The sequence below is a fragment of the Onychomys torridus genome, chromosome 18, assembly GCF_903995425.1.
Source record: "Onychomys torridus chromosome 18, mOncTor1.1, whole genome shotgun sequence".
Lineage (NCBI taxonomy): Eukaryota > Metazoa > Chordata > Mammalia > Rodentia > Cricetidae > Onychomys > Onychomys torridus.
This window is the reverse complement of record NC_050460.1, coordinates 26,017,216-26,089,304: the sequence shown is the minus strand read 5'-3', so window position 1 is coordinate 26,089,304 and position 72,089 is coordinate 26,017,216. Positions and strand designations below refer to the sequence as shown.

Genomic DNA, 72,089 nt, shown 5'->3' with positions numbered 1-72,089 from the left:
GGCAGGCTGATCTCTGTGAGTTCGAAGGCAGCCTGGTCTACAAACAGAATTCCAGGACAGTCAGGGCTATACAGAGATACCTTGTCTCAAAAAACAAAACAAAACAAAACAAAACAAAAGAAGAAAGAAAAAGGAGGAGGAAGAGGAGAAGGGGAGGAGGAGGCAAAGGAGATTTTGACTGTTCTGTTTATTGACATACTAAAGTTCAGAGTTCAACTGAGGACAGAGCAGGCATTATTAACTTATGTTGCATAAGTGAATACAAATTGAGAAAAGGATCTTTTAAGTATATTTTAATCCTTGTAATAAAAATTTAAATGAGGTGCCTTTTTAAACTGATTTTTATAGAATGGCTAAACTCAGAACTTTAGAAATTAAACAACTCATTCACATCAAGAAGCAAGTAAATGAGTTCAAACTCTTAAAAACTTTCAAGGTATCATAGTGCAACTGCATCTTCTTTCTTTCATTCAATAATTGTTTTGGGTGTATATGCCATAAAAGACATCAAATTATAAAAATCATAAAGGTGAGAAAGATATGGAAGTCATCCACAAAGAACTTTCCATTTCTCGATCCATTTTTTTATGAGAGCTCTCAACAACTGAAGTCAGGTCAATGTGGCCATCTACATAGACACACAGTTCTCTGTGCTTTACCCTGATCAACCTCTTCTGAGCCCATTTTGTGATTTTTGGGCTGCAAGATTTCACCATAAAGAACATGTGCTAGTTTACATTTTACTTCTGAGATTATAAAATAAACAGAAATCAGCCTTATGTTCTGTCTTTTTCTCTATTTGTCTCTTAAAGATGTATTTAATTTTTAGTTTATGTGTATATGTGTGTGCCATGCATGTACATGCAGAGGCCAGAAGAGGATGTTGATTCCCTGGCACTATAGTTTGTGGTGGTATTGTGTTCTCCAAAATATTGTCCACCCTTATAAATTTATCTGGGGTCAGAGAACAGAACAGCCACTAGAAACAGAGGCTAGAAAATGGTGGCACTCACGCCTTTAATCCTAGCATTCCAGAGACAGAAATCCCTCTGGATCTCTGTGAGTTCAAGGCCACATTGGAAACAGCCAGGCATGGTGACACACGCCTTTAATCCCAGGAAGTGAGCCTTTAATCCCAGGGAGTGATGGCAAAAACAGAAAGATATATAAGGCTTGAAGACTAGAAACTAGAAGCATTTGGCTGGTTAAGCTTTTAGGCTTAGAGCAGCACAGTTCAGTTGAGATCCATTTAGATGAGGACTCAGAAGCTTCCAGTCTAAGGAAGTAGGATCAGATGAGGAACTGTTGAGGAAGCTGTGGCTTGTTCTGTCTCCCTGATATCCCAACATTCACCCCAATACCTGGCTCCAAGGTTTGATTTTATTAATAAGACCATTTAAGATTCCTGCTACAATAGTTACAGATGATTGTGAGTGACCCAACATGAGAACAAAACTCAGGTCCTCTGCAAGAGCACCAAGTGCTCTGAATCTCTGAGTCATTCCTCTAGATCCTTTTATTTATGCATGCTTTAATAATGCATAATAATTTCATATATGTACAAGGCACAGCATGGCATGTTGGTACTTCTATATAGTATTTCATAATCAGATCAGAGTAAATGGCATCTCAGACATGCATAATTTCTTTGTGTTGAGAGCATTCAAAATCTTCTCTATTAGCTATTTTGAAATGTGCAAGCAATTATTGAACATTGGACATATTTCGCCTATTTTACTATGGAAATTTTTCTTCTATCGAACTTACTTCTGCATCCATTGCCCACCCATTCTCCAACTGTCTCATCTTCAAAACCTTCTTAGATTCTAGTAACCACTATTCTTTTCTCTACTATTTTAAGATCAACTTTTGTTTCGACATGTTAGTAGGAATATATGGAATTTGCCTTTCATTGTGGGCTTACATGATAACATAGTCTTCCAGCTGTACCCATGTTGCTGCATGAGTTTTATTTTATTTTTCAGTGTTATTTTGTATGTATAGGTGTTCTAACTGCATATATGTCTATGGACCAAGTGCATGTGTGGTGTCTCTAGAAGAGACCAGAAGAAGCTACCAGATGCTGTGAATCTGAAGTTACAGATGGTTGTGAGCTTCCATCACAGTGCTAAGAATTGAACGCAGATCCCTCTGAAAGAGCAGCCAGTGCTCAAAACCACAAAACTATCTCTACAGGCCCAGTGAGGAATTTATTTTATGTGGCTTTCATATATATACATGTGTGTGTGTGTGTGTGTGTGTGTGTGTGTGTGTGTGTGTGTATCACATTTTTCTCCAAGTAGTATTTGATAGACACTATTTGTTTCCATTCTGTGGCTATTGTGGATACTACTGCAATGAAAATGGGAGTGTGATGTTTCCCTGACATCTGATTCCTTCCCTTTGGATAAACCCCCAGGAGCAGCATTGATGAATCCTGTTATAATTCTATTTCTAATTTTGCGAGAAACCATCATAATAGTTTTCATAATAACTGCAGTAATTTACATTCTTTCCAATAATGTGCCAGAGTCCACCGTCTGTGCATCCCCACACTATTTTGTATTAAAATATTTTATAGCCCATAACTAGGAGATAGTTACATAATAAGAAATGCTTCTGCTACCTTTATCCCATTTGTTTTACAAGGCTTCTGTTAAGTGTGTTCTCATTCTTTTGGGGGTGTGTGTGTGTGTGTGTGTGTGTGTGTGTGTGTGTGTGTGTTGAGACAGGAGGAGAATAAATAAAAACTTAAGCAAATTCTTCAGGCCAAAAATCAATGGAACTTATGCTAAAGTCTTAGAAGGTACTAATACATTAAGACAAGGCAATAAAGTGAAAGATTTAATATCTAGCCTGCACTCCTCTTAACTGCACAATAACCTAGCAGAACTTGGTGACTTTTGCTCCCTACTTTCATGCTGCGTTCCTGATCATTTCTGGGTCTTTGGTTTCACCTTTCACCAGGACTGCTACGTCACCCACAGTGCTACCTTTAACTTAATAATCTTTTGCTTTGATATTATAGATCCAAGGTAGAGAAACACAACACAACTCTGACAGAAGTTACCTAAACAACATCTCCCAGGTTTGTATGGCTCTCATTAGTCTGGCTTAAAATTGTCTGGAGAATCTGCCTACTGAGAAGACCTGAATCACCAGCCTAGAAGAATCTGGCCTTTCCTTAACTACATGAGTCCAGTCTTGAAATGCTAGTTTTTTGCAGACACTAGATGGCACATTAAGCTCTCATCCAACAACTGCCACTTAGATATTAAGAAAAACACCTGCCACTCAACAATTGCTGGAACACAGCTGCCATAGGAGACCTGGCTGCAGTCACTGGAGAATGAACCACACATCTAAGCTGAATATAGTCGGATTTTTCTTATGAAAGCCCAACCTTAGTGTAGGCTTATCTCACTACCTCTTATAACTTAAATTAACCCATTCATTTTTACCTATGTTCTGTTTCATAGCTCATTGCCTCATGTCTCCCCACTGCTTATGCTGTTTCCTTTGCATCTGGCTGGCAATTCTGCCCTTCTTTTTCCCAGAGTCCTCTCTGTCCCTGGAAGTCCTACCTAACCTCTTTCTAGCTATTGACCATTCAGCTTTTTATTACACCAATCACAGCAATACATTTTCACATAGTATACAAATGTCTCACAACAGCTAACTATCTCCATTTCTAACTAAGCCAATATTATTTATGATACTCTCCATAATTATGAAGTGATTCAATGCTACAACTTCTCTTCTTGGCAGAGATCTACTGGAAGTCTTACTGCCTCTTCTGTCTCTTTGCCCATTGTTACTCCTCTATAGAACACCTCTGGTTCTCATGTTCCAACAGCTGCTGGGGCCTTATTAGCCTTCTTCCTATGTCAATTCTTCTTATATGCTCTTCTAGACCTGGTACTCACTGATATTTTAAAGAAGATCACTAACAGTTTAATGTTTCTAAAAGGATAATGGATTCTGACTCACAAGGTCCTTAGAGTACTGTACACTAAAAAAAAAAAAAAAAAAAAAATGAAGAAATTCTGCTGTAGCAATATACCTCCTTTGTTGTCCTTTTTTCCTCTCTAAACTAGGTTGAGGATAGTAGGAAATGGCTTTTTATCAGCAGATCATGTGATTTTTTTGTCATCTGTAAGCATAGGTTTTACTCATATGAGATATTCCAAAGCTTTAAAATAGATATGTACTGTCAAAAAAAGATTTTTCTATTAAAAATTGAGTCAAGTTTTACTTTTTGTTTTTCTAGAATTTGGGAGGAGGTAAGATACAAATGCAAGATAACAAATCCAAAACTCTAGCCAGAACCTGGAAACAACCTAGATGCCCCTCAACTAAAGAATGAATTAAGAAAATGTGGTACATATACACAATGGAGTACTACTCAGCAGAAAAAAAAAACAATGACATCATGAAATTTGCAGGCAAATGGATGAAACTAGAAAATATCATCCTTAATGAGGTAACCCAGACTCAGAAGGACGAACATGGTATGTATTCACTTATAAGTGGATACTAGATATAAAGCAAAGGATAACCAAACTATAACCCATGACTCCAGAGAAGCTACATAACAAGGAAGACCCAAATAGGGACACATGGATTTCCCTAGGAAGAGGAAATAGATGAGATCTCCATGAGTAAACTGGTAATTAGGAGTGGTCAATGGAGGGTAGGGGATAGGGGATGAGAGCATAAGGGAATGGGATGGTCGAGTTGAAACAGGGATAAAGTGGGAAAGCAATGAAAGAGATACCATGATGGAGATATCATAGGGATAGAGAGAAACCCAGTGCTAGGGAAGTTACCAGGAATCCCCAAGGATGACCCCAGCTTGGACTACTAGAAATAGTGGAGAGGGTTCCTGAACTGAACTGGCTTACCCCAGTGACCAGATTGGTGAGTACCCTAACAGTCAGCACAGAGCTTTTCTCCAGTGACTGATGGAAGCAGATGCAGAGATCCATAGCCAAACACCAGGCAGAGCTCCAGGAGTCCAGTAGGAGAGAGAGGAGAGATTCTATGAGCAAGGTAATCAGGATCATGATGGGGAAACATGCAGAGATGACCAAACCAAACTAGTGGGAACTCATGAGAGTTGGATCAATGGCTGTGGACCCTGCATAGGACTGGGCTAGGCCCTCTGCATGGTGAGACAATTGTGTAGCCTTAACTGCTTGGGGGACCCCCTGGTGGTAGAATCAGAATCCATTCCTGGTGCATGAGTGGGCATTTTGGAGCCCACTACCTATGATGGGATACCTCTTGCCACCTTGAGGCCAGGGAAGGGCTTAGACTTGCCTCTATTCGATGTGCCTCCCCATGGGAGGCTTTGCCTTCTTGTAAGGGGGAGTGGGGTTGGGTTTGGAAAGGGAGGCTGGGGGGAATGGGAGGAGGGAAGAGAGGGATCTTTGATTGGTGTGTAAAATGAATGAAAAACTTTTCTTAAAAAAACAAATCCAATAAGTGAGACAATTGAATAGCTTGAACTGTTTGGGAGGCACCCGGGCAGTGGGACCCAGACCTGTCCTTAGTGCATGAGCTGGCTGTTTGGAACTTGGAGCTTATGCAGGGACACTTTGCTCAACCTGGAAGGAGGGGACTGGACCTGCCTGGACTGAATCTACCAGGCTGAGCTGAATCCCCAGGGGAGTCTTTGCCCTGGAGGAGATGGGGGAGGCTGGGGGGAATGCAGGGCAGGGGGCGGGAGGGGGGAGGACAGGGGAACCCATGGCTGATATGTAAAATTAAATTAAATTAAAAAAATAAAAATAAAAAACAAATCCAAAACTCATATTTTTGGTTATGTTTGCATGTTTTCATCTAAAATATAAAATGATGATTCTATAGATTATGATTTTAACACTGGTGATAATTGCAAAGGTTTTTTATATTATTAGCTAGAAGACACTAATAAAATCACATTATGACCATCTACATTTTAAAACTAATATAATGAGACTAAAATAAGAAACAACCTTGAACTTTTTTTGTTTTTCTTAATAGATGGCAATTAAGCTTTATGATTGTTCCAGGCTTGATATTCTTCTGAGTAATTATCATTCTTCCCTTGCTATATTCTCTACAAGTGTTATCACTCAAAAAATATTTTATAATATAAAAACAACTTCCTAGTATTGTCCACATGAAGACCGTGCAAGGCACCTTACCTGTCACTTCACAATAATCCAGCAAAAGAGGTGACTGGGCATTCATCACATCAGAGTTCAAAACAGCTCTCCCAAGCTTACACAACTGTACATGTCAGGCAAAGGACCAAAAGCCTCTAATTCTGAAGCTTGAAAGGGTTACCTGGTTGGCTTCTATACAAAATGTATGAAGGGGGTTGCTCGGTTGGCTGTTGTGTGTACCGAATGATAGGTTTATTACTTTTGCACAAACTCACTTTGTTCCTTCTGCACATCTCCTCCTCTTTCCCTACCTGGAAGGGAGTTTTCTCTCACAAGTTCCTCTTCCCTGCACATTCTTTCTCCCCTCAGTCATGGATGATATTGTTAGTTGAAGTTCCTGTGGAGCTCTATGAACACAAGTCAATAGAAATTAATGACACAGTTGTCAGAACAGATAACACAATCCCATTTCTCAACAGAAGGCTGCAGGAATGTCACTACATACATGTTTTCCTAGTTGCAAATTTTGGAGGGGTAGTTCCCAGTGATTCTGTTCAATCAAGCTGAGCCGAGGACTGATGTGCTGCTGCTGACAGCCTAGGAGGTCATTCTTCATAGCAGCGAAGTTAGAAACCACTGGATAAATCAAAGCAGATATGATGGCCAATAGTCCTCCCAGGCCAAGGACAAGTGGCACTCAGCTGCCCTTCTGATCACCTTTCAATAATTTCAAAACCCCAGTCCTGCTCAGATGCTGGCCCGGATCAATCACGTCAGGATGTCTGGAGTGAGACCTAAGGCTCAGGACCTTTTAAGAGCTCCCTGGGTAACCACATGTGCAGCCAGTATTGAGAACTACTGGTTTAGTGATGGGAATAATCCATCTGACCACTTCTTTTTTATCTCCTGGGTCACCTCTCTATCCCTCCTTCTGGTTCTCGACAATGATTGTAGAGGCATCACAGTTACCATCTCTGGCTTGAATGTCTAAGTGGCCTGTCTTCTACTTAAACAAAATATTTAAGCATACAAAGCTGAAATATGAAAGAAAAAGAATATACCTTAATTTTCTTTCATTTGTTCCAGTTCATATTTAAACTGATTTTAAACATTAAATCATTTAAAGAAATTTGAGTGACTTTCTATTTCTTTTTTAAAAATTTTATTTTACTGAGAGCAGCAGGATACACGTTTTTTCTCTCCTTTTTTTATTTATTATATTTGTGTTTTAATTTTACACACAGCCATGGGTTCCCCTGTCCTCCCCCCTCCCACCCCCACCCCCACCTTCCCCACATCCCCTCCCCCCTATTCCCATCTCCTCCAGGGCCAAGACTCCCCTGGGGATTCAATTCAACCTGGTGGATTCAGTACAGGCCCCTTTTATCCCAGCACTCAGGAGAGAGATGAAGGCAGATCTCTATGAAATCAAAGCCACCTTGGTCTACTTAGCAAGTTCCAGGACAGCCAGAGTTATATAGTGAGATCCTGAATTGAAAAAAATCAAAAAAGAAAAAAAATATTTTTATTTGGGTAGAGACTGAAGAGATGGCTCAGTGGTTAAGAGCACTTGCTGTTCTTCCAGAGGACATGGGTTTGGTTCCCAGCATCCATAAGGCAGCTTATAACTTTCTGTAATTCTAGTTCTTGGGGATTTTCTTCTGACCTCAGTGAGCAAGAGGCACACATGTGGTGCACAGACATTATGTGAAGACCAAACACCACCATCTGAGATGAAGGAATCTTGTGGTTTTTATTAGCTTTTAATGATTGAGCCATCTCTCTAGCTCAGAAAGAGAGAATCCTGAGAAAATATCTCCGTTGAGATTAGTCTGTAGACCAGAATGTAGGATCATCTCTTGATTAATGAGTGATGTGGTAGGGCCACTGTGCGTGGTATCCCTGGGCAGATGATACTGGAGTTTATAAGAAATCAGGCTATGCACGCTCTGAGGAGGAAGCCAGTCAGCAGCGCTCCTCCATGGCCTCTGCTTCAATTCCTACCTCCAGGTTCTTCCCTTGATCTCTTTCTCGGACTTCTTTCAGTGATGGAGTGTGATCTGAAAGTTGTAAGGTGAAATAAACCTTTTACTACCCAAATTGCTTTTGCTCATGGTGTCCTGTCACAGAAATACAAACTATAACTAAGAAAATTGCTACCAGATTATGGAATATTGTTGTGACAGACCTAACCATAGTGTTGTGGGAGAATGGCATGTTTGGAACTTTGGGATGGAAAAGCCATTGAGTGCTCAGAAATCAATGGGCTACTCTATGGGAGATTGGAAGATAAGAAGGTGCGAGCAATGTAGACAGCACAGGCCTGTCTTGTGAGTTTCATGGGGATGTAAAGACTACCAGAGCCAGGTGTGGTGGTGTATGCCTTTAGTCCTAGCACTCAGGAGGCAAAGGCAGGTGGATCTCCGAGTTTGAGTCTAGGCCTGGTCTACAAAGTTGGTTTTCTAGGACAGCAAGGGCTATACAGGGCTGTCTCAATAAATAAATAGACAGACAGATAGATTAATAGATAAACTAATAAATAAACAAACAAATAAATAATGAAAATAAATAAATAAACAAACAAACAAACTACCAGAGCTGTTAGAGTGATATGTTAACTAAATAATCTGTGGTTCTGGTCAGCTGGAGCTGAAGAATCCATTGTGATTGACAAGAAGCCAGCATCACCGAGGCAAAAACTTCTAGGAAGTGTTTCCTCAGGTTTGGCACACAGAAGCTATGGTCCTGATAAGGCTAAGGCTATATGTACATTGTGCTGGCAACCAAACCTGAGTTTGTTATGTATAAGAGTTGTCCAGTTTTTAGCTTTGAAAGCATGATGGAGTCACAGAGAAAAGCTGAGGCCTGGAGTCAGATGAGGCCATTGGTTAAGGTACAGCCTCAGTTGCAGTAGAAACCCCAAGACCAAAGGAATCATGGGGAGAAATTGAGGTTTGGCACCATGTGGAAGGGTTAAAGTCTGTGAAGAGAGCCCAGAAGAAGTTATTGGTGAAGGTGCTTCCCGGCTGCAAGGGAGACCTCAGAAATTTGGAGATGCTAGTACTACAGAATTACAACCAAATACAAAAGCAGATGAGGAGTGGAGCTAGCCTGATGTGAGTGAGACGTGTTTTGTGAATGGCAAAGCCAGAGGTGGAGCTGCTCCAAGCCCCCTGGGAAATCATAAGTCCCTGTAGCTGAAGTTTTTTTTCTGGTCCTGCTCAGCCCTACAGACCCCACAGCTGCTTATAAAATAATCACTCAGAAGCTCATATTAGTTAAAACTGCTCGGCCATTAGCTCAGGCCTACCACTGACTAGCTCTTACACTTAAACTAACCCATAATTCTTATTTATGTTTAGCCACATGGCTTGGTACCTTTTCTCAGTTCTGCCTTCACATCTTGCTTCCTCTGTGTCTGGCTGGCGACTCCTGATTCAGCCTTTCTGTTCCCACAGTTCTCCTCTCTGTGTATCCCGCGTACACTATACTTCCTGCCTGACTACTGACCAATCAGCATTTTATTTATCAACCAAATCAGAGCAACACACATTCACAGCATACAGAGCAGTATCCACAGCAAGTCCCAGATGTCTTGACACTGTTGGACTTCAGCTTTGGTTTGTTATGACTGTAACTGTGCCCTGACACTTCCCTTTTGAAATAAGTAGTAATTTATATTTTATTTTACAGGAGCCCACAGTTAAGAGTCTTTGGAGTTTTAGAGAGACGTTGAACTTTTAAAGAGACTTTGGACGTTTTAAGGAGACTGAACTTTTAAAGTGTTTGAATGTGTATAGCCTGTGGGACTTTTCAAAGCTGGAGAGCCCTTGGAAACCAGCAGTGTCAGAGCCCCCAGCACTAGAGTTACAGTGTTGGCACCAGGTACTGCACTCAATCCCTTTCCAAAAGCAATACACACTCTTAACTGCTGAGCTGTCTCTCTGGCTCTGATTTTCTATTTCTCACTTACTTACACACATCTACATACAAACTAAGAGACACGGACATGGAGTTTATATAATCTTCATTAAAAGACTTGCTTAATGATTTATTCCTTCCTAAGGCAGTTACCTCGTCTGTAATCTCAGCTATACAAGAAGCTGCTATAAGAGATTCATGATTTTAAAGCCAGCATAGGCAAGACTTCATCTCCAATACTTTTTTCTAAAATTTTTTATATATTTTAGGACAAAATGGATGAAAGGGAACAAGGCAGAATTATTAGGAGCCCTAGACTCCAAATAACTTTGCCTGTTTTTTTTTTTTTCCCTGTGTGAGACTAGACATACCATCATAAATAAATAAATAAAATCTCCAACATTATTGAAGATTAAAAGTAAAAGTACCCGAAATGGATATGGCGTGTTTATGTGGAACTGTGCTGTTACTCCAGTTCCCAAAGGGTGTTGTCAGTAGAGTGAGGATGATTCAGGTTCCTGAGAGAAAATGGGAAGCCAGCAGCTAGCATTGACAGCAGAGAACATCCGGGTCAGGCAATCCAAGCTAATGAGGTGATAACAGGATGAAACAGCCTGTGTCATCAGTACCTGCTGGCATTCTTTTTTTTTTTTTTTAACCTGGAACAGGTTTGAATACACTTTTTATCTAAAACCTACCCTCACTCCTGAATGTTTTCCTCTGAATATGTTTGAACCTGGGCCAAGGTGCTCTCAAATCCCCTCAAGGGTTGAGATGCCGTCCTAAGTCTCTGTCATAGGAACGTAAAATAGAAAGGCAGCAGTCTGGTGACTGGAAAACAGAGAAAAAAAATTGAAAATTATCTCCAGCTTATGTCTAAGTCAATTTAAATCTGAGCATGGGCTCAAACTGAAACAGGACAAGCTCACAGTTTTATGAGCCAATTCAAAGTGAGTTTTAAAGCAAATTTAGAATCTAAAAGGCAATTTAATTCAAAATTCCTCTAGGCAGAAAACCAATGGGACTGTAAAACAGCAAAATGCAAATAAAAGAGCAGATTCAGGGGTAAAAATATTTTACAAGTTCCAATGACAAGACAAAAATTCTATTTAAATATCATGTATCAGGAAACTGCTGTTGTGTAACATAAATATATGTGTATGTAGACACATACATTTAATTTTTTTAAGCAATAAACTAGGAATTAGCAGATTCTGAGAGAGTTGCAGGTCTGCCAATAACTTGTCCCTGGGTGAGACACACTATTTCTGTAAAAGAAAAGCATGGTAAAATGGGTCTTTGGGTCACAAAGTGATTGGGTCTATATCTACTCAAAGCCTTCAACGCTAGTCTGAAATGAAAGGCCTAAGCATTTCATTATCTCCTAAGTAAATTGCTTTAAAATCAATTTTCATCCTTATAATTCTCTGTCCCTATAACAGATGACAATCAGCCAGAGCTTGCCCTGGTTGTATCGCTGGATGTCATGAATTACTGGATGGCAGTAATACAGCATGGGAAGGCAACATGTTCCAAAGGGTTGAAAATGTTTCAAGGATGGTAAAATATTCCAAAATTGTCCCTTCCTGAAGCCACCTTCCAGATACTGTTTTAATTCAAGTTGATGAAACTAAGCAACTATTTCTGGGAAGGAAGAATGTTTATCCTAATTGATAAATGGGAACATTCACTGAGTAACCAGCCATCCATTTCTTCTGCAATGTCCTTATTCCATCTAATCCCATTCCGACCATCTTGCCTTGTAACTACAGTAACACTTCTCTTTACCATCAATTGTTTTTATGTTTGTGATTCATAGGATTTCTTGCCTTTCTAGTAATCTTTACTCCTTTTCTCTAATTGATTCTAATATTTGACATTGTAATGACTACTTCAATTATTTGTGTAATGGATTTTGGTAATGGGATTCAGTCTTATCAGAAATAATATGCTTCTAGGTGTACTGTCTAACTTCATGCCAACTCCCCAGTGTAGTCAGAAATTTCTCTGGCCCTGCCTTGCCCAGCAGTCTGGATGAATCTCTTCCACCTGTAGGTCCCATAGTCAATTATAAAATAATTACTCAGAGGCTTATGTTAATTACAAACTGTATGGCCTATGGTTTCAGCTTCTTACTAGCTAGCTCTTTCATCTTAAATTAACTCATTCCTATTAATCTATAGGTTGCCATGTGGCAGTGGCATTACCAGTCTGCTGGCACCTTGCTGCTCCTTGGGTGGGGGCTGGTGTCTTTCCCCTACTCTCCTTCCTTCTTCCAGTCTCCATCTTGGATTTTCTGCCTGGCTATAACCTGACTCGCCATAGGCCAGAGCAGCTTGTTTATTAACCAATCCTAGCAACACATATTCACAGCATACAGGAGGACATCCCACAGCACCCCAGTTTAAAAGAGAATCAAGACTCCTGATTTACCATAAAATTCATAGCTGCTAAAAGGTGATTCCATAGTGAGTCTGTATTGATCTAGAGGAAAACCCAGAGAAGCTTACCAAATAATTCTTCTGTAAACACCATTGATTTACTGCATGATATTTTAGAGGTTCCCAGGCAGCCTCACTGTGAGACTCTAACTCACAATCAACAGCATAGAACAAACTGAGTCACCCAATGTGAAACTCTGGCTTAATATGAATCCCTGTGGATATTATTATGTACCCAAGCTTAAATTTTTATTAATTCATTGTAATTTTCTCAAGAGAAGCCCTTAGCTAACTGTGCAGCTTTATATGGCTATGGATAACAGCAAGCTGGCACTAAGAAACCATGAGAGATGACCCTCAGAAGATCATGTACCAGCTTCTGATGTGTGCTACAGATTTTCATCAAAAGTCACTAAAAGCTGGGTGTTGGTGGCACACACCTGTAATCCCACCACTTGGGAGGCAGAGCCAGGCAGATCTCTGTGAGTTCAAGGCCAGCCTGATCTACAAATCGAGTTCCAGGAAAGGTACAAAGCTACACAGAGAAACCCCGTCTCAAAAAAAAAAAAGTCACTGAAAGACTAATGTAATTAATGTGAGTGTGCCAAATCTGAGCAGGAAATAATGCCATGACCATCTGGAGTACTCATGCATTTTAAGGCAGGCTGAATTTTATAAATACCTTGAGAATGCTTGTGAATACTTTAACTTGCTGCCTACATTTTGTTTTCCATTTCAAAAAGTCTATTCATCACTATTTGATCAAAAAGGCTACATGCGTTAGTAAAAAATAAATTATTATTCTAGAGGTGCTTCTGTCATATTTAGTAGGAAATACATATCACCTTTGGCAGGATTTTCAAATCTGAAATTATGTGGACAAAGCCTTAACATTATAAAATGTGTGAGGTTTCTGATTCTAAAAAACATTATTAACTTTGTGTTTTCATTCTAAATTTAATTTTAGATACACTTCTTTGGGAGATGGTTTTTATTTAAAAGGTTATCATAATTCTGTTATGATTGAGAAGAAGCCTACTTTCCTAGAAATCTAATAAAATAGGCTCTTTTTAGAAAGTATCTGTCGCACATAATTTTTCTATATGCTACATTTTTGGTCTCTGTATAAATTATTCAAGTATGCCCATCTTTTAACCCTGCATATTTCTCTTCCAACTTATCATACAAATGTACGCAGCAGTAAGAGAAGAAGTGAAGAGATTTCAGCTTTCCCTATCATTTCAGGAATGTATTGTAATTTTGCATGGTAATGGGGCTCCTTTTAACTTTACAGGCAGATGAAAATATATGCTATGCAAGATTATGCTAGAGAGTTCTACTTGTGAATACTGGCACCTTCTCTTATATTTACAGAGCATAATCATAAATAATAATGTTTAAGGAAATGCTTAAATCTCATTAAGATTGTATTTTCTCTCAATCAAAGAAAAGATTCTTCTGACATAACACTACAAGAAATAACCTAACTCTTAAATCTTATATATTGGTCTGGATGGTTACTGCTAAGATTGACAGCCTGAGTTTTGATTCCCAGAACCTACTTGGTAGACAGAGAGAACTATAATGTATCCTCTGCCCTCCTCACATGCATATGTGCCATGATACATAATCACATATGTGCACACAAGTACATGAAAATAAATAATATATGTAATAAATAAATAGATGTAAAAGTTTAAATTGCACATACTAAAAAAAACAACTATTTCCTTATCCTAGCTAAAGCAGTGAGAGTTGTCTGGAGCTAAGAGGAGAAAAGAAAAGTAGAAGTCTAAATGACAGAGGGTTGAAAGCCTGAAACTCATCCTGTTTTCGGTGTGTTCTCCCCACCATGACCATCCCCAAGGAAAGTCCTTTTTTAGACCATAACCCACAACTAGGAAAGGCTTAAACTATATGAACAAGGAAAAGAGAACGCACATTGCCTACCTTGTCACAAAAATAAGGAATTCTTTAGTTCACTTGAAAACATGTAATACAGTTTGTATAAGTGCCAGGTACTAGTCAAGGGGCTTTTCACAGCGTCTAATCTTCACTTTTCCGGCCTGAGTATGATCATAAGTCCACTAATGCAGAAATGTAACAGAGACAGCCTTTAAAACCCTTCCCAGCATCTCAGAGACAGCAAACTGTAGTCCTGGGAGTCAGACCCAGATAATTCCAGAGGCCATACTACAGAAACCCCCTCAACTGTGCTTCCCCAATAGACCAAACTTCTTTATTTTGCTCAAAAATGTACTTTGTGTATAAGTCTTATGTAGTGATCTAAATCTACTGTAGACATATGTAGTCTTTCAGAGAACGATGGAGACGAGGACAGAGAGAGAGAGAGAGAGAGAGAGAGAGAGAGAGAGAGAGAGAGACACACACACAGAGAGAGAGAGAGAGAGAGAAAATAGGCCAGAGGACAAACAGGACTTTGTTGCAGGAATCTATTCTCTTTTGATCATGTGGTCTCAGGTCTGGGTGGCAAGTGCCTTTACCCGCTGATCCATCTTTCAGCCTCCCGCTCCCCGTTCTATTCTTAAAAACATTTCAAACCAAATAAGTCAGAAGCTCTTCAGTCAGAGACCCTTTTGTCATAGTGTCTTTCCAAGAGGGCATTTGTGATAAAGCGAGACCACTCCCATGTCAAGAAGCTTTTCACTGTTGCAACTGCAAAGCTGATTAATAGTCAACACAGTGGACCTAATGGCACTACTGAAAACACACCCTTTCAAATCATGTAAAAAGCCATCCTCCTACATTTGGAGGAGATCCTGGTTGTTAGAACAGCTGTTTGACTTCTGTAGGAATTCAGAATAACAAACATAAGCCCCCAGGGCATAGAACTTGGAAACATGGGAAAGGTCTCCAAAATGCAGCAGAGCCTTTGAGTTTTTCTTTCCCTAGAATTTAAGCTTTGTAGAAGGCCCTGTGAACTGTGGGACAGGACATGTTAGTGCTTCTCAGTCTTAGACAAGCAGAGAAGCTGTCTGGTATACTTGTGAAATTGTATACATCTGGACCTGAGGCATTGCCTTTCTTTTTGTTTTTACTTAAAACTGTTTCATTCATTTTACACACCAATCAACAATCCCATTCTTCCCTCCTTATGCCCCCCCAAGCCTCCCCTCCTACCCACCCCTTAACTTCCCCCACAAGAAGGCAAGGCCTCCCATGGGGAGGCACATCCAGTACAGGCAAGTCCAAGCCCTTCGCCCTGCCTCAAGGCTGCACCAGGTGTCCCATCATAGGTAGTGGGCTCCAGGGATGGATTCTGATTCTACCACCAGGGGACTCCCCCAAGCAGATCAAGCTACACAATTGTCTTGCCATGCAGAGGGCCTAGTCCAGTCCCCTGCAGACTCCACAGAGGCACTGTCTTTCTAAAGAGTGAAGAAGTGATGATGTGGCTACTGCAAGGAGACACTTGGAACTGTGTTGAGCAGTGTGCTCTGTGGCATCCTTGTAGTTCCTGCCATCTCTTGCCCTGCCTTACTTGCTCAGGATTCATTTCTTTTCTTGCATATCCACAAGGCTGAGAAACATCTCTGGAAATACAGAACATGCAAGAACAACTTTTTCCTAATCAGAGGGAACAGAAATATCCTATTAGGTCACTCTGGGCAACACAAGATGTACCTGACACAGGGCGTAAGCATGAAAAATGAAGTGTCCTTGATGTGGGGAATGTTTTTAGTCTCATCTCCACAAGACTCTACTGGGACAGATAAACTTTCTGGTTAAATCTTTGATTGTTTCGTGATATTGATAGTATTAAAGATTTAATGCACTGTGGATGAGGAGTACAATTCTGAATCTGTAGATTTTAGCCAAAAGCCCCCTTAGCCTCTGCTTAACTTTAAGCTTCCATTAATCTAATTTAGAGCAAAATTTCCACTTGAAGTGTTAGATTAAATCATACTAACATGTAGTGTCATATTTTTAAAGGAAGGTCCAAAGCAAAGGTTCTCAACCTGTGGGTCACAACCCCTTTAGGGTCACCTAAGGCCATTGGTAAACACACATGCTTATATTATGATTCATAACAGTAGCAAAATTACAGTTAGGAAGTAGCAACAAAAATACTTTGATGGTTGGGGTCATCACAACCTGATGAACTGCATTAAAGGAACATAGCATAAGGAAGGTTGAAAACAATTGGTCCAAAGGAACAGAATACAACATACTTAGGAAACTTGCTGGAAACAGTCTGACTTTATGTGAAGTATTTTTAACTTGTGAAAGAAGGGAAAGTAAGTATCGTAGATTTGCTAATAAAGGTCAAGAGGACACATTCACTTTACAGATAGGACTGTGGCTCAAATAAGATTACTTCTTAAAGACTGCATGTAAAGATCATAGCAGACCTGCTGTAGGAAATAATGTGTGGGTGAGGTGACACTGTCCAGGGTGTCACTTGAGTTCTGCCCTGCATGGAAGATATGACTAAAACTGAGGGGCCAATAGTGCCTTAAAGAGCTGAAGTAGCAAAGTCTGCAAAGTCTTCCTCCTTCGGGAAGAGGATGGGGGAACATCTTAAGTGTAGAGAGAACAGAGTACATACATCACTAGCCTTCCCAGGCTTTATAGCAGCAGATGGCCAATGATTGGACACAGGGAATCCTAAAGGGAGACCAATGAAATTAAAGAATAGAGAGGATAAATATGTAAATGTTTTAGTCTGAAAGAGTAACAAAGAGGCCATGTATTAGACACTTGATGTGTTGAGCTCACTTGGGAAGCCTGTAGAATGTTCAGGAGGAGGTGTGTTTTGAGAAACTAACTTAGCAATCATATGCCTGGCATCAGAAACTCAAGATATGGGACTTACCATTGGCATCTCCTGGCTCTTCATCTCATAAGGACTCCTCCTACCTAGAGTATTCATAGTTTAGTAGAGAACACAGCCACATAGAAGGAGTGTGAATATTTCACAAGCTAAACCAAGAAATTTAGAGTAGGTGAGCTCAACTTCATATACATGGAAACATAAAGGATACATATTTGAACTGCTATTTTAGCACACATTTTTTTCTAATGTAAGAATTTTTTATTCATTTTTACATACCAATCACAGATCCCCCCCTCATCCCTCCTGCTGTTCCCCTCCAGCCTTCCCCCTACCCCCTGTCCCCGCTTCCAAAAAGGTAAGGGCTCCCATGGGGAGTCAGCAAAGCCTGGTACATTTAATTGAGGCAGGACCAAGCCCCTCCCCACTGTATCTAGGCTGAGCAAGGTGTCCAACAAAGGAATGGGTTGCAAATAGCCAGCTCATGCACCAGGGATAGATACCAATCATACTGCCAGGGGACCCTTAAACAGATCAAGCCACACAACTGTCTCCCATATGCAGAGGGTCTAGTCTGGTCCCATGCAGGTTCCACAGCTGTTGATCTAAAGTTCTGGAGTTACTATGAGCTTGGCTCAGTTGTCTCTGTAGGTCTCCCCTTCATGATCATGACACCCTACCCCTTGCTCATATAATCCCTCTTCCCTCTTTTCAACCAGACTCCCAGAGCTTGACCTAGTATCACACATTTTCTATCGTGCAGAGAAAGCAACAGAGAGAGCCAACATATACAAGAGACAGCGTGATAATGGCATAAAAATAAAAACAGGGAAAAAACATGTGCAGGGTTACCTACCACGTCTCATCCTCCTACATCTAAGGTCTAGGGTCTTTCAATAATAATAAAAAAAACCCACAAAAGTAATCAAGTCTAATTTGATTTCTATCATGTCTAACCAAGAGTCTTAAGCACAGAAAATTAATGTTATTCATAGATATAAGAACACTTTTTTAAATAATAAGAGGACTAATCAATATAATCAACAATGATCAACATGAAATTTCAAGATAAAAGAAAAGAGATGAAGGGAGATGAGAAAAGAAAGCCTACACTGTCCATAATCTTGGAAATCAAGAGGAAAACATTTCAATAAGAGGCGAAAACCAACAATGACCAATTCTGCTATTCTGCTAGTCATGAAGTACAGAGGAGGAGCTGTGGTCAGGGGCTAACAGGAGGGTAGTCACTTCAGCTTCAGGGGGCAGTTGGTATATATTGGTAAGGAAAGAACAAGGGTATTTGGGGTCCACGATGAGAAGCTACGCATAGCAAATAGAGTAGAAAGAGCAAGATTACATAACACAACAGTAAACTTTAAAGAGAAGAAAATGGATGACTTTGTGTGAGGTTATACTAGACATGGATTTGGGTGTTTTGTTTTGTTTCGTTTGTTTGTTTCGCTTGTTTTGTCTTCTTCTGGATGTGGGGCTGTGTGTGATAAACACATTAGAAGGATGTCAATGTGTTAAACTGAAGATGGGCAAGCATATCGTGAGAGGGGCATACCATAGAGAAAGGCGTCTGAGGAGCCAAGAGGGGCTGGATAGATGCTGAGTAGACCTAAGGAACATGGTGAGGCTGAGGGAAGATGGCAGCTCCAAGGATGGGTACTGAGGAAGTACTGCTGCCTGGCTGGTACAGCCCCAATTTTCCTTTTTCAAGCCCACAAGTCATGGGGTCTGATTGACCCCTGCCATCCAGGGGGAAATATGGGTGGGGCCAAGGAAATCTATGACCCAGAAAAGCCCTCAGTATCATTTGATCAATGATGCCTCTACACTGTTTTCTCTACCTTCTAATGTATAAGCTCTGTGCTGTGTCTGTATATAAGCCCATAATATAATTCATTTCAATGAAGCTCCAGCAAAGAAAAAGTAATATCCATGTTGTTCTAACATCTTTCCCACAGATCATTAAATAGGAAATACTAAATGATAAGATGGTTTTAGATTGGTGGAGGAAAATGTTTAGTCCTTTCCAGACCTATTTGTTCCAGATCCATCCAGAATTTAAGAAATATGGATTAATATCAAGCATCACATAATTCAACTAACATTTCTTACTTTTAACATCTCTTGAATATGCCCTGAACTATCACTGATGCCATATCCTTGCACTGCTGCTGTTTCTTTCTCTTATTGCATCTACTTAATACCTATTAAGCAAAATATATTCAAACGCAAGTCATACAACTGGAAATTTCTTTATGGTGTTAGAATACCTAATACATTTTTGCGTTTTCATTCATTGAAGATTTAGTTGCTTTCACATTTAATATTAAGCTTTGCGAGGATTGCTGATGCGCTCACTCACTGACTGGTTAACAGTACGTTGCTGCCCTCTAGCTTAAGTTTGAAAACTAACGTGCAACCAATTATTCAACAAGGTTTTGTCCAAGCCTCATAAACTGACAACTATTGCTCTTAACTGAATCACATCTTAGCAGTTGCACAGAATTGAATGTTTAGGGTTATTGATTAATTTCTTCTCTTTCTAGGTGAAATTAACATAGTCAACTAAAAATATCCTAATATAAAAGAGAAAGAAACCTCTCCTAGCCTCTTTGTTGTGTGACACACACACACACACCCCCGTGCGCGCGCGCGCGCGCGCGCACACACACACACACACACACACACACACACACACACTTTAATTTGCATGTTCTCCCTTCTGTGTCTTCTCCTAGACTCTTTGTTGGGTGGCAACCTCCCCATTCTCCCCACCTTTGATACATCTTCCCCATTCCTTTAGGCTATTACTGAAATTCCATGAATATTCTTTTTTATTTTTTTTAATTTCTCCCATTTTTGTTTGTTTGACTGCTTGTTTGCTTGTTTATTTTGGAAGAGGACAGTGGCACATAGATCCTGGTTCACATGGAGGTCAGAGACTAGCCTAACAATTTGTGAAAGCCCATTCTCTCCTTCCTCCTTGTAGGTGTGAAGGTCAAACTTGTGCTGTCAACCTTGGTGGCAAATGCCTTTACTGAGCCATTTGGTTGGCCCCTCAGTAAATGGTCTCATCTATCACTCCCTAAACAGCCAGATAGGAGATTCAGGTCATTTATGCCCTCCATGAGTACTGAGTATTTGCCAAAGATTATTTCTAAAGATGAAAACATAATTGAAATTGAATCAATTCAAATCCTAAAAACTGTCAGAAATTTCAGCAAGGTAATTTTATGTTCAAACATTTATAAAATTATTTGAAGCATGAATTTCTATTCTTTGAGAGATGTCTGAAATATTTTCAGAGCATGCTGTTCCTCTGTGATGGCCTTTCTGTCTTAGAGGGTTACCATGCAGAGAGCCACTTAGTAGGCAGGTCCACTTCATTTCAGTCGAGCATATTGGTGAAAGCCAGGGCAGCAGCATTTCACTGGAGTGCGTATCAACAAGGAAAGGTCCGGTTATTTAAGAATCTCCCTGTATTGGGTTGGTGGTAGAGCGCAAGCACAAGGCCCTGGGTTTGGTCCTCAGCTCCAGAAAAAGAAAAAAAAAGTACCAAGAATCTGCCTGTATGTGGGGTTTAGATCCTTAAAATTGACATACACCCCTCGGGATAATTTTTGGTGCTGCTTGGACTGTATAGTCAATGGTGTTTGGGAATAGAACAGAAACCAAGAAACAGACAGAATGGACATGAGGATTTGGTTCCAGTTCTTCCAACACCCTCTGGGCCTTACATCTTTGACTTCTACCATAAACACATGCATTTCTCATAAAACTGTAGGGCCAATAAAGGAGAAAGCACTTAGATGACAAATGTTATACCCTCGGGACTAATAGACCTTAATTTATCCTGAATCTAGTGTAAGCATTAAATTATTCCTTGTCTTCTGATTAATGAGCATTTCTTGCTTCTTGCACTTCCTTTTAGAAACTATGTTTCAGCATATATATTCAAGATACTTTAAATAGGAAGTCATATATCCCTTAAAATATTCAAATAATTTGTAGAACCTGAAAGGCCCAGAAATGCAAGTTTGGAAGATATACTTGATTCTCCAGAGAGATCCACAGAAACTATCACTGGGCAGCAGCACCACCTGGTGTCAGCATTACAGGCTCCTAACACTCTGCTGCCTGTCACTCTTGCATTACTCAGGTCTACTCACTGTGGGGTTCACATAGGCTCCATGTCTACACCTGGCATGTCAGTTTTACACCATGGCTGTAAGAGAAACTGAAAAGATGAGGTTCTTATTTCTATTCTGAGAAACAGAATCAACAGGAAGTCATTGCACAAAGTAAGAAAAACATTGAAAGGTTCCTTGTGCCCCAAATCATGACTATTCCCCTCCAACCACTTACACAATCTCCATCAAGCTCGTCAAATTTAGTTCCCTCAACAGTTTCTAGGAACAGAATGGTTCTAAGGAAAATTTATCTCAGGGCCAATAAAACCATTAATCACTGTTTTTCAAAGATGTGTCTGTGGCTGCTTCCTTGCTGTCTCTGGGTACATGAACATGTATACATTACATGGTTTTAGGACAGTACTACAGTATGGTTTTCTTTATGCTCTAATTGACTGACATCTTCAAGTCTAGAACTCACTCAAGAAATAAGGCCTATAAAGACAAATATGGAAAGATGTGTGTTCTTTGTTCTCGGAATTCAATCCTAATCAGGAAATGTTATGTGAAGTCTGTTTCAGGCAACAGAAGAAAAAATTGTTGCTAACATATGAGATGTTTAGAGACAGACGTTCTAAGACCTGGAACAAGGAACTCTTTACCAATGATTCTGACCAATAACCCTGCATCATAAACATTGGTAATACTGCTCTGGTTACCAAGTAGCTGAAGGTACATCAGTGGATATCTAACTGCCCAGTGTTAACACCTTCAGAATATACTGTGTGATTTCAAGTTTTATTCATACTGATGTTTTAGATCTTTCATTACCATCAAAATCACCATTTCAGGCTTTACTGTTTTTCAGACAATATAAAATGAAATTTTAGATTATAAAATATCCTTTAAAATAGTAACTTTTTATTATGCTACTAATGTTTCAGTTTTTTACTCTTAAAGCATAGTTTTTAATTTAGATTCTTATGTATACTCATTTAATAACCAACTTTAAATTCGGTAATCACATTTTCCTCTAAGCGTTGATTAGAACAATTATGGTAAAGGAAAATAAGAAAGTAATTTCTGTAAGGAGATTCAAAAGGCATCCTATTCGAGCCATAAAGAAGCCTTAAAAATAGTTTTGTTTTGTTTTGTTTTGTTTTGTTTTCAGCATAAGGCCTACTTAAAAATAGAAACAAACTGTTCCATTCTCTTTAAGACATGTAGATCCCAAACTCTCTCATTGCTCACCCATTGTCTTTGCCCTAGTCTCCTGCAGGACTGAGGCTGGCTTGTCACATGAAAGGGTGGTCAACATGTGCTACTGGATGGACTTCTGTTCTCTCCCTGCAGACCAAGAATGCAGAGGCTCTAGCAGAATATCCCTCACTCCACACTAGGAAACAGATCAAAGAAATAGAAAAAAGAGTCCACTAAAAATTTTAGTTAACGGAGTGACAAGCCCCCAGCTTCCTTCTGCCCCGGAACTCCCATCTGGACCAGAGGTGAGTGCCTGGGTTATAGTCAGAGAGGCAACTGCACCTGGGTCACACCGCTGGACACAGGCCACTCCAAGAGGACCTGTCCAACTTGGCCCAAGTTCCTGCGGAAAGGCTCCCTTTTTCTAAGACTGCAGGCAGACACTGCAGTCTCCACACCCTACCCCCACACCCATTTGCCCGAGACCCCAGCCACTTCCTGAGACTCAGAGACCAGCAGCCCCCAGACTCCGTCCACCCCCGAACTCCCATCTAGACCACAGAAACCAGAGGAACACCCATCTGAACAAGAGGAGCTCCCATCTGGACAAAATAAGAAGACCCCAGGGACTTCCCGAGATCAGAGTCTAGCCCCCCCAGCTCCTATCCGGACAGCAATCTTATCTGGACCAGCGCTCCCATCTGGCCCAGAGCTTCAATCTGGACCAGAGAGAGGCTCCCTAAATCTGTCAACTCTCTCTGGACCAAGTACACTGATAAGACCAAGAACGAACACAAGAGGAGATGGGCAGACATCAAGGCAGAAGTACATACAACAAAATAAAGAACAATACAGCATCACCAGAACCTAGCCCTTCTCCAACAGCTAGACCTGAACATCACGGAATGGAAGAAGCAGAAGAAACAACCTTATATGTAACACCATGAAGAGGCTAGAGCCTTATATAGAAGAAAACAAAAATAAAGTAGAGGAACAGACAAACAAAAAAAAATGGGAAGAACACTATAAAAAAAAATAGAGGAAAGGATAATTAAAGCAGAAGAAAACAATAAATCCTTGAATGAAAATCATGAAAAAGCAAGGGAGACAGTCCAAGAACTGAAGAGGGAAATAGAAAAAATGAAGAAGACACTAGCAGAAGGAATGTTGGAAATAGAAAAACTGTGTAAATAAACAGGAACTTCAGAGGCAAGTATAACCAACAAAATGCAAGAGATGGAAGAGAGGATCTCTGGTGTTGAAGATACGGTAGAAGAAATAGATTCATCAGTCAAAGAAAACACTAAAACCAACAAAGTCATGACACAAAATGTCCAAGAAATTAGGGACAGCATGAAAAGACAAAACCTACAAATAATAGGGATAGAGGAAGGAGAAGAATACCAACTCAAAGGCTCAGAAAATATATTTAACAAGATCATAGAAGAAAGCTTTCCCAACTTATAGAAAGAAATGCCTATGAAGATACAAGAAGCCTATGGAACACCAAACAGACTAGACCCCCCAAAAAAGTCCCCTCGCCACATAACAATTAAACAACTAAACATACAGAATTAAGAAAGAATATTAAGGGCAGCAAAGGAAAAAGGCCAAGTGACTTATAAAGGCAAACCCATCAGAATAACAGTCAATTTCTCGATAGAGATTTGAAAGCCAGAAGGACCTGGACAGATATAATGCAGACACTAAGAGACCATGGATGCCAGCCTAGACTAATATACCCAGCAAAACTTTCAATCATCATAGATGGAGTGAACAAGACCTTCCAAGACAAAACCAGATTTAAACAATACTTATTCACAAACCCAGCCCTACAGAAAGCACTAGAAGGAAAATTCCAACCTAAGGAAGGCAGATATACCCACAAAAACACAGGCAATAGAAAACACCACAGCAGTAAACCCCAAAGAAGAGAAGTACACACACACTACCACCAAAAAATAAAAATAACAACAGGAATGAACAATCACTGGTCATTAATATCCCTTAATATCAATGGACTTAATTCACCTATGAAAAGACACGCACTAACAGAATGGATACGAAAACAGGACCCATCGTTCTGTTGCATACAAGAAACACACCTCAAATTCAAAGACAGACACCTCCTAAGAATAAAAGTCTGGGAAAAGACTTTCCAATCAAATGGTCTTAAGAAGCAAGCTGGTGTAGCCATCCTAATATCCAGCATCATAAACAAAAATCAATCAAAACAGATGACGAAGGACATTACATACTCATCGCAGGAAAGATCCACCAAGATGAAGTCTCAAATCTGAACATTTATGCCCCAAACACAAGGGCACCCACATATGTAAAAGAAACATTACTAAAGCTTAAATCACATATAAAACCCCACACATTAATAGTGGGAGACTTCAACACCCCACTTTCACCTCTGGACAGATCGGCCAAATTGAAACTTAACAGAGACATAATGGACTTAAATGATATTATGGCTCAAATGGACTTAATCGATATCTACAGAACATTCCACCCAAACAAAAAAGAATATACCTTCTTCTCAGCACCCCATGGAACCTTCTCTAAAATCGACCACATACTTGGCCACAGAGCAAATCTCAACACATACAAAACAATTGGAATAACCTCCTGTGTTCTATCAGACCACCATGGTTTAAAGTTAGATTTCAACAACAGAAAAAACTACAGAAATCCTACAATCTCATGGAAACTGAATAATGCTCAACTGAATCACCAATGGATTAAGGAAGAAATAAAGAAAGAAATTAAGGACTTCCTAGAGATCAATGAAAATGAATACACCACATACACTAACTTATGGGATACTATGAAAGCAGTGCTAAGATGGAAATTCATAGCACTGAATGCCCACATAAAGAAGCTGGAGAAATCTCACGCTAGTGACTTGACAACGCACCTGAAAGCCCTTGAACAGGAAGAAGCAAAGTCTCCCAGGAAGAACACACGCCAGGAAATTATCAAATTGAGAGTTGAAATCAATAAAATAGAAATAAAGAGAACAATACAAAGGATTAATGAAACAAAGAGTGGATTCTTTGAGAAGATCAACAAGATAGACAAGTCCTTATCCAAACTAACCAAAAGACAGAGAGAGCACATCCAAATTAACAAAATCAGAAATGAAAAGGGGGACATAACAACAGACAATGAGGAAATCCAGAGAATCATCAGGTCATACTTCAATAACCTCTACTCCACAAAACTGGAAAATCTAAAAGAAATGGATAATTTTCTGGATAGGTACCACATACCTAAGTTAAATCAAGACCAGATAAACCATTTAAATAGTCCAATGACCCCTAAGGAAATAGAATCAGTCATTAAAAGTCTCCCAACCAAAAAAAAAGCCCAGGACCAGATGGTTTCACTGCAGAATTCTACCAGATCTTCAAAGAAAACTTAATACCAATACTCTTTAAATTGTTCCACACAATAGAAGCAGAAGGTATATTACCAAACTCCTTCTATGAGGCTACTATTACCCTGATTCCTAAATCAAACAAAGATGCAACAAATAAAGAGAACTACATACCGATCTCCGTCATGAACATTGATGCAAAAATACTCAATAAAATTCTGGCAAACAGACTCCAAGAACACATCAAAACAATTATCCACCATGATCAAGTAGGCTTCATCCCAGGGATGCAATGGTGGTTCAACATACGAAAGTCCGTCAATGTAATACACCATATAAACAAACTCAAAGAAAAAAAAACACATGATCATCTCACTAGATGCAGAAAAGGCATTTGACAAAATCCAACACCCCTTCATGATAAAGGTCTTGGAGTGACCAGGAATACAGGGAACATACCTAAACAAAACAAAGGCAATCTACAGCAAGCCAACAGCCAACATCAAATTAAATGGAGAGAAACTCAAAGCAATACCACTAAAATCAGGAACTAGACAAGGCTGTCCCCTCTCCCCATACTTATTCAATATAGTACTTGAAGTTCTAGCCAGAGCTATAAGACAACACAAAGAGATTAAGGGGATACAAATTGGAAAGGAAGAAGTCAAGCTTTCCCTATTTGCAGATGACATGATAGTATACATGAGTAACCCCAAAAATTCAACCAAGGAACTGATACAGCTAATAAAAACCTTTAGCAACATAGCAGGATACAAGATCAACTCAAAAAAATCAGTAGCCCTCCTATATACAATAGACAAACAGGCTGAGAAGGAACTCAGAGATACATCACCCTTTACCATAGCCACAAATGATATAAAATACCTTGGGGTTACTCTAACTAAGCATGTGAAGGACCTATATGACAAAAACTTTAAGTCCCTGAAAAAAGAAATTGAAGAAGATGTCAGAAAATGGAAAGATCTCCCATGCTCATGGATAGGCAGTATTAACATAGTAAAAATGGCGATCTTACCAAAAGCAATCTACAGATTCAATGCAATTCCCATCAAATTACCAACACAATTCTTCACAGATCTGGAAAGAATAATACTCAACTTCATATGGAAAAACAAAAAACCCAGGATAGCCAAAGGAATCCTGTACAATAAAACAACCTCTGGAGGCATCACAATCCCCGACCTCAAGCTCTACTATAGAGCTACCATAATAAGAACAGCTTGGTACTGGCATAAAAACCAACATGTGGACCATGGAATCAAATTGAAGACCCTGAAATTAACCTGCACACCTATGAACATATAATTTTTGACAAAGAAGCCAAAAATGTACAATGGAAAAGAGAAAGCATCTTCAACAAATGGTGCTGGCATAACTGGATGTCAATGTGTAGAAGGCTGCAAATAGATCCATATCTGTCACCGTGCACAAAACTTAAATCCAAGTGGATCAAAGACCTCAACATAAATCCAGCTACTCTGAACCTGATAGTAGAGGAAGTAGGAAGTACTCTTGAACGTATTGGCACCGGAGATCACTTTCTAAATATAACACCAGTAGCACAGACACTGAGAGAAACAATCAATCAATGGGACCTGCTAAAACTGAGAAGCTTTTGTAAAGCAAAGGACACGGTCAACAAGACAAAGCGACAGCCTACAGAATGGGAAAAGGTCTTCACCAACCCCACATCTGACAGAGGGCTGATATGCAGAATATATAAAGAACTCAAGAAATTAGACATCAAAATGCCCAACAGTCCAATTAAAAAATGGGCTATAGAACTGAACAGAATTCTCCACAGAGGAAGTTCAAATGGCTGAAAGACATTTAAGGAATTGCTCAACATCCCTAATTATCCTGGAAATGCAAATCAAAACGACTCTGAGATACCACCTTACACCTGTCAGAATGGCTAAGATCAAAAGCACAGAAGACAGCTTATGCTAGAGAGGATGTGGAGCAAGGGGAACTCTCCTCTACTGCTGGTGGGAATGCAAGCTTGTACAGCCACTCTGGAAATCAATATGGCGCTTCCTTAGAAAATTGGGAATCCATCTCCCCCAAGACCCAGCTATAGCACCCTTGGGCATATACCCAAGGAATGCTCAATCATACCACAAAGGCATTTGCTCAGCTATGTTCATATCAGCTTTGTTTGTAATAGCCAGAACCTGGAAACAACCTAGATGCCCTTCAACTGAAGAATGGATAAAGAAAATATGGTACATATACACAGTGGAGTACTACTCAGCAGAGAAAAACAATGACATCATGAGGTTTGCAGGCAAATGGATGGATCTAGAAAAAAATCATCCTGAGTGAGGTAACCCAGACTCTGAAGGACAAACATGGTATGTACTCACTCATAGAAGGATACTAGATGTAAAACAAAGATGACTAGACTGCTACACAACTCCAGGGAGGCTACCTAGAAAACGGGACCCTAGGAAAGACCCAAGGATCACCCAATGACAGAGAAATGGATGAGATCTATATGAACAACCTGGACGACAGTGGAAGTAATGAAGGGCAAGATTTGAGGGAAAGAAAGCTTAGGGGAGCAGGAAATCCCAGCTGGATCAAGAACAGAAAGGGAGAATAGGAATAACAGACCATGATAAATGAGAACAGGAATAGGCAGAGTGCTGGAGAGGTCCCCTTAAATCCACAATGATACATCCTCTGTAGACTGCTGGCAATGGTCGAGAGAAAGCCTGATCTGACCTAGTCTGGTGATCAGATGGCTAAACACCCTAAATGTTGTGCTAGAACTCTCATCCAATAACTGATGGAAGTGGATGCAGAGATCCTCAGCCAGTCCCCAGGTGGAGCTCCAGGTGACCAACTGTCAAGAAAGAGGAAGGTCTGCAAGAGCGTGAATTGTTGAATCCAAGATTGCAAAAAGCACAGGGACAAATAACCAAACGAATTGAAGCACATGAATTATGAACCAAAGGCTGTGGAGCCCCTAGCTGGATCAGGCCCTCTGGATAAGTAAGATAATTGAATAGCTTGAACTGCTTGGGAGGCACCCAGTCTGTAGGACCAGGATCTGTCCTTAGTGCATGAGCTGGCTGTTTGAAACCTTGGGCTTACACAGGGACACTTTGCTCAATCTGGAAGGAGGTGTCAGGACCTGCCTGTACTGAATCCACCAGGTTTGAATGAATTCCCAGGGGTGCCTTGATTCTGGAGGACATGGGAATGGAGGGGAGGGGCTGGGGGAGGGTGGGGTTGGGGGTGAGAGGGGGGAAGACAGGGGAACCCATGGCTGATGTATAAAATTTAAAACACATAATAATAAAGAAAAAATTTAAAAAATAAATTTAAAAAAATTAGTTAACGAAGAAAGAGTTGACTAAAACACATCTACCTGCCCCAAGTTTTCCTTAGTCCTAAACTGTGTTGGCCAATGCTTGCTTTTCACTCTTTTTAGTGAACAAAGGTATACAATTGCACACACCTAATGTGGGTCTCTCTAGAGGCTGCTATAGCAGCACATACTCTAAAACTGACTTGTAATATGTTGTTGAATGTTTTCTGCTGACTACCACACACTTTGACTGATAACTCCCCCAATTATATAATGTCCTCACAATGGGACCTTGCATACTGTACTTTCTAAATTATGCTGATAATGCTATAAAGACAACAAAATAAAGACTGAAAACACTGTGATTAGCAGAGTTTTTATAGCATCTTATAGACATAGCAGTAAAACCAAGAAAACCACTAGACAAGTTTCATTAAGGCTCGTGAACTTATAAAAAAGATTCTCTACAGCTCTATTAGAGTGTGGAATAATACAATTTTTTGCATGAGTGGATCCCTCTAATTAACTCAGATCCCCACCCCAAACCTCAGAAATGAAAAGTTTTCAGAAACTATCTTTCACTGGACCTTTTATCTTTATCCTTTATCCCCCCCCCAATCCTTAACATACACACGCGCGCGTGCACACACACATATGCATGCACGCACACACTCACACAAACAGGAAAGGTGGTACTTTGTTGCAAATATTTCATCATTCTACCTTCTAGAAGATTTTGGCTTGCCTCATCTACTAGGGGCCAGTCAGAAAGAGGGGTAAAGACAGAAAGGAGAAAGCAAGATGCCTGCTATTGTCCACCACAGAACTGAGCTCAAGCTTCCATCGACTGCTTTGCTATAGTCTCTGACTGAACTTAATAACAGCAACACATTCAACACTGTGGATGCTCAGAAAACCACTTGGGTTTTCATTGTGTCTTCCCAACTAACACACTGAGCTCTCATTACCAAAAACAGAATTTCCTGTTCTGAGCTTCCCTTCCTTCTTGCCGTGTGCTGGTTCCCTCTAACTGTTACTCCCAGTTTTAAATGAACATAAAATCTCCTATTTGATCCTAAGCAGTGGAACAATGTTTTCATTTGCAAGGAAGTAGATATTGAACTTGGCCCCAAGGGAGGCTAAATTTTGGTGATAAGTCGCAAGATTATCACAGTCAAAGAAAGGCCTGGAACATTTTCTAGTCTCCAGAGAAACAACAGCCTCTGTGGCAACGTAATTAGTAATTTAGGTGTGTGTTGAAGCTGCAGACAGAGCCTGGGCTACCCAGGCAGTCATTCTCCCTCTCCACTCTGGAGCAGAGCTGTTTCAAAGGGATGTCTGCTTTCGAAGAATGGAGCAAAGCTGTCTGAGCAACCCAGGCCCCTTTCACCCTTCCTGCATCATGGTGCGTTGTTTAAAGAAAGGCTTCTACCACTTTTTAAGTCTGACCTTGGTGTTACCTGATTCTTTGTCCTGTCATTTGATTCTAGGGGACCTTGAAAGCCGTGAAATCACTGAGCCCTTAAAGAGGTGCTAGAGAAGTATCAAATGTGAAAGGAGAACCTCCGGGCCTGTCATGTTCTGCTTTGTGCAACTTGACACGTCTGAAACCATCATAGCGATGCACAGCCGACCTCAAGATGTTCTCATTAATAAGATTTTGCTAATGTATCTGTCTCCCAGGTGGGCAAGACCGATGCCTATACTTGACAGTGTTTCTTCTTTTTACCCCAGTCTTTAAAAGTCTGCCTCCTAATACTTATCTCTTTCTTGAACGTATGAATATGTGGTTTGCCCCTAAACACTGCCTACCAGGCTAACAACACAAAGCAAATGAGAGACTGTCAGGCTGGGTAAGTTTGCATATGCTGCTTCACTGCAAATTTATTGTTTATATCTGAGATCAGAATCTCAACAGTCCCATTTCATCTGCCCAATGATAGGGTTGGGGTAGAGGTGGGGCACGGAAGACTGTCTAGTATTGTTAATGACAGAGGCTCAATCTTCTCTTTCTGATGGCTTAACTGCTTGTCATAATAACATCTCCAAAGTCAAGAGTCCCGTCTATATAAAATACTCCAGGAATTTATTCCCCTCTGCGTCTGTTTCTTCATTTTCCAATTCATACTTCTTCATGGCAACAAAATAGCGGATGAAAGTCTCTCCCAGAGCCTGCTTCAGACACTGATCTTGCTCCAGGGCCACCAGGGCATCCTCCATCTTCAAAGGGATCTCAGAAGGTTCTGGTTGCTCAAGATCCTGACTCTCCTCTGAACCCGCCCAAGCACTGTCACTGCTCTGAAGTCCATCCAAGCCTGCAGCCACAGTGGCGGCCAGCACCAGGTATGGGTTCGCGGTTGCTGAACCCAGTTTATTTTCTATCTGGGTGCCTTTGTCGCCATGACACTTGATGTTCAAGGCACAGCTGTTGTCGTTGTATCCCCACGTGGTGGGCACACTGTCCTTCAGGTCTCTGCTGTCTTTGCAGTAGCGCTTGCGGCAGCTGACGGCAGGGGCCATCAGGCAGCTCAGAGCCGCAGAGTGCTTCAGGAGGCCTGCCAACCACTTCTTCCCGGTGAGTGTGAGCCGCTCCACCCCAGAACCACTGCAGAACATGTTTGTCTTTCCACCGACATCCCAGACGCTATGAGACAAAACTCCTGAATTGCAGAATCCAGTCTCAATGACAAGGCTTGCTATATAGTTATATCTCCTGGCCACTTCTTTGACACCTGTTCTGAGGGTGAATGCATTGTCGGCTGAGTTAATGCCAAACTCAGGGAGGAAACAGATCTCCATCTGCCCAGGCCTGGTAGAAGATGAGAAGCTTTCCACGTTGGCTCCAGTGTGATACAGACCATCAACCAGCTCCTGCATGAAGGGCTGGTCGTGGTTACTCAGTAATGTCGAGGCAGGAAAAGATATGGTCTTGGAATTGATCACTTCGGGCACACCAAAAATGCAGAAATCATAGATGAAGGCAGAGAGCAGGGAGAAGCCAGCGTCCTGCAGCTGGCGCAGCTGCCTTTTGGCAATGTACCTGGGGGAAGTCGGCAGAGGCTCTCCAGTCACCGTGAAGGTGTCACAAATCACCCGCGCCGTCCTCTCTGCCCACGGCAAGACTCTGAAGGTGGACAGCTCTGGCATGAGCACAATGTCACTATTGAAGCACGTGGCTCTTATGTGATTCACCTCATTGTCCTTAGGGTTCGGCATCAATTCCAGATAACCACGGGGCATGAAAACACCGTGGATCACTTTTTCCTGAAGAAGAAAGGATAAATGAACTAGGTCCTGGGATGTGAAGACAACAGGGGAGAAAATCTTGGTAATATGAAATGTAAGTCTAATATCTTCGAGTTAATATTAACTCTCAGATAAACGTTTTAAGATTCAGAATAAATATCCAAAAATTCAACATTGAAAGAACCATTTTTTCATAAAGATCTTTTTACAAACATCTTTTAAATATTTAAATGCAAGCCTTGATATGCCCTTAGATGTGGAAAACAGCAATAATAAATGTTTCACTGTTGCTCAGTCTGGAAGGAGGTGACAGGACCTGCCTGTACTGAATCCACCAAGTTTAAATGAATCCCCAGGGGTGCTTTGATCCTGGAGGAGATGGGAATGGAGGGGAGGGGCTGGGGGGAAGGTGGGGATGGGGGAGGGAGGGGGAGGACAGGGGAACCCATGGCTGATGTATAAAATTTAAAACACATAATAATAAAAAAAAATATTTTAAAAATAAATAAATAAATAAAAATAAATGTTTCACATAGGTATAAATAAATGCTTTCAGGATGAAGAATGGTACAATATAGCAAAAAGAAAAAGGTTTATAACTTTGTGGAAATACTTAAAATTATTGCAATCAAAAATATTTTACAATGCATTTCACTTTATAGTGCGGTTTCCAAGATCTCAGATAAGGCTTCTCCTTGACTTGTTCTGTAATATTTTATTACTTACGTATTTTTATTTTTACTTTATATATTTAAGTGGTATATTGCAGTCATCTCATACATGTAAGCAATGTGTACTGATGACATGGTTTCCATTGCCTCAAATTGCTGATAAAAATATCTAACAAGTTATTATGAACTATACTTACTACACTGTGTCAGAGAATTGAGACTTGCAACTCCTATGTTTCCATGCTCATTAACTAGCCTTCCTCCATTTTTCTCCCTTCCACTTTTCCCACCTGTTGGAATCACCATCCTGTTTAGATCAACATTTTAGTATCCACATGTGGAAAAGAACATGCAATATTTGTTTTCTGTCTCACTTGTTTCACTTAATTTAATATGTATGCTCCAGGCTGGGCTGTGGTGGCGCACACCTGTAATCCCAGCAACTTGGGAGGCAGAGCCAGGTGGATCTCTGTGAGTTCGAGGCCAGCCTGGTCTCCAAAGCGAGTTCCAGGAAAGGTGCAAAGCTACACAGAGAAACCCTGTCTCAGGAAAAAAAAAAAAAAAAAAAAAAAAGTATGCTCCAGTTTCATCCATTCTGCACCAAATTATAGGTTTAATTTTTTATGTCCAAATAATGTTATATATATATATATATATCACATTTTTCTTTCTTTATCTTTTTATTCATCAATATAAATCAAGGTTGTTTCTATATCTAATTATTGTGACTAGTACAGTAATAAATAGATCCACTATATGATCCAGCTTTCCCACTTGTAGGTAAATATCAAAAAATTATATCAGTCTATTAAAAAGATACAAGTGAAGCCATGGTTGTGCTTTATTCTGTTGTAATCTCCAGTTGACTCTCAGAATTCTACAGAAGGAATCCTACATCTTTGTTGGAGAGGAGACTTGGGTCAGACCAACAGGAAACAAGATAGCTGTCTCAGACCGCAAGAGCCAGGACTTCTGAGAGATTTACTCCTCTCTTCACTGATACAACCCACTTAAGAATTATCCACTTGACTGTCTCACAGAGTCCTAGAAACGTTCTCTGTGGTTGTGAACCTCTATCTCCAAAGTCACAGTTTCCAAATGAAGTGTCCAGGTCAGTGTGAACTGGGTGCCAGCAGCTCAGACCACTGGTTACAGCTCTTTTATTAATAGTTGAAATGGAATGAAGCAAGTTTCGGGATGGTATGAGTCAGCATCTATGTCCATAAAACAAGTGTTCATCTAGACAATGGCTGAGGCCATTTCCAGCAATGTATCTCTTAAATCCAATGGGCTTACATGTTTAACTTGGCTATGTCTCTGGCAACAGAGAAGTCATGAGATTATAAAGCTGGACAGATACATTTTTAAATTTTTTTTAAATTGTGGGAGAACCTCAACGTGGGTGGAAAAAAGTCCCTGACTATCAAAAGTAGTTTTCATAAATTCAGTGAGTATCGTGGGGTTAATACAAACATCCTAACACTCCACAAGTGTGGTTATATTGTGTTCCCCAAAATATTGTGCACCCTAATAAACTCTTCTGGGGTCAGAGAACAGAACAGCCACTAGATATAGAGGTCAGAAAATGGTGGCTCACACACCTTTAATCTTAGCATTCAGATGGCAGAGATCTGTCTGGATCTCTGTGAGTTCAAAGCCACACTGGAAAGAGCCAGGAGTGGTAACAAGAGCCTTTAATCCCAGGAAGTGATGGCAGAAAGTAGAAAGGTATTTAAGGCGTGAGGACCAGGAACTAGAGCCTGGTTAAGCTTTTAGGCTTTTGAGCAACAGTTCAGCTGAGATTCATTCTGGATGAAGAGTCAGAGGCTTCCAGTCTGAGGAAACAGGATCAGCTGAGGAATTGGCAAGGTGAGGTGGCCGTGGCCTGTTCTGCTTCTCTGATCTTCCAGCATTCACCCCAATACCTGGCTCCAGGTTTGTTTTTAATTAATAAGAACCTTTACGATTCATGCTACACACAAGTGACATTAGTTTGCTCACATCATCCACAGGGGAAAAAAATGGCTACTGTGCAGGGCCAGCAAATCTGCAAGATCACATGGACTGGCTCCTTCAATGACCTACCACCTTTACATACACTCTTAAGTACCACTTGGACTTAACTGATCTAAGTCTGTGCTCTCCCACCCCACCCCCCTTATTTTTTGGTTGGTTAGTTGAGACAAGTTCTCATGAAGCTCTTGCTTGCCTTGAATGTATTGTGCTGGTCTAGAATTCCTCGTCCTCTTGTCTCTGCTTCCTGAAGGCTGAAGTTACAGGTGTGCATCACCATATCTAGCCCCCAAATTTGCTTTTACCAGCAATAAAGAAGGGAATCACACACTCTTTTGGGAGTTGTACACATCAATTTTATGTATATCCACATGTGTGTGCACACATGTTCACTTACGTCCACATGGTGAAATTTCTGTATGAACTATTTTAATACTAAATTTTACTGAACAAAAAGTAATGCTATTTCCCTTTTTGATTATTTTTAGTTCAAAAATCTATACGGTGGTAGTGTTTATCTAAAATGAAGGATAATGTATTTTATTCATGAAACCTCTGAGAGATCACACAATCCAAATCTGTATCATCGTCACTTTGCTGTGAACCATGGAAAACAGATGGTCACCATTGGACTCCAGCAGTCCTTTGCAAACTGGAAGAATAGCAAAAACTCACACTTTATTCTTTAGGCTCTTCAATCTGTGAGGTTCAGAGCACTTTTTTAATATACATATGTTCTCTTTTTTATACATTTTGGACATACATCAGAACTTAAACCATTCTCCATTAGCTGTGAGATATATTTAAACTTCTGCACGAATGTATGAATAGCTCCATCCATGACAATAATTATGTATATAGTACTAAGTACTGAAATGGCTTCATACTTCAAGACAGATCTCTCTGAACCTGATGGAAATTCTGGCAGACTAAGTTGAAACCTTATGGAACCTCTTATTTGGAACACAATGAAGGGTCACCTTTTCAAACAACCCAAGAATTGGTTATAAGATCTATAGTAACATAATCATACTTCTATTAAATCTAAGATAGAACTCACATTATCCATATATAATTTAAAGCAAATCAACCCTTTGGTAGATCAAAACACTATAAGTTTGTTGAAAGGTTGAATGTGCTAATGTCTTTAAGATATTTTGTTCGGTATCAGGCACATGGGAACCTTTCTAAACAGTAGAGATGCCAAATCATCACAGTTTTCCACTTTGGCCTCTTCCAGTGGTATACCAGACTTTCCCTCTAGTCTCAGCAGATGATCTGGTTTTTTGTTTTTATAAAATCAATGTTTTCACTTAAAATAGGAAGTAACATTTAGTCCAGATAAAGGATAAAAGGATATTAAAGCTGAGCTGGAGGCAGTAGATACAGAACAAAACAATATCACTGAATTGTTAAGTGATGGGTCACAGGCTGCTTTAGTTTGAGAAAGTTTTTCCAAGTTCTATAAATAGAGATTATGTTATTTCTTTCATTTGTTCATAGTCTAGCTGAATAACATTTTATTTCCATAAATAAAAATGATTTAAATTTGTACATATAATCCCAGTGCTGAGAAGGGGAGGTGAACATGGGCTCCCATCCCTAACCAAGAAGTTATCTGAAATTGACAGCCACTTGCAGAGAAAAAGTTAGTTTTCTCCAATAGCGTCTCACTGGGTATATTAGCTACACTTTGGGGTAGACTTCATCTCAAGTGGTAGATGCCTAACACAATGCTATTTTTGTAGACCTTTTGTCTCAAATTTCTTTGGGTTTTTCCCCTCGTCTGTCTGGTCTTTTGCTCATGTATTTTGGTTTCCATTTTTGTGGTGTGTGAGAAAGACAGAGAGATAGAGATAGGGAGTTTCTTGTATTTTTATTTTGGTTTTGTTTGCTTGTTTGTTTTAGTCTTTAAAGAGGGAAAGAAAAGGCATGGAATGTGGAGACATGAGGAGGATCTGGAAGAAGTTAGGGAAGGGATGAAGCATAATCAGAATATATTATATGAAAATGTTTTTCAATAAAAAAATCTAAGTTACTTTTTTATAAAGCCACAGACTATTGATTTCATATTTTTGCCAAAGAGATGTCTCACACATAATTCAATATATGTGTGTGTATTTCATATTAGCTTATACAAATGAACTTACATGTTCACAAAAATGTCCAAAATATATTATTTAGCCTTAACTCATTAATATTTGTGATAAAATATTAATTATACCTTCAAAAGTTCTAAAATAAATTAAAAGAGTTTTAACAATGTATGCTCTAGATTATAAAATTAGAATAAAAGAATAATGAACAAAAACTATCCAAAGGAGAATTATTTGAAAACAAAGGCTATGAAGAAGCAAAGCAATGAGAAGGATGTGTGTTGACTTACATCAAATTCCCAGGATAAAACAGTTCCTTCCAAGCCAAGTCAGGGAGGGAAAGTCTTTTGATATGTGGAGTATTGAACAAGAAAACCAGTGCTCTCAATAGCAGTGTTAAGCGCAGACATTTTCTTCTATGTCAATGAAATCAATCTTCCACAAATTTAGAAGGATCAGCTCTATTTGGGGGAAAGCTGTTTCATGGAAGCACTGGAATAGTGTTCTAAGTGTTTGGTTTTCAGGGGCCTCTAGTGAAATAGGTGATCAGAATGTGTCAAAAAACAGAATAGCAGGCAGGTTGGTGTTGTGGTCTCAGGTAAGTGTCTGAAATGTCAGTTTGCTTTATCACAGAAGATAACTCATGTGAATTATCCTCTGGTCCTGCCCACAGTGATTTCACATTTTCTTATCAGAATTAATGAACATATAGAGTTCTTACTAAATGTAGAAGAAACAGTATCTATGGGCTATTTACAGACAAGACTGAACACTTTAAAATCATTGACTGGTTGATTGATTGCTTGACTGATTATGAGTGTATGTGTGTGAGCATGTGTGTGAAGGGGTGGTCAGATGACAGCCTGTGACGATCAGTTCTCTACTTCCACCATGCAGGTTCAAGAGAGAGAACTCAGGATCTTAATGACAAGCACTTTTACCTTTCCACCTGTCTTGCTGGCTCCCAAAGAATGTTTTATGAAAGAAATTTAAACTGTTCAAATTCTCTGAAAACTGTTTTGAAAATAGCCCCTTTCATCAGCACAAAGAAAATTTACAATTTGATATTTAAGCAAAAAGATACGACATAGTATAGAAATAGTTGGTGTTGTAGAATATTATTTTAAGGTGTGTTACTTTAGTGTATGTTGCATTTATTTAACTTTGTAAACCTGTGTTACTGTGCCTTTCAAAAACACCTGATGGTCTAATAAAGATCTGAACAGCCATTAGCAAGGCAGGAGAGAGAAATAGGCATGGTTAGCAGGCCAAGAGAATATATAGAAGGAGAAAGAGTGAGAGAGAAGGAGAGGAGGATGCAAGGAGCCAGCCACCTAGTTATACAGCCAGCCACAGAGTAAAAGTGAAAGTTAGATATACAGAAGTAAGAAAAGGAAAAGCCCAGAGGCAAAAGGTAGATGGGATAATTTAAAGTTAAGAAAAACTCAAGAAATAAGCCAAGCTAAGGCCAGGCATTTGTAAATAAAAATAAGCCTCAGGTGGATCTCTGTGAATTCAAGGCCAGCCTGGTCTACAAAGCGAGTTCCAGGACAGGCTCCAAAGCTACAGAGAAACCCTGTCTCAAAAAACCAAAAAAAAAAAAAGCCTCTGTGTGTGCTTTATTTGGAAGCTGGGTGTGGCAGGCCCCAAAAAAATTTGTAAGGCCCATTGGCACACATCTGTAATCTAAGCTACTTGGAAATATAAAACAAGAGGATCACGTGGTCTAGGTTGGCCAGGATTGTACAAAAGGATCCTTTATTTTATATACACATAAATTGTGTAAATAGATAGATAGATAGATAGATAGATAGATAGATAGATAGATAGATAGATAGAATTCTCAGGATGCTTAACTTTTACATTTTCTTAAAAATTAGTGCTGTCTGATACCCCTTTCTCACAAACTTGATGTTTAATAATCCCAACAAATCAGTCACTAAAATACACATGATATAAATTAAACAAACAAAAAAAAAAAAAAACTAGAAAAATCCTTAAAGGTATCCACAAATGCAATGCTTCTTGATATCACTATTTTCAAAACAATATTCATTAAGTCATTTAATGACAATTGGGTATTTTCATATCTGAATTGCTGCTGAAAGGATATGCTTTTTATCTAGCAAGTCATCTCTACTTAATCATTTCTACCTTTCATGTTTGCTCTTGGGTCTTGGGTTGCAATTTTCTCATGTCAAATAAAATATAATCTTTATAATTGCATTATGAAAAGAAAAGAGAGTTCTGTAGAGTAAAATTGTTCAAGGCAGAAGGACTGAAATAACCAGCCTTAATTAGTTTCCTATTTCTATTGGGTAAAGGAATTGCTATTGTGTGTTCGTCTCCTTGGGGAGCAATAATGTGGGGAGGGATAAGGAAAACAACAAAACAAATTATTGCCTTTCAACTCCAATTGCTGTGTAGATTACAAGAAAATGCAGATGAGTAATAAAGAGCATTTGCTTGCTAATGGTCATGAAATCACACTTATCATAACTGGAAAACTCACTTGGAAAAACTGTGCAGGGATGCTCTTAGATCTGGAGACACCATGCAAGTCTGTTGCTTCAAATCGTACAAACTGGAGGTGGTTTTTGGCCATTTCTTGTTTAATGTGTTTCATTCTAGAAGAAAGTTGAGGCGGGATCATAGTCTGAGCATTGTCCCTGGTGTGATCTGTGGAGTAATGATTTGAAGTCACTAGATCAGGATGTACCAAAAAGCAGAAGGGTAGATAGACATGGGGAAATAGTCACTAGGGTTACAAACAAGAGCAACATAGGCCAATCACGTGGATCATAACTTCACACAGGGATCTTACCTCTCTCTTACCTGTGTTACAGTCATCCCAAGAGCACTAAGTACCCTCAGAAAGTATTCATCAGTTAGGACATGTCTAAGAAGATGATGATGCTACAGTGCTTGCTGAAAGCACTTGCTCATGGAAAATAGCAAGAAAAGAAAGAACAAAACAAAACAAAACTGCAAAAAGAAAAAAGAAAAGAAAAGAAACCAAGCAAACAAAAAAGCAATCTTTGTTTATGGAAGACGATGGGTAGTCTGACAGCTTTGGAAACACGTAAGTTGCCTAGACATGCCTATCATTAACATTTTAGAATTTCTTGGATTAACCTGTCATATCTAAACTGTAGGTTCCTATGTACTCGGAGGTAAAATCGTATGTTTTTTTGTTTGTTTGTTTGTTTTGATGTATTGGCCCCTTTTTCCTTTCCTTTCATTTTGTTTTCCAAAAGTTACCTTCCATTTTGTAATGACATGTGAGTCTTTGACGTGCATGGCTCTGTCAAATTTTACATTTATTGAAACAAAAATGGGAGCGGAGATGAAAACCTGGGTCAGAAATCTAATAAAATGTCCATTTCCAGAATTTTAAGATAGTCTGAAAATTCTAAAATTGTGGAGCTAGGGAAGACTTGGGATGCATAGTTAATGTAGCCAATCCATTTGCCTGAGTCCCAGAGAGACACACAAAGTAGGAACCCAAGTCTCCCCCCAAGTCTCTCTCCCCACCCCACCCCACACACACACCACTGTCAATTTGGAAGCTACAGTCTATTTTTCTGGATTCCTGGTAGGGATGAATAGACAATCTGTACCCATGGACAGAAAGCCAGGTCCACAGTATGTATTATAAACACCACTATCAAGACTTTAAGGGAGGATGACAGAACAGAGACTCAGCACAAATCAAGGACCCCATACACACACACACACTCCATAGCTTTACTTTCAGGCCTGGCATCCTTCCCACCCTCTGTGTGTCTCTGCTTCTTCATTGTTAAAATATTGCCTGCTTCGTGAGCTTGTTATGAGGATTAAACAAGGTATTTAACAATGCTGTGAGTCAATAAGCACCATGTAAGTGCTACTTAAATGCAAAAGGTGTGAGCCCAATTACTCTAACTCCAGTAAATAGTCCCGTGATCGTGCCTGCATTTGAACACCCATCAATCTGTCACACCACTGACATCAAACAGCTATAATTTTTAAGTGATAACTGGGTATCAGTTTTCAAGATATAATTAGGCTTTAAAATAAGCATAAAGCTTGACAGTATGAAAACACAGATTGAGCAGATTTTAAATACATGAAGCATGAGGAAAACAAATTACTGGTTCCACCTATGCACATATATTAGATATAATGTCCTGTCACTGATACGTCTGGCTACTGTGGGACTCCTGAGGGTTTATAACTACCTTCCATTTAATACAAACAATTAGGCTGTAGCAATTAGAATGTTATGGGCTAAATTAACAGTTGGTGTGTTCCCACCTTACTCTAAAACATTGGGTGTTCAGCCCAAGTTGAATAAAGTTGCTTGTATAAAACTCATAAGCAATTTAAAATATGGAAGAGAAAAGACGTCATTCTATTATCACACCAATGATGAGATGGCAAGAAGTCTTACGAGCTATGTCTTATCTGTATCTTCTAAACGTCCTACAATAAATATATATTGTATTATTTTTAAGTTTTTCTTATCATTTTTAATTTCTAAGCATACAAACTAACAGGTTTCATTATGAATTTTTTTTGGTTTTTTTTTAGATAGGCTTTCTCTGTGTTGCTCTGGAACTCACTCTGTAGATCAGGCTGGCCTTAAACTTGGAGATCCATCTGCCTCTGCCTCTACCACCCAGCTCATTATGACATTTTTAACCATATGTGCCATTATCCTTTGCTCTATTCACTGACTTCTTCCTCTGTCTGCCTAATCCTCTCTGTTCCCTCCAAATACACCCTCTTTTATTTTACAATGAAAAAATATTCATCTACTTACAGTCAACCACTCAAGGTAGGTATTTTTATCATGACGTACTTTTTTTCAAACTGGTTCTGTACCTAAGAAGTAATCACAAAGAGCCTCGCCCTAAAACATACCTTAAATTACAATATGGGAAAACTACAAGCATTAAACATGCCATCAAACTGAAAGGTGAGGTAATTTGGAGACATGAGAAACTGTAAAAAATAAAGCATAGTCATCTGGAACATCTGTGTAACGTGACTACACTGTAGACAGGCCAACGCCACATGCACGGCAGCCCACCCATGCTGAGCTGAGGCTGGGCAGTGAGCACACGCCTTCGTTTTCTAGGGCAGCCACAACTGGTGCTGAAGATGAAATGCTTAATAGGTATCTGTATTCCTTCAACTGAAGACTAAACGTCCAAGATCAAAGATAGCAACAGGGATGTTTCTTCAGAGGCTTCTCTCTGGAGCTTTGAATTGATGATCTTCTAATACCTCTTAGTGGTCTTCTCTCTGTTCGAGTCCATGTCTTAATGTCTCCTTATGAGTATACCAGTTACACTGGGTACATGTCACCTTATTGCCTTAAGATCCTGACTCCAAATGCAGTCTAAGGTGCTGAGGGCAAGAACTATGAAAACTGTGGAGAGGTATATTTCAGCTAATTGTATTATCCCCTTCCCATATTCTTCAGTGTCCTTATTGGGATGTGCTTGCCATGTTTCAAAGTCACCTGTTTGCTATCAGTCTGTCATACTTTTGCATATCAGCCCATGAGAATGGGGCTTAGTTCTGTTTGCTGTCATAGCTTCGATGCCTATAAAGACGCTGGCCATAACAGGCATTCAGTAAATACTCCTCTAGTGAATGAGTATACATGTGAATGAACAAATTAATATATCCTGTATGATATGACCTTGTCTGACTATTAAATAAAATTTAGTATCAGATATTTTAGAATTTATATCCTTAGTATCAATTATTTTTCATTTAAAAATTCAATTCTTTCACCAAATAGGAGAGCCTGATCTAACCTAATTTCATTTTCAAAGCATCTACTCATCTTGCTGCATCGTAGTCTGTATGTCTTCCCTTCAAATAAATCATATTTGTTATTTCCAATTAAGCCTTTCGGTCAGTCTTTCCCAGCTGTACATGATGAATAGCAGGAAGATAATTACCAGTTCAGGGGCTCATTTGTTTTTCTTCCAGTGTGATTTCTGGGAGGTGTTCTCCTAGCCTATCCCCTCAGAGGACTAACAAATTAAATCAATGTGCTTTTAGAGGGGAAGTTTTACTGCTCTGTTTAGAGTGGGAAATAAGAAAACTAAAATTAAAGAAAGGAAACCTCAATGCTCAAGAGCATCTAGAAGGCCTCGGAGAAACGTCATCTGCATTCTGAGAAGATGAGGTATAGTAGGTAGCTGTTCTATCTATGACCTTGAAGCACTGCCCTAGAGATATAGCAGGTAACTGCTCCACCTGCCTATGACCTTGAAGTACATGCCCTGGGTCATGGCCTCTCTGTGATCCTTAAGACCTGAGGTGTACACAGGCATCACTCTCTTTGCTCCCTCATGGGACTTGGATGTGGGACTGATCCAGGAGGCAGGAACAGTGTTCCAGAGCCTGTGTCAATTCTGTTCTGTATAGTGAGTTTTTCCCTTTAATAAATTCTTTTGCCCATTAAACAGGGTCCATGGATTTGTCATTATAATGAGGATATATTCACTTCCCAAGAAAGCTATTGTTGCTTATAAGAGATGAATTGAACAGGAATGTGAGTTTCCAGAAATATCAAATTCAGGGCTGGCTCAGTGGGTAAAGGTGCTTGCTGCACAGTGTTCCACCCCAGGATGGAAGGAGAGAACTGACTCCCAAAAGTTGTCCTCTGACCTCTACATGTGTTCCATGACTTACGTGAACTGGCAGTTACACATATATCATAACACATACTGATAATAATAATGATGATAATGACCATGATAATAAATGGTTATTATTTATTTAAACAAAACAGAAATACAAATTCAAAAATGAGGACAAATGTGTGTCAAAATGCACTCTGTAACACATGCAGCTTGTTCCTGGGATTCTGCCCTCCCTATCTGGAGTCCATGGGCCTTCATCCATGTGGATGCCGTGTGCATGGTTGCTGTGAGAACACCTAGTTAGTGTAAGGAGGCCTGGACCTCCAGGTGCAGTGTCAGCCACAGACAGTGCTGTGGAGTCCAGGTGGTACAATAAACAGGTGCCAGCCAGAAAAAAAGTCAACAAATAAATAAATGGTAAAATAATGTGGGCACAAAGGAGCTGATCTTTAAAAACTTAGTTATTTTTTGAAAAATCTCAGAGTCATTGAAAAAATACTCATCAAAATTGCTTCTAGTTATTTGAAGGAATGGTTTTCACATATATTTTTATTTGATATTTTATTTGGTGGTTTGTTTGGACTTACAGGCTGTAAGAGTTTAATCCAGCCTATTCCATAAGGGTGGCCACATCCTTAGTCACAACTAGGTGCAGAGAGAGTGCAGAGAACACTGGTGTTTGATTTAAGATTGAGATGCCTAAATTCCATCTTTATTTTTCTGTCTGAAACTAGGACATAGAATCAAAATACACAAAAACATACAAAACATCCTTCATAAAGGCGACTTGGCCACCATGCTTTGTTAGTCTTTCCAATGTTTAGAACCCTATTTGAATTTATTGGAAATATTTACTTATTAGGAAATCTTATGAAACAAAATTTGGAGTTCAAACTTTCCTTAAACAAGATCTGGCAATTCTTGAACACTTCTCCACAGTACTGCGGCTAGAGCCCTGAGGTAGCCTGAGTGGCACGGCCATCTTTTACCTCATGGGGCAGCAAACAGCCTCCAAACTCCCGTTTTAGTACAAAAGCAGCCACAAGCAACATGTATTTACAAAAAGCATCTATCAAGCTGAATCTGGCCAGTGGGCCATAACTTGTTACACCCCTCACGTTCTTACCACTATTCACCACCCTCTTTTTTTGGGGGGGGTGGTGTTCAAAACAGGGATTCTCTGTGTAGCTTTGAGCCTTTCCTGGAACTTGCTTTGTAGACCATGCTGGCCTCGAACTCACAGACATCCGCCTGCCTCTGCCTCCCATGTGCTTGGATTAAAGGCGTGCGCCACCATCATTTGTATTGCCTGCTCCTAGCATGCACAGGTGTCAAAATGAGTGCTTCTAACTCATTGGTGGAGTGCACAAAACAAGGCACAGAGAACGTGAAAGATGAGAGCTGTCAAGGCAAAGGATTATTGTCCTTAAAATGGGAAGTATGTCTAGCACTAGCAAGGCAAGCTCACAGAAGCCTGAGGACTTTCTCCAGGTGGAGATAAACTAGACATGGAAACAAAGGGAAATTCAGACCAATTCCAAGCAGAAGCAGCATTTGGGGCATTGCTGTCCCTCAGACGTAAAACCAGAGAAATGCTTCTGAGAGGAAGGAACTGCCACTTTACAGGGAAACAACCTGACAAGGACCTGGGGTCTCTCCACACACTGAATGAACTTGCATGTGAATCTGTGGTTTTTATAATGCTTTTTGTGATCATGAGTGATGCTAATAAAAGGAAACTAATACAGATGGACACCTCATAGTGTTCATTTCCTCTTGGGTTCTGTGTATTATGAAGCTGGAGAGGAGAGAAGGGTGAAGAGTAGTCTGAACTGTGCCCTTGTCCCCTGGGAGTTCACTTCACAGTTCTTGGAAGGATCCACCTGTCATGAATGTGTGTATTTATCTAGAAGTTGTTTGTGTACCATGCCAGGAAGTCAAACAGTGTCATTTGTGATGATGACTTTGAACACAGCCCAACTTAACCCAGAAGGACTGGAGGGTTCAGTCACGTGGCAAATGCACCATGTTCCAGTAAAGTCCCTGGACACCAATACTAAAATGAGCTTCCCTAGTCAGCCAAACATGTTGACAAATGATGGTACTATATGTGCTTCCACTGGGAAGGAACAAGCCAGCAGCCATGTTTAGTACCTAGAGTTTATCCCACACATGGCTTTAGTCCTTCATGTTATAAAAGTTATTATGTTATTTAAAGAAATGTTGGTTGTGAGTATAACAGTTTTTGTGGCTCCTGTCTGTCCTGTTAGCAGATTGGCTTAGAGAATCCTAAAATTAATCATGAAAAACTCTACAGCTGGTAATTGTCATCAGAGGTGAAGATAATGTGTTACACCCATTTGTCCAGTGTCATACCCCTTTGGATTCCCACTTTTCCAAACCCTATTTATTTAGTCTTTTCTGTATAGGTTTTCTCACACAACAAATATCTCTTCCTAACAAGTTTCTACCTTTTGTATCCAAGAGGCTGTTAACCAACACACTCATGCTCCAGAATGGTTATTCAGAAATTCAGAGACTTTGACTGATAGATTTTCATGTTTAAAGAAGACTTGAGTGCTCTCCCATGACTATTCCCTCAATTTTCTAGATCCGTAGCATGAAGGAGTAAGGAAGCTACAAAGAGCTTTATAAACACAGATGTGGAGATTCTCTTGTCCTGACTCCAGGGCTGGCATCTTTATCATCAGTACATCATCTCTAGTTCAAAGGTAGACTCGGAAACAGTGGCTAGCAACACTCCCTTGGTTCCTCCAGAATCTTTCCAGGTAATTGCTTACCAGCATTTTGGTTGAATTGGGCATCAGGAGCATTTGCTGGGGTGCTGGGAAGTGATGGCTTTACCGCTGGCATCTGATCTGGCACATCTTTGCCATTGTGGGAAGGACAAGACTCAGAAGAGGCAGGTTTGTTCATATCTGCTGTTTGGTCTCCGGTCCTTTCTATGGTGATAATGGGAAATGTCAAAACACATTAGAGTTGTTTTCAACTATCTCTAACACAGCTTGGAGAGAAATGCTAGAAAGGATACCCTTTCCTATACAGTAACATACCAAACCAGGACATTAGGAGTGGTCTGCCCTAGATGCAGACTGTAAAGAAATATATTGTCTGTAATAAAAAAAAATTAAAACAATAATAAAATCTGTTAATGTCTGCTTTTTATTGTTACCATGAGCTAACAATTCCTTTTGCCTCTCCTTTGGAACACCAGGAGCGACCTTGTCTATACTGACACGCAGTCAGCACTATTTCAGATCTGTTAGAGTATTGTTGGAATTGCAGCATGTGGATAGAAACTCTCCAGACCTTTCCTATGGTCTCCCAGGTCCTTGATCATAATCTTCACATTCATTCTCAGTGCAGAAGAAAGCCTCTCTCCCACTCGCCCATCCCCCACCAGCATCCTACCCTTGAATTCTAAATACTTTGATTGGTTTTGTCCATACAGTTCATGTAAGCTTGCTTACATTTGCCATCTTTCATGTAGCAATACATGAAATGTTTTATGGAAAGGAACACGAAATAGGAACTGCCACTGTCCACACCCCTCATGAAAGGTCACAGCAGCCACATACCAACGGACTTGGCTGTGGTGACTTCGCCCCGCTCCGTGGAACAAAGATGTAGTTTGGTGGCTTTCTTCCTTGCCCTTCTCAGCTTGTTCGTCATGCTGCCTTCGGCTTCATCACCTCTATCTTTTCTTGTGTCCTGTAATAATTAGCAAACAAAGACCCACATAGCACACCGCACCAGGAATCTGCGCATCAAAGGTGCAAGTCAGGTTGAAACTGAGCACAGGACATTCTTTGGAGGAAGTAAAAACTCTCATTCCTTATCCCTTTGACTCAAAGAGGCTGGATTTCCTCTACTGCCTTTGATAAGTGTTGCTACAGAACATTGTTAAAGCTCTTGTCTAACTACTTGGTGTTTCTTATTCTCACTTCAGAATGTTTTAAATTGTTTAGTCCTTAAAAATTGATTTTTTAAAACCTATTTTTTTTTAAGTTTTATATTTACGAACTCTAAGTTTTCTAATCTTTTTTACTAAAAGCACAAGGACCTGAAATTTTTGGATCCTCCTCTTTTTCCTCACTCTTCCTCACCCTTCTTACATCAATATCTACTTTGATTCAAAAAGGAGTTTCATTCACTTATGCATTTTTTTTGAAACTTGACTTTTTAAAAAAATTTTGTTAGAGTGTATGAGTGAGCTTCACCATGACATTTTCATACATGTTCATAATGCACCTTGTCCAGACTCACCCCATTGTTGCCCCTCTTGGCCTCTGTTCCTCTGTTCTTACAACTGATTTTAAGTGTATCAGAAAATCTAACTCAAGTTATTTTATAGATTTATAAAAATCTAAAATACATTAAAAGGAAAAAAATAGAATTTTCTAGCAAGGAGTTTGACAATGAGCAAGGCTGAGAGGCAGGTACCTCCATTGCTGGCAGTAGAAACATTCACCTCTGCCAAACATGAGACACAACAGTGGTCATGGAAAAGAGAATTTGAACCTAGTGTTGATGTTTTAGGGTTTTGATTTTTGGGGTGTTTGTGTGTATGTGTGTGTGTGTGTGTGTGTGTGTGTGTGTCTGTCTGTCTGTCTGTCTGTCTGTGTTTGCAAAGTTCAAAATTTGGCTTGAAGGGAGAGGATGGTGACAACGTCAAGGCAAAGACTATTCTAAATATTTTTAGCTGTTGCCTCTAAAGAGCCAGTTCTGAAGAGTCCATATCTGGGGGAAATTCATATGAACACATATCCAGAGCAGTTTCAGGCAGAGCTATACCAATTTATCACAAAACCCATTCAGTCTCTGAAAACAACAGATGGATTTTCTCTAGTAACTATGATGCATTATGATTATTGTTATCTGATGAGAATATATTTCCTGAAATGGGCTTTTTATTCTATTAATGTTTAGGTTAGCATACAAAGTAATGAGTTTTATTGATAGTCTTTTCTTGTAATTTTATGACTTATCCAAAAACTGATCATCTTATATTTGATTAAATAGGACTTAGTAGGATAGTTTCTTTTTTCTAATACTTAAGGATGTCATTCAAATATTTGGAAAAATTTCCCAGTATGTTTTTTATAAGATCAAACAGTAATATTGGGCATGTGCTTATTTCTAAAATTACATAGCCAGAAATATACTATTTTGTTTTTGAATGCCTTTACATGGACATATCACAGATAGTTAGAGAAAGGGCTGTTTAGAAAGGTATAGAAGCATCACTGGGCTCTGACCTGGCTGACATTCGTCTTTGTCTGAGCTCCTCAGGAATTCCCTCAGTTTATAGATTGAGGGGTTATGTGAGACGAAAGTTAAGACAGCTCCAACTTCAAACTCCAATGTCAACTGAATAAATAAAAATGTCACAATGTACTAAATTAAGTACATGATCACACAAATTTCCTGGCATAGCTCTTGAGGTAAGGAATCTCTAGTTTACAAATGTCCAAGGTCACAATAGTCCATGGAAGGTGAAGTCCCCATAAAAGTCTTCTCATTTTTTCCAGATTTCATTCTTCTCCTTCAAAGCCAAAGGCCCAGATCTATTTTCTGCCATGATATGCACTGACGAAGAGGAAGCTTTTGTGACAGAAGCAAGAGTAATTTACTGAGGTGCTGACTTGAAAAATCCAGCAGTAAGAGTCCCACAATGGCGAAGTGTGTGCACCATACTCAAGATGCTTCTCTTTTAAAGGAGAGGAGTTGGTCCTAATAAAGAATGCATTTCATTCTCTTAAGTTTTCTCTTCTACACTAGGTTGATCAGGCTATGGGCTTTGTTGTAATAGCTGAAACAAATGTACTGGACCCCCCAGCCTGTCCCACTCCAGTAGAACATTTTCCTTCTCTATCTCAGATTTGCACTCAGCTATGGTATGAATGATGACCTGGTGAAGAAAAAAAAAAACCTACCAATACATAGTCCTCGCAATACAACTAGGAGAACAATTATTATTCTCTTTATCACAGGCACACAAGTCTTAGGTGATTCTTCTCAAGGTCATCATGATGGACAAGTAAGAATTCAAACCTAAGCCTCTCTGTTTGGGGTGCTTCCCTCAATGTCACAGCCAAACACTTGACCTAAATCAAATTCCATTCCTATTACATAATATTCCCTACTGAATTCATAAAACATGTTTTATTTCCTCATTATATGTTCTCTTTCGGTAATATTTTTAAAGGCTTTTTACCTGTGTAATATTTAAAACCTCCTCAATTCCTGTCACTAGAAGCTCTGAAGAGCAGCAACACAGCCTGCTATGGATAAGGTAAAATCAAAGATGTAAAAATCAAAGATGATTGCAAAGACTCTTGCAATGCAGTCCAGGCATTAAAATATTTTATAGCAGTTTGAAGTCTTTCATAATATGAAAAATGAAGTGTTCTTAAGTCACCTTGGGTCAGGGACAGAAAACTCTAGTGCCACAGTAACAGACAGAACCAGTGGACCGGGACTGAACAAAGGCAGATGTTCCCTCTAGGAAGGAGCTGACACTGGTTCCGTCTGCCCAATGCCTGTCAAAGTATTGCCCCAGAACTGTCAGTCCTACACTTTGCCAAAGCAATTCCGGAAACAAGGATTCAGTTAGTATTTTTATCTAGTATAGAAAACACTCAGTTTTGTCCTGATTTTATATATATAATTTTTACCTTGCTCATAGTCACCCCTATTGCCTTCCACATCTCTTCTGCCCCTGTCTTGCTGGAAAACATGGATTTCTTTCCATTATATTTTCCATAATTTTTAAATTTAAGGAATTAATTTAACATAGAAGAAAAGATGAGGAATGAAAAAGAAAAGTTTCTCAACTCTCTCATAACTGGAGAATTTATAGCTGACTCTACTGGGCTTCTGGTCATAAGTGGATGGCAGTAGCCCTGTCTCTCCCCCAGCAACAGTACTTAGTGTGACACTGAAGGATAGTTATGCTCAAAATACCTAGTAATCACACAAGGGATAACAGTTTAAGAACACATTACAGGGATAGAGGGTTGGCTTAGCAATTAAGAGAATTCAAGAAACTAGACATCAAGGAAACCAAATAATCCAATTTAAAAAATGGGGTACAGATCTAATCAGAGAATTCTCAACAGAAGAATCTCAAATGGCAGAGAAACACTTAAAGAAATGTTCAACATCCTTAGCCATCAGGGAAATGCAAATCAAAATGACTCTGAGTACCATCTTAGACCTGTCAGAATGGCTAAGATAAAAAATAGTGATAACAGCTTATGTTGGAGAGTATGTGGAGAAAGGGGAACATTACTCCACTGTTGATGGGAATGCAAACTTGTATACTACTTTTTAAATCAGTATGGCGGTTTCTCAGAAAATTGGAAATCAATCTACCTCAAGACCCAGCTATACCAATCATGGGCATATACCCAAAGGATGCTCAATCATACCAAAGGACACTTGCTCAACTATGTTCACAGTAGCATTATTCATAATAGCCAGAACCTGGAAACAACCTAGATGTCCCTCAGCCAAAGAATGGAAAGGAAAATGTGGTACATTTACACAATGGAGTATTACTCTGCTGCTAAAAACAATGACATCAGGAAATTAAAAAGCACTGGATATAACTAGAAAAAAGTCATCCTGAGGGAGGTAACCCAGACCCAGAAAGATAAACATGGTATGTACTTACTCATACGTGGATATTAGCTGTAAAGTAAAGGATAACTGTGCTATAATCCACAGATCAGAAAGGTTAGGTAACAAGAAGGGACCAAAGAGGGACACATGGATCTCCCTCAAAGGGGAAATAGAAGAGATCTCCAGGGTGAACTGGGGACAGATGGGCATGGGAATTTGATGGACCTTGTTTGGAGGTGGATGGAGGGGAGAGTATTGAAATGAACGGGGGAGGGACTTTGGTGGGTCAGGTAGGAAAAAATGCAAAGGAAATTTCCATGAATCTACATGGATGACCCCAGCTAAGAGTCCTAGCAATAGTGAATTCGTAGTCTGAACTGGTACTTACCGTATTGATAACTACCCCAATTGCCATCAAAGAGCCTTCATCCAGTAACTAAAGGAAATAGACACAGAGACCCACAGCTAATTAGGCTGAGCTCGGGGAATTCTGCTGAAGAGAGGGAGGAGCCAGAGGGATCAAAGACATAACAAGAAAACCCACAAAAATAACTAATTTGTCTCATAGGAATAAATGCACAAAGTCTGAACCAACACACCAGGGAGCCTGTATGGGACCAACCTAAATCCTCTACATATATGTGATGGCTGTGTAGTTTGGTCAGTTTGTGGGACTCCTAACAATGGGAGCAGTAACTGTCTGTCGCTAGTGCTTTGGCTGGCTCTTGGGAATCTATTCCTCATACTGCATTGCCTTGACCAGCCTAAATACAAGAGGAGGAGCTTAGTCTTATGGCAACTTGACACACCATGTTTTGCTGATACCCATGAGAAGCCTGCCCCTTTCTGAACAGAAACAGAGGAGGAATTGATTGAGGGAGAGCAGAGGAGAGGAGGGAGAGGGCATAGGAGGAGCAGAGGGAGGGGAGACTGTGGTTGGGAAGTAAAATTAATTTTAAAAAAAAAAGAAACAGAAAAAATAGAATATTTGCTCTTCTTGCAGAGGACTTAAGTTCAATTCCAAGCACCTGCTTCAGGTAGCTCACAATCACATGTAGCTCCAGTTCCAGCTAATCGGACACTCATTTCTGGCCTGTACAGGCATGAACACACACACACATACATACACACACAAACACACACACACACACACACACACACACACACACACACACACACGTATGAACACACATGCACATACACCTGAATAAAAATAAAATCTTTAAAAAAGAAGAACATATACCAACTATATGCCAGTTCACTCTTACATGCTTTACATAAATTAATTCATTTGTTCTTAAACAACACCTTGTAGTAACTTCATTACAGCTTAGGAAAACGCTTACAGAGAGAGATGAGATTCGCCCCAAATCACTCATCTCATAAGTGCTGGAACTAAAATGTGGACCCAACTAGTTGGATGCAGGGTACCAAGTATTTAGCTGATAGTTAATGAACACTGCCAATGAGAACACCCATCATCACTGTGGGGGACTAGGGTACTAAGAAACTAGAACTAGATCCTAGAGGGTCTTCTGCAAAGTTACTCTAGTTAACAAATTATGGAGAGGTCCCAAAAGCCCCAGGAGACCAGGAGAACAGCTAAGGAAGGTTTTCAACTTCGTTCTATTTTCCTAGGAAGGGGGCCATCTCTGTTGTTCTCAGCTCAATCCATTTAGAAATATTTTCCTATTTATAAAGCAATCAACTCCATAGCTTTCCCTGATTGTGCCACTGTTTTAGATAATCAGTGACTGGTGTGCATTAACTATTGAAGAAGTGGTGGCCATAATTATCATTATCCAGATACCATGGCTCTCCAAGGCTCTTCCTTAGGAAAGTGCTTTATTCTATGTTACTTCATGGACCATAGGCTAGCCTCAGGATAACAACCTTCACTGTCCTATCTGAGCATCTCTAGGTTCTCAACATGATAAGCCAGCAGACCCTCTCAAGGAGATGAGGTCATTAAAAGCACTGTTAGGATTCTCAGAGGGATTAAAATGGCCAGCATACACTTGTCATTAAGTAGATGGGGGCTAAAGACATATCTCAGTAGTAGAACATTTTTCTAGCATGAAAAGGGCCCTAGGTTCAATCTCTATCATCAAAACATGAAATGAGTAAGTACACTATTTTATTAATTCAGTCTTTACTCAACCAGAGAACCTAGACTAAGCTTATACAGAACAGAGGACATTTGAGATCACAATTAAAAATGTGTGAGGAAAACCAGATTGCAAGGATATGAACATAAGCACAAGAATGTAATTTTGTGTTGATTAACTGGCACAAATAGAGAAATCTAATTCATCTAAATTCAGATAGTCTCAAAATTCCACTACAATGGGTTGGTTTGGTCTTTGGACATTTCCAGAAGAGCAGCCTTTCCCACTTCTGAAGAGTTTCTGCTCTTGTCCATCAATGGTCTCCAATAGCCATGAAGAACGTTCTATATCACAAGCCATATACATAGTCCTTGGTTGACTCATTTCAATGTCTCTTTTGAACCTTCTTCCTATAGCTTAATATAAGTCTATCATTGTGAATTCCAACCTGCTGCCTTGATCAAATTAAAGAGCCTTAACCTAAAGAAATTCTGTCAAGCATTAAATTCAAACCCTAATTAAACCTAAAATTTTTCCTTCTAATATAGTAACCAGTGTTATTTAGATCCTAAATATCACTGGTTTTATTCATCTACTTTCAATTTTCTTTAACGGTTACATTTTTAATGTCAATACTTCAAAAACCATTGTTTAAGACCCCTGTGTAACTGTCATGGTTTGAGGTAAAATCATCAAAGCATTTACCGAACACTCTAATTATACTGGTGATGAGCTCATGAAAGGAAAGCAAGCCCCCCCCCCCAAAAAAAATGACTGTCACCAAGTTTTAATCTCTGCTACAAATACTGGACTCAAGAATCAATAGTCATCAAAGTTATAAGAATACATCAAAGAAAAAAGAAAAGGGATATGCATCTAGTCACCTTAAAATGTGTTAGTCAAGGAAAGGGAAAGGAAAATATTGAAAATATTAACTGAAGGCATATTGGCAGAAATGCACCATACACTTACATCAGATGATCTAAACGTGTTATTGGCCCAAGATTCGTACTCTAAAACTTAGTCTAACAACCTCCCCATGTACAGTGAGTGAGTCCATCAACACTTAGAGTCTACCATTGGAACCCTGAGAGCAAAACGCAAAGTTCCTGTGTCATGGAGATACAGTGAGTTCACCATTTAAAAACAAATGTTTCTGTTGACTTGGTGGTGTGTGCCTTTCATACCAGCACTGGAGAGGCAAAGGTTGGTGGACCTGTGTGAATTAGAAGCCAGCCTGGACTACAAAGTGAGTTCCTGGTGAGCCATGACTGCTTAGTGAGACTCAACTATAATAATAATAATAATAATAATAATAATAATAATAATAATAATAACAGCAAAATTAGTAAAGAAAACATGTTCCTCCTACTCAGCCTTTTTCACCTGAATCCCCAGTCTTTCCTCACTGTCCCTGCAACCAATATTGCCCCTCTCTTATGACTACCGCTACTGTACTTCCATAAATCACAATGTTAATCATACTATTTGCTTTGCTGAGGATTCATCCATGATTCACCATCACTTTTAGAAAAAAAAAAAATCAGTTCACTGTTCTCTGAGGCCCAGCATAATCCAGCTTCTTCCGTTTTTCCAGCTTCTACATCTGGTCCTTTCTTATGCAAACCCCATCTCCATATATTCCGACTAGTTTTATCGTTCTTTGTGTCCATATTTCCTTCTTTCCAAGGACCCTATTGGTTAGCCAGCTAGCTATCCCAAGTGAGACATGCAAACCGTTCTGAACACATCTGAACACTAACACTGTAGGTGGTGTGCTGTTGCTCCTCTGTGAGGTGGCTAGTTAGGACTGATCGGCTTGAAATACAACTTTACTCTCTGTGTGTTTCCCTTTCCCAAACACCAGCCCCAATCTTCAGCCTGCTGGCTCTGACCCCCAAGTATCTCACTTCTGCTGATGTCCCTTCTTCCTGTGCACCTGCTCACAGACTGCGTGGCTAAGCCTGTCTGCTTTCTTGACCTCTAACTCAGAAAACCTCACCATTTTCCCTCCTTTCTCCCATCTCTCACTCCGGGCAGATCTCCAGCCTGACTGCATGTTGTTTTCACTCAAACTCCAAAAAACTCTACCCAAGTCTCCTTGTAAGTCTACTTTTAAATTAAAATAATTATTTTTTTTTTTTTTGGTTTTTCGAGACAGGGTTTCCCTGTGTAGTTTTGGTGACTTTCCTGGAACTCACTCTGTAGACCAGGCTGGCCTCGAACTCACAGAGATCCACCTGGCTCTGCCTCCCAAGTGCTGGGATTAAAGGTATGCGCCACTACCGCCTGGCTTAATTATTAAAAGCAGAATGCCTATTAGGCTAAGAACCTATAGGAAGGCCCTGTGCTCCCTCATGAGAACTCTAGTCAAGGGTGATTAATGTGTCTGTTTGGAAGGAAGGAGTTACAAAGAATGATTTACATATTTTCTTATGAATGTCTATTTAAAATAACAATTACAATTGCAGGGGCTGGAGAGATGGCTCACAGGTTAAGAGCACTGAGTGAGTTCAATTCCTAGCAACCACATGGTGGCTCACAACCATCTGTAATGAGATCTGGCACCCTCTTCTGTATGCATAATAAATAAATAATAAATCTTCAAAAAATAAAAAAAATTGCATGTTGTCACCATCTACAACATAATCCTTTGATATATGTATACATTGGGAAAATGGCTGAATGGAGCCATTTAACACATGCATTACACCAGATACATTTTGTTTTTAGACCACTTAAAACTCTACTCTGTTAACAGTCTTCAAACATACAATTATAACTGTAGCATATCACAGTGTACCTATTGGGCCTCTTGAACTTACACCTCTTGTCTAGCTGAGTGGTTGTGTCTTCTGACAGAACTTTCTGAGTTCCTTCACATCCCAGACTCTAGTACATACCATTTTAATCTCCATTAGCATCAATTCAAAAATCTAACCACACATATAAATGCCATTTGTCTTTCTGTACTTGGCCTCTTTTTTTCTTTTTAAGTTTTTCGAGACAGGGTTTCTCTGTGTACCTTTGCACCACAGCCTGGCATGTACTTGGCTTCTTACTATAATATCCTCCAGGTTTATATGTGTTGTAATAAGTGACATGATTTCCTTTTCTTTATGGCTATGTAGTATTTCATGTGTATGTGTGTGTGAGTAGATTATATATATATATATATATACACACATATATATATATACATATATACACATTTCTTTGTACACTTACTCGTTGATAATTTTTAGATTGATTCCATATCTTGGCAATGATTAACAATGCTGCAGTATGAGCCATGTGAACAATAACAATAATGCCACTGTGTTGGTTTGAATGAGAATGGCCCTCATAGGCTCCTGTGTATAAGTGTCTGGTCCACAGTTGGTGGAACTGTTTGGGAAGGATCAGGAGTTTTAGTCTTTGCTGGAGAAGATGTGTCACTCAGGTGGACTTGGAGGTTTTAAAAGCATAGACCATTCCCAGTTAGCTTTCTCTCTCTCTCTCTCTCTCTCTCTCTCTCTCTCTCTCTCTCTCTCTCTCTCTCTCTCTGCCCCTTGAGTCTGTTGATCAGAATGCAAGCCCTCAGCTACTGCTCCAACATAATGCATGCCTGCCTGCTGCCATGCTCCCTAACATGGTGGTCATGGACTCTAACTTCATAGAGTCATGAGTTCCCAAATTAAACACTTTCTCTTACAAGTTGTCTTTGTCATGTTTTTGTTGTGGCAACAGAAAAGTAATTAAGACAACCACAATGAACACAGAAGGGTCTGTGTGTCCCTTCTACACAGATGCCATATGTTTGATTGTAAAACTCAGTAATGGAATTACTGTATCATGTGAGTAGCCCTATTTTAATGGGAGGTTACAGTCTATTGTTTGCTTTGTGACCTACTATAAAACTCACAACTGCTGGGCGGTGGTGGTGCACGCCTTTAATCCCAGCACTTGGGAGGCAGAACCAGGCAGATCTCTGTGAGTTCAAGGCCAGCCTGGGCTACCAAGTGAGTTCTAGGAAAGGCGCAAAGCTACAACAGAGAAACCCTGTCTCAGGAGAAAAAGAAAAAGAAAAAAAATCTCACAACTACTAATTTCTTCCTTTCAATTGATAAACTGTGTGACATCCTTTGAGAATTCTTACCTAGTTATGTTAACTGACTCTCAATATCATTAAAGCTCTCTTCAGTCTACATGCTGGTCTACCCAGGTTTATGGCAATGATTAGTTCCGCCTAAGTACTGCTATCCAGTGTCAGGAATTGTTTAGAGTAGAGGATGGCATATCCAGTCCAACAAGCTACTGAACAGACCGTGATGTCTCTGAGAATAAAGCAAATAAAATCTCCAACAGAAAATTCTGTACCAGGAAATTGCACCTAAGTAATACCTTCAACAAAGGAAAAGAAAATTTTCTAAAAAACTGAACACTCCTTGTGATTTCTCATAATATGAAGACACTTGGCAAAGGAAGGAGAGTAATAAAGACAGCAAGAAACTCAACTAATTCCCTGCACTTTTTCTGTTTTTAATTAATTTTTTTGTTTGTTTGTTTTTAAAGATTTATTTATTTATTATGTATAGTGTTCTATCTGCATGTATGCCTACTGACCAGAAGAGGGCGCCAGATCTCATTACAGATGACTGTGAGCCACCGTGTGGATGCTGGGAATTGAACTCAGGACCTTTGGAAGAGCAGCCAGTGCCCTTAACCACTTAGCCTATTAATGCTTTTATAAGTGAAGTGAATGTTACCAAGGAAATCAAGGTTTTTGTTTGGGTTGGAGCTCCACCTCAACCTCTGGCACCCTGTCATCCTATACTCAAAGAGTCTGGAATGTTCAGAAGGAGTCTTGTGGAAGATCTACCTCAACTCTCCTCCCCATCTCTTTCCCTAAACCTACCTTCAAAGCCCACCAAACACAGCTCCTCCCCCAGAGAGGCTCAAGACCACTCCCACAGGGGGATATATAAGCGGCATCCCAGAAAACAGACACATGGTTCTCCCAGTCTCAAGTCCTGTGTCCCTGTCTCCTCTCTGCACCTGGGAATTGCCCTGAAGGGCTTTACCCATTAAACCTGGGCTTTCCAATTCAGTCTGATTCAATGTGCTGCATCGGCAGAGAGGCCTTCAGGAGGCCTAAAACTTACCAGTTTTTATAACTAAAAATAGATACAAATGCATAAATGAAATGAAAGTAAAATAAAGGTTTGGTGGATGATCAGAAAGACAATAGATAAGTTTTCAAGAAATAGATTTCAAAAAGTAAGAAATGGGAGCTGGAGAGACTGCTCAGTGGTTAAGAACACTGGCCACTATTCCAGAGGGCAGGTTTGATTTTCAGCACCTGCATGGTGGCTCACAACCATCTGCAAGTCCCATTTCAGGGAACCCAGTGACCTCTTCTGGTTTCCTAGAACACCAGGCACACATATGGTATACAAACATACATGCAGGCAGAAAGTAAGAAATAATATATAAAAATTTAAATATATGTGCAGTGTATGATATTAGGCCCTATGATAGATGTTGAAGAAAGAGCTAAGACTATTATGGAATTGTCAGGAAGATACCAGATAACAAACTATTGTAATTTAAAACATGAGGCCTAATCAACAGGAATGTTTAAAATGTTACAAGAGAGGGCACTCCAGTCTGTAAAAATAAAAGCATACTATGTACCTAACTGAAATATTGTCTTTAATGGTTAAAAATAGACATGTGCATTTATGTAAATGTATGGGCACACAAAGAAATGAGAATGTATTTTTCTATGTTTTTGTTTTTGTTTTTTTTTCTGATCAATGCTGCTGAGAATTTAACCAGATACGTGGCTTCCTGGCACCAAAACTAAGACTAATAACAGTTTTTGTCACTGAAGATCCTGGCAGAATGTGTCGAGGTTAGAGAAGGACCCACCCGGAGGAATTTCTTCACATACACCATCTGCCCATCTGAACTGATGGAGCCTTTGTTCAGCTGCCCTGTTCTAATTTGACTTCACGCTGCTGCTCACATCACCATAGTGCTGGGTGTGGAAGCAAAAGCCTCCTGCCCTGCTCTACACTTTAACTAGAAGAGAAATGCCATCCTCCATCTCTCGCCCTCTTCTACGTCCTTCTCTCCCTGAGACTGTAATCCTGTATCAGAGATTAGGACGGGAGTTGTCCAGTGGAGAGCTGGGTGAATGTTCTGCTGTAGGGTGGTGTTTTTATAGTGTTTATTAAATATGATATTCTATTCAGCTACCAAGAATTTTTCAAAGTCAAGCAGAGTTGGGTAGGCCTGTAATTCCAGCACTGACACACTGAGGTGAGAGGAACAGTGCGGAATATGGGGCCAGCCTTGGCTACACAGTGAAACCCTATCTCAGAGAGAAAAAGAACGGGACAGTTTTCACAGAGCTAGAGATTCCTTTCAAAAACTATGTGCTAAAACTCATGTTGCTGGTTTTCTATCTTCCTAAGAGTAAACATTCAACATGTGATCTACACTGCTCTTTACAGGGTGTAGGTCAAGATGATCTTTGTAGAAGCTGAGACTGGAATCCTGGACTGAAGTAGTCAAAGTTAGGGTAGGAAACACAGTGCCTCCTCAGACTCAGCAGCAGGAAGTGAAGCTTTCCTGGTGGAAGTGGATATAAGAATGGATGTCTCCAGAAACTTATGCTCTCCACATTGGTCCCAGTCACTTTCTTCTCAGGGTAAGCCATGGCTCCTGCTGAGTGAGTCTTACACAGCATTGCCAGGTTTCTGTGTAGAGAGTGAGTGCATCCCCATCTCACCTCACAAACACATTGCTCCTAGTCATCATGTGTAGAACATACCCTTCTGCTGACATCATCTCTCCTTTCACCGGATGGAAAAGCACAGATGACGTCTGTTCTCTGTATGTTGATATCTCATACGGAGTGCACTGGCTGAGTGCTATACTCTACACGTAGTAGGTCTGCTTCTCAAATTAAATTTCCTTAACTTAGTTTAGAGAAAAGCTTCATTCTTCCTAACGATAGCTTATTTCCAAGATCACCCTGTAGTGTTCCAAAAAACATTCTGTTGGAAGCCCGGTGCTGGAATTTGGATCCATCCACATGAAGCAAGGGTGAGAGACAAGCAAGTTCACAACTAGTTACCGGACCATGTTTCCACCCCACTGAATTCTACCACTACCTAACATGTAGTGTGTCTCAACCAAATCACACACACACACACACACACACACACACACACACACACACATACACACACACACCACATACACACACACACACACACACACACACCACACACATTCATACACATGCACATAGACACACATGCACATATAAACGTGCACACACACACTTCTTTAGTCACTTGATCCCAAAGCAGTTCTTACAAAGAATAAATAAGATTATGCCAAAATAATAATAATAATAATCAAGGTGGGATGCTTGAGAGACAGCTCAGCGATTAGAGCACCAGCTGCTCTTGCAGAGGACCAGGGTTCAATTCCCAGCACCCATGTGGTGGGTCACAACCACCTGTGACTCCAGTTCTAGGGACCCAACACCCACTTCTGGCCTCTCTAGGTAGTGTGTGCATATGGTGCACAGACACACATATGTAGAAGGAGAAAATAAAGTGAAAAGAATCCCATTGTGAAAATCAGGGGTGGTAGTACATACCTGTAACAGCAGAACTGAAGAGGCTGAGGAAGGGGATAGTGAATTCTGGACTACTTTAGGCTACAGATTGAGACTCTATATAAAATAAAATTTAAAAAAAAATCTAAGGTCATTGTGGTGGCACACGCCTTTAGGCCCTGCGCTCCAAAGACAAATGCAGGTGGATCTCGGAGTTCAAGGCCAGCCTGGTCTGCAGAGTGAGATCCAGGACAACCAGGGCTACACAGAGAAACCCTGTCTCAAAAAACAAAGACAAACCAAAAACAAACAAACATCAGAACCAAAAAAACTACCATCACCAACAAAGAAAAGACCCCAAAGCCCATTCCAGGGCCTCAGCCCTAGATGTCGTGAAGAGTGGCTTCCGGCCTGGTCCTGGGGACTGGCCACACCAAACAGCTCCTCTGTCATAAGCGACTCCAACACTGGGGACATCCAAGAATCAGATGTGTGAACCCTGACTGCTGAGTCCCCTGGAAGCAGCTCCAGGGACACAGGAACCCACAGCCCAAGCTGGGCAGAGAAAGTCTCGAAGTTAAGTGGGGCTCCTGTTCCCGATGCCTATGCTTAGGCTTTCTGCTCTGGCCACTTTGGGGTTTCTCTCCTGTCTTTGCTCAGAGAGGTTCATGAGTCTCTGAGGGTCACACAGCATGGAGACACCTGAAGTACGGGAGGTGGGGGAAGAAGTATGTGGAGGGGAGAGCATGGAAGGCCAGTCCCCACAATCGCTTCCCCTCATCCAGCCCTTTTTCTTTTGTCCCTCGGAGGGGCGAGGGGGGGCAGAGAATGCAACAAGTGTGAGTTTTGCGAAATGCAAAGACCATTCTTCCGGCAGTAACCAAAATTTGAATAAAATTTTGTGGCGTTCTTATTCATCTAAAGCCTAGTGCCTAACGACCGTCAATTTAAGTGATTGCTCCAACTAAGCAAAAGTGGCTAGGTGAAAAGTCCGAGTTGTTCACTTGTTAAAAACCGACTGTGGAACAGAAGAGACTTCTCAGAAACAGGCATACAACAAATCACGGTGCCTTCCCTCCCGCCCCCCCCTGTCCCCCCCCCCCCCACACACACACACACACTGGTGCTCAGAAAATTTACACCGTCATCAAACCTTCACTGTCAATATTTTGGCAAATAATCTTTTGTTTATTGGCTTCATACCTCCTGTGGAAGGTCCTCTTCATCGTTCATCTCGCCACTTTCTAATGTAAATTAGCTGTGGAAACCGCGCTCCCTTCGGCAACGGCTTGGGGGATGCATTTATATGTAGACCTCCAACAAAGGCGGCAAATGATGAATTCCATGGAGATGCTTTCCAGGGAGATCCAGCAGGTAATAAAAGATAAACATCAGGCTCTGTCATGCCCAAGGCACAGTGTGTGAAACATGCTCTGGAATAGCCCAGTGACAAAGGCTCATTTATGCCTGACTCCCTGCAAACAAAAGGACACAAAGCTTAAAATTGTGTGGGTGGACTTCCCCCATGCCCACCCCCACCCCCACCTAGTGAATTTTGTTATATAACAGTTGTGTTCTGGGATGAAATCTATTGTTACCATCAGATGGTAAAATGTCTTTTTAGACAGCTGTGGTATCAGAGCCCAAAGACAGAAATACAGATGGAAAAACACGGCTATAAGTGACCTAGATTTGCACCAATGGCAACGGCGTTCTCTTTTGTAATTCACGTACTTGTCTTCCATTGTGGGGACCTTCCTGCCTCCAGCTTAGGCTGGCTCTTCATTCTACTACTACAGCTGTCTGTCTTCAGCCTTTCTAACATATCCCAGCCCAACCTCATTGTCCTCACCCAACTTCATGAAGTCTAGAGGCTACCTGCCACACAGGAGCCTGGAATTAGCACTAACTACAGCAGAATCAGTGGGGAGTGCTTTCTCTGTAGGACTCAAGGAGGCAGAAACTACAAATGGAGAGGGTAGCTTGCTCAGGCAAAAGTAGGGAGTTTCTTCTGAATCAAACCAAATGCACGAGTGAACCTACAGTCTCCATGGCTGGGCACTGCTGTCCAGTTCTTCTGAGCCTGGCAAAGCCTCTATCATTAGGTCAGGCCAGAATCTGGCTTCAAAAGCCCCCTTTCATGAGGACAATAACCACCGTTCTTGTTTGCTTCACATGGCCCTCCTCTTGCCTGCTGGCAATACCCCTGTTCTGTGCTGGCAGCTCTGCACTTGGTCTTGGTTCTGGTCTAGCTTTGATACTGGTGCTCAGCTGAAACAGCATCCTGAATGTCCTCCCTAACATTTCCCCCCAAGAAAAGCATCCCCACCTTCCATGGCATGTTTGACTTGCTTGAATCTCTTTTCTCTCCTCCTCAGCCGGAGTGTTTCATTTTCACCATGCTGTGTGCCAGAGCCTTACCCAAACTTCTTGTTGATTCTCTTCTCTTAGAACTGTTTCTTTCAGGACCCAAAATAGGCGACATTATTACATGAGGAAATGTCTGTGAAAATTTCTAAAAAACGCTTCTCTGCTGTGGGATGTTCTGTATGTCAAATGTGTTGCTCTGATTGGTTAATAAATAAAACACTGATTGGCCAGTTGCTAGGCAGGAAGTATAGGTGGGACAAGCAGAGAAGAGAATTCTGGGAAGTGGAAGGCTGAGGCAGAGAGACGCTGCCAGCTGCCGCCATGACAAGGAAGATGTAAGGTACCGGTAGACCATGAGCCATATGGCAAAGTATAGATTAATGGAAATGGGTTAATTTAAGGTAGAAGAAGTAGATAACAAGAAGCCCGCCACTGCCATACAGTTTATAAGTGATATAAGCATCTGTGTGTTTGTTTTATAAGTGGGCTGTCAGACTTCCAGGGCTTGGTGGGACCTGGAGAGAAAACTCTCTAGCTACATTTCTCTATGTCGGAGAAAACAGCTGTTGAAGGTGGGTTACATATGAGGGCAATCTTTTTAATATTTATCTATTCATGGGGATGCATAGGACACAGTGCACATGTGGTGCTCAGAGAACAGCTTAGGAGAATCTGTGCTTTCCTTCCGCTATCAGGTCCCAGGGATTGAACTCAGGTCCACCAAGCTTGGTAGAAGGTGGCTTTATTCACAGAGTCACCTCACAGGCTCACATCTCCCTGCTAGGATACTTTAAGAATCAAATCCTTTCTTCAGAGCAGTATGTCATTTCTCCTGGGAGTTTGTTATCTTTTCCATCTTCTTTATCATACTTTAGTAATCACATCACCTCAATGTGGATTCATGAGCTTCTTTATCCTTTCCTAAGCTTTTGATTTCAGATCAGTTATCTAATATCATTAATGTCCATTTTTTCTAAACTTAAATCCCAGTTTAAATAAATTTGCATATAGTATTTTTATGGAGACCCAGGATTGGATATGCATTATTTGAAAGCATTTTCCTACAAGTGTATAGTTATTATTTAACTTTGTAATATCATCTCCTCTTTCTTTTATTTCTTTGTCTTTTCACTGGCTTATCTTTGTCTTTGTTTTCAAATTCTATGAATTTCAGTATCTTCTCATTTTACCAACTCTTTCCTTTTCCTTTTCCTTTTCCTTTCCTTTTTCCAGTGCTGTGTCTCCAATCAAAGAGCAAAGGCCTGTGAGACAGCTCAGTGAGGTGAGTTTGCCACCGAGGCATGAGTTTGAACCTTGGGACCCACATGGTAGAAGGGGGGAACTCACCTCTACAAGTTGTCCTCTGACCTCCACAAGAATGCTGTGGCACAGACACAGGCACACGTGCACACACAAAGAAAATGCAATAAAAATTTTAATCAAACTATAACTTAAAAATTCAAACATACATTTTATAATAGATCTGCTCTTATTTTCAACATTAGAAATTGGAAATGTTTTTCGCTTTTTTCTTAAAGTTTACAGGACTAAACATGCTTGGTTTTTTTTCTAATTTCATTTGAATCCTAATAGTGATTCTCTTTATAAATTTCACTTTCTAAACATTGTATTTGTGTATTCACTGTGTATGTTCACACACATACATGTGTGTGTTGGAGCAAGTATGGGATTCAAGAGGAAGCTTGAGAGAGTTTGTTTTCTTACTATATGTGTCCTAGGGAATAAACATAGAGCAGAAAGCTTAGCAGCAAATGCCTTTATCAACTGACGTCTATCCAGCCTTCCTTATAGATTTTAATAACTTATTTAGTTTATAGAATTGAGATAAAATAAAAATTTATAAGCAATGTTTCTAGATATTTATTGTATCTTTTTAAAACACCACAGTCCAATGCCTCTGCTTATATTCATAACCACACCTTTTTTTTTCTTTAATCCTCCAAAAAATATTCTAGTTTGGAATTTCTAATATTCAAGATAATAGAATTAATAGAAGACACTAAGTTTGTCTATTCTAGAAAATAAATCAGTTAAGCATTCAGAGTTTGTCAAATTGCTTATTTATTCCTTACAAGAATTTTCATGTCCCATGCAGAACATTTGTCTCTGCACACATGGCACCACAATAGCATGTCACAAGCTAGAGAAGTCTTGCTCAGGGGTTCCCATGGCCAGTTACAACATCCTTACTGGTCAGGCTTCGACTCTGCTGTGCTTGATGGCTCAAGACTTCACTGCTTCTAACTACCCAAGAAAAGTAAGCGTCTTCGGTTTCCTTGTTATATGCAGACGTTTTCCTCACTATGCATGGCAGACTATTTTAATGACAGCTCCCTCCATGGCCATTCCCACTAGTTAATCTATATAACTTCTAAAAATAAATTGTATTTTTCAAAATTGCTTATCTCAATTGCACCAGTTATTCTAATATGCGGTTTAATGAAAATTTTTCATGGCAATGCATTATGGTAAAAATATTTCTTACTGTCTAAGGAACTGGAACTTTTGCTGGACCCCATAACTGGAGTTAGTAATACATCTTAAAGTCAAATAAAACTAAATACTGTATCCCACTGTGTTCTCAGCCTGTTTGTTGAACCTGCCTTTAACAGAATAATGTAACGACTAATTTCCCTTTCCTTTGATTTCCCATGCAATCAGCTTTTACAACCTGAGCTGATTCATAGCTGTAATCTTAAGTTAGGTACTCTTCTATGCCCCTGAAGCAGACTACCACAGGCCTGGTATAATTATTTACTGAAAACAGCAAAAAATAGAGGTTGAAGTCAATCTTCCAAAATGAATCCCCATATAAATACTGAGCACAATATTTGGATAGCAATATAATTGCTTGTAGTATTGTTTGTTGTCTAAGTCAGTTGAGGTGAGTTGGAATTGATGACACAATTCCTTTTAAAACTCTATTAAAGATTTCTGTAAAGTACCCCATTCCTTCCTCATGTGATGTTTTCTGTGACATCCAATAAGAACAAAGCAAACCCCAAAGCCCTTCGTTAGGGACAGACACATAGAGACACACAGGGACAGACACAGATGCAGGGACAGATTCTTAAGACAGCCTTCAGACAGACACAGTTTCAAACTCAAACAGCAGACAGACAGAGAATGAATACAAAGGGACCATGAAGTAAAGAATTCAAATTCTGGGATCTGGACTCACTCTTGGTTAAATGACACCAAAAGGGAAATGCTTTGATTTCATTCCTTAATGTGACATATTATTGGTGACTCAGAGTTAATCACTAATGTGCCTAATCCACACATTTTTTTCAATTGGTATTATTTTTTCAAAACTAAGCTCAATGTCTTAGAAGGGGCTGAAAATTGCACATGCCTAATATTTTTTGTAATATAGTTTAGATAAGGCTTCTATGAAGAGCTGAGAAAAGTTATTAAAACAGGATTACCCTAAAATAATCTTTAAGAAAAAATAATAATCTTTAAGAAAAAATAATAATCTTTAAGATCTTGTTTCTAAAAAAAAAATGAACGTTTTAATGCACTATAGCAGTAGATTTTACAAGAAAGACAATTGGGATTCAGGGTGTGGAGTCTCTACAAACACCAGTGTCAATCCAGGTGAGGTAAGAAGGAATCCCATTCCATGGCTCAGTAGCCAGTGTTGATTCAAACTTTGAGAGTCTGACACAGGGTAGTTTATTGCAGGCATATTTAAGCATAGCACAATTGAGAGGTGGGGGGAGTTTCCTGGTGATAACTAATTCTATCCCATGTGCACAAAAGAGTTTCAGACATAGTCACATGGAACGTCTTGTAAAGTGCAAAGTCTTCTGTCTCTAGGAGGACAGCACTATAACTTGGCTGATGTGAACTTAAGAGTCTAAGGAGCTGATATGGCCTGGCCATACATACATCGCAGAGGTCATCAAGCTATTAGCCACATTCATTCTTCTGGGTGGAAAACGAGTTATATATCTCTCCCTTTGAAGAGACAACTCTGAATGCTTAACATTCCTGGTTTCCCTGGTGCTCATCTGTGAGCACAAGACCACTGTGTCTCCTACAAATGGGTATATGTGGACCAGCCAATAGCCTTCTATCTACCAGGGTAAGATGGAAAGGAATTCAGGTTTTAAAATGCAGCATCAGGGCAGGAGAGATGGTTTAGCAGTTAAGAGCCTGTGCTGCTCTTGCAAGAGGAATAGAGTTTGTTTCCTAGCACCCATGTTAAGCAGCTCAGAGCCACCCATTAATCCAGCTCCATGGAATCCAACATCCTCCTCTGGCTTCTGAGGGCACTGCACTTACATGCACAAAACCACACTCAGACACATAATCAAACCCAAGCACCATGTAAGAACATGTGAATTCATATGAAGTGGAGATTTTGCTACTCCATGTGCCCTTGCCCTGTGAAAACCTCGAAAGGAGAGCACAGGTTTTAGAACACTCTTCACTGCCCTGCACTGTCCAAGCTGAATGACTAACATGCATGACCATGTACAGTCAAATTGTCCATCTCCTGTAGGATGATCTCTGTGAGTTTGAGACCAGCCTGGTCTACAAAGTGAGTTCCAGGACAGCTGGAACTGTTTCACAGGGAAATGGTGTCTTGGGAAAAAAAAAAAATCTCCTTTCATCAAGTCCACTTGTCTGATAGTATTCTTATTTTCAGGAGTGTCGTATGTTCTCTTTAGAGTCAACAAAAGAAGGAATAAATTGTGTCTCTATAAAGAACTTTCTTTCTTTCTGAAACTCCGTGTGTGTCATAAGGTAAATGCATGTTCCCTTGAATTACTTATAATTTGGTCTTTAAAACACAGATTAATAATCCAGTAAATTGGCCTGGAGAGATGGCTCAACAGTTAAGAGAACTAGATACTCTTCCAGAGGACCCAGGTTCAATTCCCAGGACCAACATGGCAGCTTACAACTGTCTGTAACTCCAGTTCCAGGGGATCAGACACCATCACACAGACATACATGCAGGCAAAGCACCAATGCATGTAAAATAAAAAATAAATAAATAATCCAGTAAATCAAATGAGTATTTTTAGAGCAACTGTAATTTGAAACATAGAATTCTATTATTTCAAGAATTTATGGGAGCCAGGTGGTGGTGGTGGTGGCACACTCCTCTAATCCCAGCACTCAGGGAGGCAGAGGAAGGCGATCTCTGTGAGTTTGAGAACAGCCTGGTCTATAGAGTGAGATCCTGGAAAGGCCCCAAAACTACACAGAGAAACCCTGTCTTGAAGAAAAAAAAAGAAAGAAAAGAAAGGAAGGAATGAAGGAAGAAAAAGAAAGAAAGAAAAAGAAAAAAGAAAGAAATATAAATTTTGGGACTGGGGAGATGCCTCAGTGGTTAAGAGCATTGGCTACTCTTCCAGAGGTCCTGAGTTCGACTCCCAGCCAACCACATGGTGGCTCACAACCATCTGCAGTGGGATCTGATGCACTATTAGGAAGTAAAGGTGTACATGCACTGCAGTCTCCACACCCTGCCCCCACACCCATTTGCCTGAGACCCCAGCCACTTCCTGAGACACAGAGACCAACCCACAGCTCCCGTCAGCCCCGGAACTCCCGTCTGGACAAGAGGAGCTCCCATCTGGACAAAATAAAGAGATCCCAGGGACTTCCCGACACTCAGAGTCCAGCCCCACAGCTCCTATCCGGACAGCACTCTCATCTGGCCCAGAGCTTCAATCTGTACCAGAGAGAGGCTCCCTAAATCTGTCAGCTCTGTCTGGACTAAGTACACTGATAAGACCAAGAACGAACCCAAGAGGGGATGGGCAGATGTCAAGGCAGAAGTACATACAACAAAATAAAGAGCAATACAGCATCACCAGAACCTAGCCCTTCTCCAACAGCTAGACCTGAACATCATGGAATGGAAGAAGAAGAAGAAGAAGAAGAAGAAGAAGAAGAAGAAGAAGAAGAAGAAGAAGAAGAAGAAGAAGAAGAAGAAAACAACCTTATAAGTAACATCATGAAGAGGCTAGAGCCTTATATAGAAGAAATCAAAAATAGAGGAACAGACAAACAAAAAATGGGAAGAATGCTATAAAAAATAGAGAGGAAAGAACAAATAAAGCAGAAGAAAACAATAAATCCTTCAATGAAAATCATGAAAAAGCAAGGGAGACAATCCAAGATCTGAAGAGGGAAATAGAAAAAATGAAGAAGACACTAGCAGAAGGAATGCTGGAAATAGAAAATCTGAGTAAAAAAACAGGAACTTCAGAGGCAAGTATAACCAACAGAATGCAAGAGATGGAAGAGAGGATCTCTGGCGTTGAACATACAGTAGAAGAAATAGATTCATCAGTCAAAGAAAACACTAAAACCAACAAAGTCATGACCCAAAATATCCACGAAATTTGGGACACAATGAAAAGACCAAACCTATGAATAATAGGGATAGAGGAAGGAGAAGAATACCAACTCAAAGGCAGAGAAAATATATTTAACAAGATCATAGAAGAAAACTTGCCCAACTTAAAGAAGGAAATGCCTATGAAGATACAAGAAGCCTACAGAATACCAAACAGACTAGACCCCCCAAAAAAGTCCCCTTGCCACATAATAATTAAACAACTAAATGTACAGAATAAAGAAAGAATATTAAGGGCAGCAAAAGGAAAAAGGCCAAGTGACTTATGAAGGCAAACCCATCAGAATAACACCCGATTTCTCGATGGAGACTTTGAAAGCCAGAAGGACCTGGACAGATATAATGCAGACACTAAGAGACCATGGATGCCAGCCTAGACTAATATACCCAGCAAAACTTTCAATCATCATAGATGGAGTGAACAAGACAAAACCAGATTTAAACAATACTTATTCACAAACCCAGCCCTACAGAAAGCACTAGAAGGAAAATTCCAACCTAAGGAAGGCAGATACACCCACAAAAACACAGGCAATAGATAACACCACAGCAGTAAACCCCAAAGAAGAGAAGTACACACACACTACAACCAAAAAATAAAAATAACAACAGGAACGAACAATCACTGGTCATTGATATCCCTTAATATCAATGGACTTAATTCACCTATAAAAAGACGGACTAATAGAATGGATACGAAAACAGGACCCATCTTTCTGCTGCATACAAGAAACACACCTCAAATTCAAAGACAGACACCTCCTAAGAATAAAAGGCTGGGAAAAGACTTTCCAATCAAATGGTCTTAAGAAGCAAGCTGGTGTAGCCATCCTAATATCCAGCAAAATAGACTTCAAACTAAAATCAATCAAAAGAGATGATGAAGGACATTACATACTCATCGCAGGAAAGATCCACCAAGATGAAGTCTCAATTCTGAACATTTATGCCCCAAACACAAGGGCACCCACACATGTAAAAGAAACATTACTAAAGCTTAAATCACATATAAAACCCCACACATTAATAGTGGGAGACTTCAACACCCCACTTTCACCTCTGGACAGATTGGCCAAATTGAAACTTAACAGAGACATAATGGTCTTAACTGATTCCACCCAAACAAAAAAGAATATACCTTCTTCTCAGCACCCCATGGAACCTTCTCTAAAATCAACCACATACTTGGCCACAAAGCAAATCTCAACACATACAAAACAATTGGAATAACCTCCAGTGTTCTATCAGACCACCATGGTTTAAAGTTAGATTTCAACAACAGAAAAAACTACAGAAATCCTACAATCACATGAAAACTGAATAATGCTCAACTGAATCACCAATGGATTAAGGAAGAAATAGAAAGAAATTAAAGACTTCCTAGAGATCAATGAAAATGAATACACCACATACACAAACTTATGGGATACTATGAAAGCAGTGCTAAGATGGAAATTCATAGCACTGATTGCCCACATAAAGAAGCTGGAGAAATCTCAAGCTAGTGACTTGACAGGACACCTGAAAGCCCTTGAACAGGAAGAAGCAAAGTCTCCAGGAGGAACACACGCCAGGAAATCATCAAATTGAGAGCTGAAATCAATAAAATAGAAATAAATAGAACAATACAAAGGATTAATGAAACAAAGAGTTGGTTCTTTGAGAAGATCAACAAGATAGACAAGCCCTTATCCAAACTAACTAAAAGACAGAGAGAGAGCATTCAAATTAACAAAATCACAAATGAAAAAGGGGGACATAACAACAGACAATGAGGAAATCCAGAGAATCATAAGGTAATACTTCAAAAACCTCTACTCCACAAAACTGGAAAATCTAAAAGAAATGGATAATTTTCTGGATAGGTATCACATACCTAAGTTAAATCAAGACC

At 40.0% G+C, this 72,089-nt stretch overlaps 1 protein-coding gene across 2 annotated transcripts; it reads right to left on the bottom strand.

Annotated features, from left to right (window-relative positions):
* Positions 1-31,245: 31,245 nt before the first annotated feature.
* Positions 31,246-63,084, bottom strand: Lgsn (lengsin, lens protein with glutamine synthetase domain). 2 transcript variants are annotated; one of them, XM_036168499.1, is made up of 6 exons: positions 63,021-63,084; positions 62,626-62,897; positions 47,649-47,781; positions 46,851-47,012; positions 39,912-40,078; positions 31,246-32,637 (listed from the first exon to the last, which is right to left on the bottom strand). In XM_036168499.1, the coding sequence occupies exons 2-6, from the start codon at positions 62,653-62,655 to the stop codon at positions 31,438-31,440; spliced, it is 1,692 nt and encodes a 563-aa protein (XP_036024392.1). In that variant the 5' UTR covers positions 62,656-62,897; positions 63,021-63,084; the 3' UTR covers positions 31,246-31,437. The 2 variants fall into 2 exon arrangements, with proteins under 2 accessions (XP_036024392.1, XP_036024393.1); XM_036168500.1 differs by lacking the exons at positions 62,626-62,897; positions 63,021-63,084 and adding an exon at positions 52,085-52,123.
* Positions 63,085-72,089: the final 9,005 nt, after the last annotated feature.

Bases quoted from the DNA above. Each gene is read 5' to 3' on its own strand.
- Lgsn (XM_036168499.1), bottom strand. From the start codon at position 62,655: ATGAACGATGAAGAGGACCTTCCACAGGAG. The intron at 47,782-62,625 runs GTATGAAGCCAA...TAATTATTACAG, and splicing joins AAGAGGACCTTCCACAGGAG to GACACAAGAAAAGATAGAGG. The intron at 40,079-46,850 runs GTAAGCAATTAC...ATTACTCCACAG, and splicing joins CCAATTCAACCAAAATGCTG to ATCACACCAGGGACAATGCT.